The sequence below is a fragment of the Camellia sinensis genome, chromosome 14 (genome assembly GCF_055761805.1).
Source record: "Camellia sinensis isolate YWXY chromosome 14, ASM5576180v1, whole genome shotgun sequence".
Taxonomy (NCBI): Eukaryota; Viridiplantae; Streptophyta; class Magnoliopsida; order Ericales; family Theaceae; genus Camellia; species Camellia sinensis.
In genome coordinates, this window is record NC_138974.1 from 36,442,896 (window position 1) to 36,514,984 (window position 72,089).

The 72,089-nt window shown below is 33.4% G+C and overlaps 1 protein-coding gene and 3 long non-coding RNA genes across 5 annotated transcripts; 1 reads left to right on the top strand and 3 right to left on the bottom strand.

Annotated features, from left to right (window-relative positions):
- Window positions 1-7,154: 7,154 nt before the first annotated feature.
- On the bottom strand, window positions 7,155-47,535 carry LOC145807429 (uncharacterized). Its single transcript, XR_014350505.1, has 3 exons — window positions 47,430-47,535; window positions 45,134-45,192; window positions 7,155-7,299 (listed from the first exon to the last, which is right to left on the bottom strand). It is a non-coding gene; the product is annotated as an uncharacterized LOC145807429 (long non-coding RNA).
- LOC145807476 (uncharacterized) lies at window positions 13,394-19,420 on the top strand. Of its 2 annotated transcripts, none has more exons than XM_082905762.1 (7): window positions 13,394-13,665; window positions 15,966-16,639; window positions 16,926-17,078; window positions 17,275-17,298; window positions 17,605-17,662; window positions 17,771-17,904; window positions 19,144-19,420. In XM_082905762.1, the coding sequence occupies exons 4-7, from the start codon at window positions 17,276-17,278 to the stop codon at window positions 19,283-19,285; spliced, it is 357 nt and encodes a 118-aa protein (XP_082761888.1). In that variant the 5' UTR covers window positions 13,394-13,665; window positions 15,966-16,639; window positions 16,926-17,078; window position 17,275; the 3' UTR covers window positions 19,286-19,420. The 2 variants fall into 2 exon arrangements, with proteins under 2 accessions (XP_082761888.1, XP_082761887.1); XM_082905761.1 differs by lacking the exon at window positions 13,394-13,665 and having other exon boundaries at window positions 15,281-16,073; window positions 16,556-16,639.
- Window positions 21,403-23,214, bottom strand: LOC114260451 (uncharacterized). The gene is made up of 4 exons (XR_014350504.1): window positions 23,100-23,214; window positions 22,929-23,008; window positions 22,203-22,260; window positions 21,403-21,741 (listed from the first exon to the last, which is right to left on the bottom strand). It is a non-coding gene; the product is annotated as an uncharacterized LOC114260451 (long non-coding RNA).
- LOC114285490 (uncharacterized) lies at window positions 35,429-36,462 on the bottom strand. Its single transcript, XR_014350503.1, has 4 exons — window positions 36,187-36,462; window positions 35,946-36,053; window positions 35,720-35,807; window positions 35,429-35,448 (listed from the first exon to the last, which is right to left on the bottom strand). It is a non-coding gene; the product is annotated as an uncharacterized LOC114285490 (long non-coding RNA).
- Window positions 47,536-72,089: the final 24,554 nt, after the last annotated feature.

The following is a 72,089-nucleotide window of genomic DNA, read 5'->3' on the forward strand; positions in this document are numbered from 1 at the left end:
ACCAAAGAAAACGGACCGGAGCGGGTATTACAACGAGGACGACCTCCAGGTATGGAAAGAAAGATGCCTACGGAGGGACGATGAGGTAAAGGCCATGGTGAACAAATTGGCGGACCTACAAACAGTGGTCAATTTTATGATACAGAATAACGTCATGCAGCCACCGTTCCCACTACAAAATACGCTGACTCCAACAGCAAAGGAGGATGCCCGAAAAGAGGGACAGAAAATAGTCCCTACAGTCCCCCAGTACACCAGGACCGAAAAACATTATCACCGGCCTTCAAGGGAGGTCGGGCGAGGAGAGTCAAGAAGGGAAGGATCGAGGAGGACGCATCGCACCAGAGAAGCCGACCCCAAAGAGCATTGGCATGTTCAAGGGCAGGAATTGTGCTTTGACGCAACCAATGGAGGGAAGTCCAAAAGGACCCATAATGAAACTGGGAGTAGTGCACCGAAAAGGCTGAAGTCAGGAGATAGCCAAGCTCCTGGATGGACCAAAGAAGATCTGGGGGATCACCTACGGAGGAAGCAACAAGATGTGGAGGTAACCTCCCCGATCAAGCCGAGAACGCTGTTCTCGGTAGAATTGGACAAATTCAAAGCCCCGAAGAGGTTTAGCATGCCGAGATTCCAAATCTACGATGGTAAGTTAGACCCCAACCTTCACGTCGGCTTGTACCTGAACTCGATGGCGTTGTACACCGGGAACGAGCTGTTGCTCTGCAAAGTGTTCCCCTCATCCTTCGGAGAAATTGCATCGGACTGGTTTCATAAGTTGCCGAAAGGAACTGTGAAAACCTAGGGAGGCCTGGCCGAGATGTTTGTGGCCAGGTTCGTGACAACCAAGCTGTAGCCATTGAGGGTGGACGCCCTAATGGCCCTGAAGATCGGCGAGGATGAAAGCCTTAGGGCCTATGCCAAAAGGTATTATGAGGTATTCAACCGAATACCAGGATGCAACCAAGAGGTGGAGGAGTTGATGGCCAGGATAGAAAAGTATGCTAGAGCCGAGGAAGACACGCCGGGGACAAAGGCGTCCAAACAAGAGAAGAGAAATGGTTCACTGAAGCGAAGCCGAGATAACACTGGATACGAGAAGACAAGAGCTTAGCCCAAGTGAGCAGATCCCGGATTCCAGATCTCAAATCCCTGATCCCAGAAGACAAGATCTCAACTTAGATGATTAAGTCCGAGAAGAGAAGAGCTTGGCCTAAGTTAAAGAATTTTTATATAAGGTCCACAAAGGAGTATATGGAAGCTATGTAGGGGGCAGATCCCTTGCCCATAGAGCAATATTGTAAGGATTCTTTTGGCCTTACATGCAAAAGGAAGCTGAAGCCTATGTAAAAAAGCATGAAAATACTTTGAAATCCACCTGCAACGTGCGATAGAACAACAATTCGGCTGGGGGCATACCAGCAACAACTTGCTAGGGCTTACAACAAGAAGGTCAGCCCATGAGAGTTCAAAGTTAGGAACCTCAGCCTGAGAAGGTTGCCGGCAATGGGGCATAACGGCTGAAGTAATAATAAAGTGCTAGTTTGATTTTTGAAATCTGTGCGATAGGACCGACCAGTCCTATGACAATATTTCTGATTGAAACATGACGAATGACTTAGACTTATTATATGGCAAAGTAGAAACTTTACTTGCATATAATAAAGTTAAACTAAGTTGGGTTAACCTGGACTTGTCATATCGGCAAAATCAGACACAGATTGGAGCTAAGTGCCTTAGTAAAGAGACCAAGGTTAATAACCTCGGCCAGTCTTTGTTCAAATCTTACATCGGCGACGAGGTCAAAGCCACGTGTGTAATGAGAATCCAAGTGGAACTTAAGTTCACATTAGGGGGCAAAGAGCTGAAGAATGATGATTGGGAGTTGGAATTTCACAAGCCAAGATTGGTTTAGACACTTGTTGAAATTTAAGTTTACAAGTTGAAGTTAAACCGAGGATGTGTTTAACACTTGTTGAAATTAAAATTTACAAGTTGAAGTTAAACCGAGGACGTGTTTAACACTTGTTGAAATTGAAATTTATAAGTTGAAGTTAAACCGAGGACATGTTTAACACTTGTTGAAATTTAAGTTTACAAGTTGAAGTTAAACCGATGTCATATTTAACACTTATTGAAATTTAAGTTTACAAGTTGAAATTAAACTGAGGATGTGTTTAACACTTGTTGAAATTGAAATTTACAAATTGAAGTTAAACCGAGGTCATGTTTAACACTTATTGAAATTAAAATTAAAATTTACAAGTTGAAGTTAAACCAAGGACGTGTTTAACACTTGTTGAAATTAAGTTTTCAAGTTGAAGTTAAATCGAGGTTACGTTTAACGCTTGTTGAAATTTAAGTTTACAAGTTGAAGTTAAACCAAGGTTACGTTTAACACTTGTTGAAATTTAAGTTTACAAGTTGAAGTTAACTGAGGTTATGTTAAAAGAAGATTGGTTTAACACTTGTTGAAATTTTGTGAAAAATTTACAAGTTAAGCCAAGGTTATGTTGAAAGAAATATCTACATACTTGCCGAGATTACCATGTTGCCAAGACTTGGAAGAAATTTGAAGACAGAAGTCTTGCTAAGAGTGAAGTATCGAGTTATAAATAACACTTGTGAAAATATTGTAAAAAATATTTTCAAGTGTTAAGACGAGGCTGAGATAAACCGATTAGTGGGTACAACCGAGGTGTTACACCCCGAGGAGATTGCACAGTTAAGGTGTATTTTGAAGACATGCAACTTATTTTAAGTATAGAATGCATTCAGAAAAGGAAAGAAAGCACTTCGGCCTAACATTGAAGAATGATTGTTTAGATTACAAAAAGGCCGGTGTGAAGTACGCCGGTGTCAAACGGTGGTAGTAAGCAAAGAAGTGCAACGAAAGCCTCACCAGAGGGAGAGAGTGAAACTAGTTGCAGAAAGCTTCGCAAAAGCAACAATTGAGGTTTTGAGAGAGAAAGTTTGAACAAGAACGAAGATGCAGAAGTGAAAAGACGGAGAGAGAGTTGATTTTGATCAAAAGCATGAAATGGTGGCAAAATGGCAATTATGGTGCCTTGGACGACGTTCTTGCCAGACAGCGCACGCAAAAGTGATGCAACTTGATAGCGCGTATCAAGTACGGTCTAGTAGGGAAAAGACGTGTGGTAAAAACGGTTGAAATACTGTACGTGCCAGCTCATACGCGTGCTGGAACTCTTGGAGTTCTTGATTCAATTAAGCAAATACCTCGGCTAGGAGGACGGTTTCGGCTGAGAAACTTGAACGAACTTGGTCGTTGGTTCTAAGGTATTGATGAAAGCATACTATAGGTCTTGGTCATATTGAGCTGACGAGTTCTAACTTCGGCAATAGATGATGAAGCGAGCTTAGTCGACGTGCTAAATGGAAGAAATGATATAGGTTCCATCACCTCAGGATGCCGAGGTAATAGAACCTAGGGGGCAGTTATGGGGACATAATTTTTTAATGACAAACACGTGGCCGAGGTGATACCGAAGTGTCAGCCGATGTGTCACGTGTCATGGTTATGAGGCCGAGGTTATCTGCGAAGATACCAGAATCCGGGATAAGCGGATAAGGGACAAGAGTCTTAGAATGGGAGAAGACTTCAGTTTGGGTAAAGATAAGACTCTTAGAGAGTTTATCCCAATCCTACTGGAAGTCCAAGATTAACAGTAATCCTAAGTCTATTGAAACTAGGCTTCTATTGAGACTAGGTTTGTGTTGGCTATAAAAGAGAAGCACCCTCATGAGCCTAAGGTATGCTTTTTATGCTCTATCTAGTGAGTTAAGCACTATTGGTTATCTTTTAGAGATATTTTACTGACTTAATTGTCGGAGTGCCCCCGGATGGACGAACCACCGCCGGAATCTCTTCTTTCTATTGCAGGTCGTTCGGGCTTAATCTATTCTGCCGGTATTCTCCAGCTGAGTACTTAATCGACAGCGTGGTCGAAAATTGACACACACATACATATATACACTTCTTCTTTCTGTTTCATTTATACCTATACACTTGCAAGTACAACAAACATACATGAGTATAGTTCATTGTTTTTTTTGTAATTTGTGGGTTGTTTTTTGAAATTTTCTTGGCATTTCAAATTTTGTCGTCTGTTCTGTTCCACATGGCACAAATTTTCTTTTATTTTCTTTTCTTGTTAATGTTTCCTGAGAATTGAGTTAAAAAACCCATGAGCTGTTGTTGATCTTTTCGTCATATGTGGTTTGAGGAAGTGATAATGGTTGGAGTTTCCACTTTTTTTAAAATAATAATAATAATAATAATAATTTTAGGTTAAGTTTGGTAACTCTAATATAATTCATCTTTTTATTTTTTTATCTTTTTTTCATCACATCACCTCTCTACTTTTTTGCACATCTTTTCGTAAAAAAACTAAAAGTGTACTTATTTAGGTCATTCTAAACAACCTCTTAGCCTCCTACTTTAGCTAGAGAGAAGTTGGAATTTAAAGCTAGAGGGTAGGTACCATTTTTATATCAATTTCTTGGGTTTCAATTCGACAGAGTGTTTTAAGAAGCTAGTAAAAAGTTAACTTTTTAATTTTTTTTAATTTATTTTGTCTTTTTATAGTTAAAAAATGTGAGAAATAATATGATTCAAAATAGATAAAAAGTTAAAAATTAGGTAAAAAGTTACTTCCCAAAAGACCTTGTTAAGTATTTTATTTTTATTTTTAATTATTGATCTTTAATGGTAATCACATAAAGATGAACTTATGAACTTTTTTACTTTACTTTTTTTAATTTTTTTGTTGGGTTTTCTTATTATGTCTTACGTTTATTTATATGTTCAATTAATATGTGCCATGTGTGTATATATATATATATTTAAATAGGAAAATCGAACAAAAACGAAATTGGGCCTAATTTTTTTTTCAATTGGCTTCATCTCAATTCGTCTTGAAAGTTGCTTTTATTTTGGTGATGCTTGCCCTGCTAGATTATTTTCTGCAGTGGACGATATATTCTGCTGGTTTGATGGGCACACTGAGAACATAGCACCCCTCAAACAACTGTATGGATTGACCAAGACCGCTGATGAAGTTAGCATTATAATAGAGGTTTACCATACCCTACGAGACAGAGGACCATACCCTGCAGTCCATGTTGTGAGGGATATTCGTGGTGTTTGTTTGAGTTTTTTTAGTCAACTTATGGCTTTTGGTTTTTGAAAAACTATTTTGAATTGTTTAGTTAAAGTTATTTCAACTCTGATTTTAACAACTTATTTTAAGCCAACAAAATTTGATTCTGATAAGCAACTCACCCCTTGCTTCTGATTATCAACTTCTGCTGTGAACATGTTAATTTACGGTTATACTCTTAATTTTTTTTATTTTTTATTTTTTTAAAAATAGAAAAAGACCTAAATGGACTATAAAATATTATTATTATTTTTTACGAGAAATATAAACAAGTAGTGAATAATAAAAAATAAAAATTAATTGAAAAAGCTACTTCACAGCTTATTTAACAAACACTACCCAGCAACTTAAATCTATAATCTAACAGCTACACCAAACAGATTAACAGCTTCTGATTAAAGTCATAATTCATAATCTGTTAAGGTATAATCTATAATTTATTTTAACAGTTACACTAAACGGGCCATTAAAGGAAAGTTTGCATTTGTACTGTATGATAGCTCGTCTAAGTCCATCTTCATTGCTGCTGTAAGTAAAACCTTATGGTTTCTGATTTGTAATGTTTTTTATTGCCATTATTGCATTTTTGCTCGTATTTATATTTGATATGCGAATGACTGAATTTTCATAGTAGGCGAGGAGCCTAAGAAGGAGACTGGGATGCCTACAGTTGGGAGTGCTGCCTAATTATGGTGAGTCTTCCTCTTCTGATTAATTAGTCACTTATATCACATGTTCCCCCTCATTTAGTATATTTTTGTGTCAGCAAGTAATGGCCCTTTTATGTTAATTAGGATGCCATATACAGTTAACCGCTTATACGAGGCGTAACAATACGGTTGCCTTTTCAAAGCAAATCTGTTCATCTTGGTTGTTCTACAGTTTTGGTCCAAGTGAACTGCTTATTATATGCTATATGGTAAAACCAACATTTCCACTACTACAAAATCATAATTAGATTACAGATTTTAGGTGTGATGTATATCATTTAATCACATGTTTTTTATTTTGTTAAAGTGTGATATTTGAGAGTGTGATTGTTAAGAGTCATTTTTTATCACACTTTTTAACTGTCATTAAAAGATAATTACATCACATATTTTGACGGTGATAATAAATATTTAGATCACAGATTTTAAGTGTGGTTAATAATTAATAAAATCTAAGATTGAACTTAAATAATTCATAACTAATAATGAGATAAGATCATAGTTATATATATTTCTCATCACGGTTAGTGTGTGTGATAAAAAAAGAGTTCGACCATAAAATATGACTATCAATCTCAACATATAAACCGTGATTAAAATTTAAACAAAACTAGTATCTAAAATATAGTTAATATTATTTGTACAAAAATTTTATTTGAATCACAATATTGACCACATATAAATAACTAATAACCTCATATATTTCATAAATGAAAGTTGAATATTAGAAAAATATTTATAATAGAAGTTAAGGAATAAAATGTTTTTTACTATGATTACACAATAAAAATCTAATTAAAAAATGAAAGAACTTGAGAAAAACTCAAAGTTTTTGAATGTTTTGTCTTCTTTGACTACATTTTGTATCTCTCTAAGTAATTGTTGACCTGAATAAAAATAACATAAATTAATTCAGATGTCGTAGCATAAGAATAAACTTACTCATTTTTTTATTATTTAAAAACAAAAATAAAAAATTAATGGATATCCCACTTGCAACTATCAAGCCAAGGCATGGGAGATCTAGCCTATTTTTTTCATTTCAACCACAACAAGAAAGAAAATGCAATTGATAAAATTAATGATCTAGTTGTCCAAACACCTAAAAAGGCCTCAAGGATATATGTAAAATGAGGTGCCTCAAAAATATTATCATGCATGCTCTTGCAATTCTATAAAGAAGTCATTTTCACAAAGAAAGTACAGACTATGCTCTCCAAATTCTTTGAAAATATATATGAAAATAACTTCATCCAGAGCTTATCAGCAATTACATAAAAGAAAAGAAAAAAAAAAATTGATATGAATTCAACAATTACATAAAAACTAAAGGGTTGAAAATTTTTGGTACCTGCCTTTGGTTATACTAATTCCCAATAACAGTTGAATGCAAAAGCTCTCACAACCTGAGAAGCATAGCATTTTTAGAATACAAGAACTCTAACTACCTCCATATCCTAAGAAGAAATTTAGGGAAAATTTAAAGTCAATTGTGAATCAAAGTTACCTACCTAACAAGCCTTCAAATTTGCTAGCAAAATACAATGAATGTTTATGGAATCAAATGACTAAAACTTACATGTCATTCATTTCAGCATATCATATTGACAAATATCAAATTGAGAACTCTCTGGGACTAAACTAGTCATGTCTGTGATCATTAAGAATACAAATACTAATAAGCATAGTTCCATTGAAAAGCTTTCAGCTCACAGATAAATCCTACCAACTATGGTAATGAAATTGAACAAACACAAGTACATTATCCAATAAAAACGGGTGATGCTATGGTACATTTGGATGTACCATACATCAGTTATGAGATTATGTGATTTGATATCATAACTAATATCATATAAATCATAACTATTCTTATATTAATTCATAACTTAGTTATATTTAGTTATTTATATATACCCTATTATCTCATAACTACTATATAACTAAATTAGTTTAATAATTTAATTTTGAATTGACAACCGGTGTAACCGGTTGCCAAACAAGCAAAGTAATCAGAATTCCAAGAGTCCCAAGTCAGTTGCCTCCCTCTCTTGCTCTGGTTCGTGCTCTTGCTCCTCTTCTCCTCCCTCCTCTCTTCCCCCATAGCCGAAGCTGCAGCGATTGCCGAAGTCCAACGGTCAAGCGTCGGGGCCACCATTCTTCAACTTTCTCATCTCTTCCACCATAGCGAGCGAAGAACGATTGGCCTCTCTCTCTTGCTCTTCACCTTTCTCTTCTCTTCCACCATAGCCGAAGCTTCCGCGATGGCCAAAGACCACCAGCCCCGTCGGCGATCCACGCCACCGTTGTTGAAATCTTCTTCACAAGCCATCACTCGGTTCCCATCTCCACCATGGGTTTGTCAGCAAATATTTTCCCTTCTTGTCGAATTGAAAATTTACAAGAGCTCTCTTCTGTAGGTCAGGTATGTTCCTATTTACAGCCACTTAAGATAGCTATGCCATTGGGGCTTTGATTTCAAAACCCTAACCCTTATTGAATATCTAATATTAAGGTTTGTTCTCAGTCAAAATTAACATCTGCAACCACCCAAGATAGGGCTTTGATTTCAAAACCCTAACCCTAAAAACTGAATAGCTGATGATATTAAGTTTTGTTCACATTCAAAATTAACATCGGTTCTCAATCATATTGGCATTTGTTTAATTGCTTTCTCTTTGCTATAGCATTATACGTCTACATGCTGATTAAACACACAGGCGACCCAGCTCAAGCTTTTTTGAGAAAATCTAAAAGTGCACCTAAAGAGAAAAATCTAAACGAGTTTTTTTTGCAATGTAAATTTTTATATAAAATAAATTTTCTCTGTTTTTAAGCTACAAAATTACTTTTAAGTTTTAGTTTTTTTTTTTTTTTAAGTTTGGCAGATCCAAATTTTTATTAGACACAAGTAAAATAAAAAATCTAGACATATTAAACAAACACTAATTTTAACATAATAATGTGTAAAAGAAAATTTATAATAAAATAATATAATCTAATTGGTGTATTTACTTATCTTAAAATGATCTATGGATCGAGCTTGAATGGTGTTGTTTGATAGAATAATTTATCTGGGTCTTGTTTTGATCATATGATTTTGTTATGAAAACCAATAGATATGTAAGAAATTGTAGACCTTGTTTGAGTTTCTGATTAATATGTTGGAATCAAAAGAGCCTTCTTGGATTGTTTAGTACTTCCTGATATGAAATTTTGGATTTGAAAGTTGTGTGCAAGATTAGTGTGATATGGGAAAACCCAACTCATCTTAACACTCTTGTTCAAATTAGAGTTTTATCAAAATTTTCCAAAAAATATGAATAATTTTTTTTTGATGAATTCTTTTCTTTCAACTTAGGCTAGTTGAAGACAGGTGCAACCAATTTTCTTGATGAATTCTTCAAAAATTATTATCTAGAAAATCATTTCGTTGTGTGTACGTGTATTGTGATTTTATTGAACCCTTTGATAATGATAACTTGAACATTGTTTACAGATTCAATGATAATACTTCTTGTTTACCCATTTTTTGGTTTACTAGAAACTTACTTTCCTATGAGAAATGTTACTTTCTCATATTTGTATATTTAAGATATACATATATATATGTATGCGCGCGCACACACACAGGGGTGACCATTGGTTCAATGGTAAAAATCTTAGCCTAATAACCTTGAAGTTATGAGTTTAAGTCTCGAGGTAGCCACTCTGTGTACTATGTCAAAGGTTAGGTGTGTATCCAATCTTTTCCTTCCCCAACACATGTTAATGTGTACTATTTGGGCATTGTTTATATATATATACACACATAGAGATAGCATATCATATGCATATAGGTATGTATATATGCATACATATAATCTACCCTTATACCCATTAGTTTTCTTGATTGTTTGTATCAATCTTTAGACCTTGAAATCATATATTTAATAAATTAGTAATTATATCTCTTGTATTAATTTTTTTTTTACCAGTTTTAGATTTACAGTGAATCTACAGTGTCTAATTACGTAGCATAATGGGGAAATGAGGAGTGGTACCTGGAGGACCCAAGACTAATAGCCCTTAGTAAATGGTTTTTGGTTACCTACTCTTCAAGGAAACATTATTTGACCTTCTCTCTTGACTTCTAAGTTAAAGTTGCTTTTAAATAGCAACTTTTGTGGTAGTATGCCATTTGTTATTTCTTTTGTTTTCAACTATTCTTATTGAAATGTTAGTACCTATGACTCATCAATTATGCCAATAGGCCATTGACAGAACTTACCCATGCTTTGGAAGTTTGGCAGTGATTGCAATTGCAAATTAAAACCTTTCAATAGGTATGGCAAGAAGAAAAAATTTAATTATGGTTTTGGAAAATATGTCTGCATCACTTGCATGTTCTATTCATTTGTGTTATTGCAGATTTTGTACTTTTTTCTTACAGAAAACATGTTGCTATTGTTTGATTATTGAAAGAACAAGATAAAAATTGACTTATAACATAGTCCAATTATTTGAAGATGGTATAGAGCATCTTGGATGTGGACTAATGGGAATTTGTGCTCCAATTCAACATTCTAGTGTAAGTTGTAGAAATGTTTTATTTTAATTTTTAGTCAAAGCCTTTTGGATTCCATTTTAAAATAGTATTTTGTATGCATTGAACGTTGAAAGCATATAGCCTTTTTTTGAAATGTGCCTTCTGGATTTCCCGAAATCTCCAAGCAATCAATGTTGTATGGTACATTCTAATCGTGCTTTATTTATATATTTTGTTACTTAATAACTATCTTTCTAGAGAGAAAAAAAAAAGCATACATTGTTGTGCTAGTTACTTTTTAAGAAGAAAACAAATTGATAGGTACTATTGTTTCTGTTTAGTTTTTAACGGTGAACATATAATTTTTCCTTAGCTGCTATGTTTGTCATAATCTTATTCACTTTGGTATAGTTTTCTCTCTCTCTCTCGCAATTGAAGGTTGTTCATCATGGCTTGCCATATGAAAGTGTTCCATGGGAGCTAATTTTAATTTAAAACTTTCTTTTTAAATGGATGGCTTTTCTAAGCTTATATTTGCTTTAAAATTTGTATGGGTGCTTTAAGTTTTCCATTGTCCCATGTCTCCATGTTGATGATAGAGATAAGAATGTCGTAGTACCCCTTGACATAAACGCACACCAGCCCCAGTATTTTTGTTCAAGAGTTCTATAGTTATTCTAGCTTGCATGTGTGGACACATACTAGCAAGGTGGGTCAGTACAAGGTTAGGTGGGTTTGTGATTCAAGACCTCTCTTGCCAAAGTACTCCTGGCTTTTGCCAACTCATACGACTATGAATGGAAAAAAAACATGTCCTCTTAAGATTCAATGAGGAAACTTGACTCGGGCATTATGTTTATTCACTAAAAGAATTACCCTAGAAACAATAAGCCTAACAGAAAATATATATAGTACTTAAATAGTACTTTCTTTTGCTCAAATGTGTTTGTCTACTTTGTTTTATCACATACCTTTAGATTTGAGTTTTGAACTCTTGATTTAGAATATCAAAGGAAGCTACCGAGGAGAGTTACTGATTTTAAAGAGGGATTATAGAGCAAACATAATAGTTGGCCAAGGTTGGTGGTGTGTTTTCCTATACCTAATCTTAATCTTCTCCTTCATACTTGGCCTCTATTTTTTTTATTTTGTTATTTTTTATTTTTTTGTATACAAGTTTTGGATTCTAAAATTTAGTTGTGGTTTTACTCTAAAACTGAACACTAAACCAAATGCTTTTAAAATTAAAGACAGTCTCTTGCAGGAAATTCATCCAGTTACTTCTGGTCACAATATGGTAAGATATTGAGGTAGATTTTTTTATTCCATTTGCTATTTTAATTATATCTGATTTTTTTATATATAAATTAATTATATCAAATTGTCATTCACAAACCTTTTCCCTGCAATTGAATAAGGGTCATTCACAAGTTAGTTCCTCTATTGGCTCAATAATGGCAGGTAGATGTACATATATTCTAGAATTGCTTAAAGATTATATGGCTCCATTGTGTTAGTTCCTCTATGTTGGTGGTTATTCTCAGTTCCTCTAAATCTTTAGTGTATAGGCTAAATTCTTCTGGTTGTGCTCAAGGCCATCCTGGGGTTCTTAGTGAGAGAATTAATTTAAATTCTTTTCTTTTTTTTCTTTTTTCTTTTTTTTTATGGGGCTTTGGTGAATTTTATAGTAGTTGCAATGTGAACGAATAATGTAGAATTGTCTTTGATGTTATTAAACTGTTGCTACTGATTAAGTAACATGTGAAAATCTAGGTAATGCCCTTTGAAAGTTCATGAATCATGATGCTTTGGGTTATCTTTATGGATATGAGGTTTGAATGCCTTTTTTCGATTAGCTTCTCCCTGCAATTGTATGTTTCATAAGAAACACAACTATGTATCATCACCCATTAGGTACACAACAACCACATTGATTTTTGTTGCTATAGAGCATTACTGGACCTCATCAATTTAATTTAATAGGTATTGCTAAGAAAAATAACATTTATTGGTTTTATTTCTTCCCAAATGCTTAAAGTTTATTACTTTAATTCTAAATTGATTCCATATAGAAAATTGTATTTTGCATCCCAACTTTAACATTTAGCAATATTTTTTATTATTAATTTGTCAAACATGTGTATCGGAAGCTAGCTTATTGGTTAGTCTACTATATACACTAAAATATTCCATCCACCAATTGTGTTACTTATTATTGATTAGTCTCTTGTATACATGGACAAAATGGATTGGAAGTATGGGAGAGTTGGGGGTAAGGAACCCGGTCAACTTGAAATTTTAACTATTGTTGTAATTTCCTTTCGTATAAAATTTACATATTCTCAATCCTTATTGAACAAATTTAGCTTTTGTTTAATTGTTTGCATACAAATTAGTATATCAACCTTGGCTCCATCACCCAAGAAACAAATAAAAAATAGCTTTTTTTAAGTTCAAGTGTGAAATCTTGACTCACAAGTGATGTAGAATGGAGTTTTGACTCCTGAGTTTAATTTGGAGAAGCATTTGTTGAATTTTATTCATTGAATCTTATTTCATTTCTTCTTTGGTTTGCTTTTTCTTATTTGAATTTTTTTCCTGGCACTTTTATTTAGTAAAAAAAAGGAGTAATAGTGATGAGTGACTAGACCTTTCTTTTGTTATTTTTTTTTTCTTATTAAATGCATGTCTTCGAACTAGATTTTCAAAAGACGAGTGATCAAAACAATATTTGGTCATTATATGTTTTGTGAAAGCAGGTTGAAGAGAAATGGTATGCAAGAAGATAAAGAGTATGAATCAAAGAGCTTGTTGAAGGAGCACTAGAAGAGGCTCGCCAACATCAAATTGGGCATTAAATACGCAGAACTGCATGCCATTTCTTAGATTTGCACACATGTAAATATGCACAAGTGCCATCTCACTACAAGAAAATTGGCCTATAACCACGTTTTTGTTATGGCGCCGTTTCAAAGATTTTTAAAATACTTTGCAGACAACTCATTTTAAAAAACACGCGTCCTACTTACTAACATATATCCCCTTTTTTAAGGCCCACGCTTTTTTCATTTTGTTCATTTCTCAGAGTCCCAAGATAGATCTAGGGTTCTGTCTCTTCATCACTCTTCTCTTTCTTATGGTGAAACTAGATCGAGCATCGTAGGCTCTGATTTACGATCTCTCTATCCACCTCTCTCCATCTTGGCTCAAAGCTCTCGATCAGTCCGATTTGAAGATTAATTTTGTGAGTCTCATTCTCTGATTTTTTTGATTTTGTTTATATACGAACACAGATCTGTATCTACGATCTTTGATCTATGTGATATATATATATATATATACACACTAATTTATGTTAAAGAGAACACAGACCGATCGATCGATCGATTGATTTTTAGTCTATTGATCGATATTGAACACACTCTCTCTCTCTCTGAATTTGATCGATTGATTGCTTTCGTTTAGATCTGTAAGTTTTCGTTCAGATCTCTCTCTGTAAGTTTTTGTTCAGATCTGTAATTATTTAGGATTTTTTTTTTATTATTATTTATATTTTTGATTAGTAGTGTATGTTAATGTTAATGTTTTTGAATTATTTTTTTGTTATTTGTAATCTGAATGTGGCAGCAGAGTTTTATCTACTTTCATCAACTTTTGTCGTTTCTTCTGAGCACTTATCGTCATTGGTAAATGCTCTCAATCATCTACAGACTTTAGGGATATCTTTCATTTTCTTATATATATATATATATATATTCATTTTTCTTTTAACACAGCATGACTGTTACTTTATTAATCAATTAAACTTTTCATTGATTAGCAGTTGCAATCATTATTTAATTAGTTTATTTGTCAATATAATTTTTTATATTAGATCCCATGCTCTTCCTGTTAAGTGTCATTACTTTTTATGGATTAAAAGATTGAAATCAAGAAATGGTTTGTTGTTTAATCTCCTTTTAGAATAAATATTATGTTTACTTTATTATGCCTCTGACAAGGATGAATAATAAGCAAAACAGATCAAGTCCTGTTTCTTGATTTTGTTATTGCTAGTGTTAGAATCAAATATATGTTTGCTCTTTACTTGACAGCATTTTCAATGTACTATAATTGTGTTTTGGGGAATGTGGATCATCTAAAATAAGAGACTTTTATTCTTTTCTTGTCAACCTATGTCTCACTAATAAGTCACAACTTTTGGGTTTTGTCTTCTGTAGGAAATTCCAATTCGGAAGAAAGAAAGAAAATGAAAATATAGATTACATACCAAAGCTCCAAACTAGCCCCTTCCATATCACTTCCCCTAGAGATTGTTTCATGTTGATTATTTGCTTATGTAACTGCTAATGTGATTTCACCTTCTGCATTTGCATAACAAATTTGGTTTACAATAAGAAGTTACAGATGGTAGCAGGCTAGCAACCCATTATTTTTTGAGACTTTATCTAAAAAATCAAAATTTGAGCTTATCTTTCTAGTTTTTGAACAATTGGGACTTTGGACAATAAGAATTTTTAATATATTTTTTTTTTTGTGAAACATTAGGCCACCGAGCTAAGGTAACTCCCTCAACATCCCATTTGCCCCGCCAACAATTTAAAAATAAAAATTAAAAATTAAAAATAAAAATTAGAGGAAGAAGTTTAAATGCTCAATGTATAATTCCAATGACAGTATAGCCCCCATACATGTAGGCCCTCACATCATAAGGGTATGTGATTTTAGCCCCCTCCCCTCCCTGTTCTAATATCCCTATTCATATTTGTCCATTTACAGTGGTGGCAATCCTATTGCCTACTAGGTTCTCTCACCACCAGTTGGACTGGATTTTTTTCTTAATTTGGGGAAAAGATGATTGATTTGGAAAAGATTAAATTTGAATTTTCATAAATTAGTTTTTTATTTTAATTTTTATTTTAAACATCTATGAGAGGAAGTTAGGCTGCACCCTAGGGAAGAATTTGGAGAAAATATTTCTAGAGCATAGATACAAATTGGCATGAAAGAACCTGTAAGCAAATGGTAATTATAAATGATCTATAATTGTTCGTCTAATGGATAAGGTGTTTTTTTTTTTTTTTAATTATATCAAGTGTGATGTCCGGTTCGAGTCGTTTTGTTAGAACTACTTCCCTTTCCCCTATTACCCTCTTACCAATTTTTCTTTTTCCTACATATAAATAATATTTTTAAAAATGGCCTATCGCAATTTGCATCATTGTTATGGCTGTGTTGAGGGCCTTTGGGTTTCAACTAGGGTGGGGTTGATCTTGGCAGTGTTCCCTTCTTAGCTGTAAATGGTTTAGAGTCTTGCTCATCATGGGCTCATTTCCAGGATTTTTATTGACTATAACTTTCAATAACAAGCAAATCATACGTCGCACCAAATACAATACATAAAAACCCAATCTTCATGTAAAAATGTGTGGAGTGGAAGCATGCTTTACCCAAACATTTTTCCACTATTAGGGAAGTCTATTGCTGTAAAAAAATCCAGGTGAAGGTTTCTAGTACTAAATCCATTTTACATCTAATCTCTAGGTGATGTCAAGTTTATTATATTTTTATGGCATGTCTGGTTTGCTAAAGGAGATCCTGCTTCACTGGTTCTTCAGCAAGGTATTCTAATACTTTCTGTCTACCAATAAGGTGGCTTCCTCTTTCTTCTCCTTTTAAGTCATAATTTGTATATTTCTCTGTTTGTTGTTTTCACATAATGTCCATTTATCTTTTTTCTTTTTTCCTTTTCCTGCTTTAACAGATTTTAAATACCTCAAGTGTTATGTTAGAATCTTTATACTTACTTGTAAACTTGAAGTTATTGCTAGCTTTAGATCTAGTTAGATTGGATCATATACTTGCTTGATTACATAATGGATATATGTAGTCAGCACATACGAGTTTTGAAGTCAAAATTGTGTTTCCTTAAGCGTGGTACACTGACTGCTTGCCTCTCTTCTTTGTATTGGACAGTTTGTATTCTTGCTTCCCATCTTTCAGTCATTTGAATTTGTTCACCAAATCCTTGCCTTTCTGCTGTGTTTGATAGTTTGTTTTCCTTGCTTTGTATCTGTTGAATTTTGGTATATTGTCCGGATAATACCCTTAACACATTTATAATTCTTCTGCAGTAACATTGTGGATGTGAACTCATATAATGAGTTGAAAGATGCAATTAGTCAGGGGAAATGGGCAAGGGGTCCGTGGTCTGCAAGGTAATTGTTTGTTTATTTGCCTCTTATTTTTTTGACCATGTATATATGGGGTTTATAGGGTTGGTGTGCTTAGTGTCTTTTACACAGACAACATGTAAAAATCTGTCAGATCCTTATGAACATGAAATACCAATATGGTGATAGAGCAGAATGACAAAAATGAATTCAATGTAGGGGACCCCACATGAGCACAAAGCTTAGTTTGGTTTGGTTTTTAGGGTTAATGTTTATGTTTATCATAATGCAATTGTGTACTTCTAAGATCACTACACATTTGGTGGCACAGTGACAAAGATGAGTTGAGGGTGAAAGAAGAAACAGGGGCAACAATTCGGTGTTTTCCTTTTGAACAGCCCGAAGGCAGAAGTAAGACATGCTTGATGACGGGCAATCCAGCAGAGGAAGTTGCAATTTTCGCCAAGTCATACTGAATCTCCAGGCATGCTCTTATATCCATTTTCTGGCAACTATGTTCTCTAATCAATTGATAGTGTTCTTCTTCATAATATGTAGTAATGATTGCACTGGGCTGTGTATTTTATGAATTGTTTTGAAGTTTCAAAGCTAATAGTTCATTATAAGTCATGATTTCTATAGAAATGTACATTTATGAAGACAATTGGATATGTTTGCAGAATGCTACTCAGAAAAGCCAGAAGGTATTTGTGCATGTGCTTTCAGAAATTGACGCTCAAGAAATTAAGGAAATTGGTATGCCACTTAGGATAGAAACCTGAAATAGATGCTACATCTCTCTCTCTCTCTCTCTCTCTCTCTCTCTCTCTTGCATCTTCTTTTTCTTTTTTCTCAGCGTCTTCTCTCATTTTTTGTTGATTTTAAAGAAGATGCCAAGTTGCCAACTTACTTAGTGCCTCTAAAAAATTCACATATATGATATATGTGCATATTATCTTGTTTTTGTATCAGCTTCAACTTTGATTTCTACTGTCTTCTTTATTCAACAGGGTTGAGCACTTGCTGAGGGATGTGAAGGATACAACCATTAGCACCCTTGCAACAGAGGTATTCTTTCTTTACTGTTCTAGTTTCCTTTTCAATTGGACTATTTTTAAATTTTTTCCTTTTAACTTTTCCTCCAAGAAGCTAAGGGTTTAATTGTGCTCAACATAGGCAGCTATATGGGTGGAGTTGATCTTTGGCAAAATGATTATAAGCATGATGATGATTTCAATCTTCAGTCCATGCATGACAAAACGCTTGAGGTGGTGTGCATTTCTGGAGCATGGCACCTTGGCAAACTTCAGGTACAAAATCTTGGTTTATGCTAATCCTCCAAATCATTGTAATAAGTGATTGAAATGGGTTCACCGAGCTGCCAAAATGTATGCTTCATAGTAAGTTTATTTGTATATGCTACCACAATGAGTTCTATGTGTATACCTATGTTTTGGTTTCATGGGTACTGTCCTTTTCTTTTCTTCTCTTTCTTCCTTTCCCAAAATCCCTCTACAGGTGTGTAGGAGAGAAGAAATAAAATTTACTTTTTGGAAGCTAAAATCTTGTTAAAACAGGTGTTTAATTTTTAAAAGATTATGAGATGTTATCTTCAATGCTAATTTAAAAAGTATATGTGCATGTCAAAAGTTTATGTTCACCTTTATAATGCCAAGCCTTTCTTACTACTATACTATATGAGCCTAAGCCTTGCATAGGAAAACCTTATTTGCGCAAATCTGTCACAACTACTAGAACTTTGGCTCTAGTATCCCCTAATTGGTTTGTACTACTTCATTTGTATTATGTTAATCTGAAATCTAAATTTGATTGCTTTTTAAATACACATAAAGGACTCTTTTTATTTGTCTTCTTTTTCCTTTTGACTAGCCTGTTTGGAAATACACCTTACTCTCTGTCTCTATCATCAAATCACTCTATTAGAACATAATATTTTGGGTTAATTTCATAGATATCTCTTCGGCTATCATTTAATATCTCTTAAATCTATCTCTCAATTAAAAAAATCATTAGACTTGGACATTGCAGCACTTTTGTTACTGCCTTGTGAGGGAGATGGTGAATTGTTTGGTGGATAGACAATAGTACTGTGCATAGCAATAGTATCAGGAAAGGAAGCATTATTAGAAATGGCTGATATATATATATATATGCAGATTTGAGTCTTGAATTTGACGTACTTGGAATTAAGTGGGTGCAAAATTGGAATGAGATATGCTATTGCAAACTTGCTAGCTTAATGTCCTATTGGGTGATGGATATATATGGATATATGTTTTATGTTGAACTTTATGATTACTGATATCAATATGGATTGATGATTGTTTTCTTTATGAAATTTTCTTTTGTTGAGAATTAGTCTCTGTAGCTTATATTTCCATTTCACTGTTATAATTACCTATTGAGAATTAGTCTTTTGTTGAGAATTAACTGTTTATGGATAATTGTTTTCTATTGTTTATGATTATTGATATCAACTTCTCTCTCCCTCTCTCCCCCCCCCCCCAAATTGTATACATGTTTTTAAGTTCAGGGAACAACAGAGATAAATGGAAAAAATGCATTGGAGACAAAGATGAAGAGGCTAGATTACAAGTCAACAAAACTCATATTCCCAATGTAATTGCAGAGACGCATGACACTGCAAAAAGGGGCATCCTATTTTGGTGAACTAGGTTGATATGGTAGGAAAAGGATTTGTATGTGAATGTGGTTATTGTGAATGAGAATATGAATATCAAGTTGGCTTAAATGCCCAGATTCCTATTTTGGCTCAAATAGAGGGGCATCATATTTTGGTGACTCCTTAATGTTGTTCAAATGATTTATGTGAATTTTTTTTTTTTTTTTTTGCACAATGATTGTGGACTATCATTTGATAAGATTTTACTATGTGAATGGGAATTATTATTTCATATTAGTGCTATTTTTTAGTTTTATTATTGGTATTTTTTTAGGTCAATAACATAAAATCAGCATAAATTTTTTTTAAAAAAAACAAAAAGGCTATCACGGCGTTTCTAAAAACATCGCTAAACGGTTGGATTTTTCTTTGGCGAAAAGAGATAAGATGGCATTTTAAAAACGTCGCTAAATATAACTTTTAGCAGCATTTTTAGAAAACACCGTCTATAGTAATATAGCGACGTTTCTAAAGCGTCACAAAGTTATAGCGACCGCCGCATCTTCGACGTTTGGTGCTAAACGTCACAAAAGGTTTTGATGGCGTTTTGTGACCTTTAGCGGCGTTTTTTAAACGCCGCTAAAACCCTCATTTCCAGCAGTGTCTCTTTGTAGATCGAGTTTTATCTTTTTGGATTGGATTGTGATTCTTGGCAATGGTTTCCATATAACAATTGAATTGTATTGACAATATGTATGATTGGATCAAATGAGTTTAAACTTCTTTTTTTGGGTATTGTAATGGCTACACGGGTTTTGATAATCTTGTTTTGTGTTTGATAATGTATTTTATGTTATGATAATCTAATGTTCTTACCAATCAAGTGTCAGATTGTGTTTTGATGTCAGTTAATCTCTTTGAAAATTGGTTGAGATTGCATTAGGCTATGGCAAGAATGCCAACACTATAGACCAATTCTTTTAGGCCAATCAATTATGTATACAAGCCACGAGTCTTGGTCCAAATAGACTACTGCAATTGAATTGATTATGAATACAAGCCACAACACATTTGCAAGAATCAATTTTACAAGACAATTTATAAAAACAAAGTGTTTTATAATCGATTGTTTAATTGATTATGTAATCATTTGTCATTCCAACTCAATTGAAAGCCAATCAATTGTTCATAAAATCCAAGTATCCACTTTTTTTTATGTTGACATAGTTCTTGTTGCAAGTTATATTTTTTTGCATTTAAGAGGTTTGTAAAATGCATCATAGAAGCAATTTGTTACAAACTAGTATTTGATCAACTAGTATGGACAAATGCTGTGAAAAAAGGATATCATAGTATTCAAGAAATGCTATCAAAGAGCTAGCAATTACTAAAAGATTTTTATCGTAACACTTAGTGCATACAATGAAATATCTTTAACAGCAAAATTAGCCAAAATTTTATTTTCATCCAAATATATAAAAACACTCAACTAAAAAAATATAAAAATTCAATTCATTAAACATAAACTCCAATAACAATAATTATATCGTCCTCACAAAATAGTCGGGAAAAAAGTTCTATTTGCTGCCTAAATTTTTTATCGCTAAATATATATTTACTGCGACGAAACCATTTTATAGCTAAAACAGTTTAGTCGCCAAAAGTGATATTTTCCCGACTAAATATGTTAGTCACCAACTGTCACATTCCAGAACGAAATATGTTAGTCGCCAATTGTTACATTCCTCAACGAAACATATTAGTCACCAAAAGTCACATACCACAAAACATGTTAGTAACCAAAAGTAATATTTGTGTGACTAAAACTTTAGTCGGCAATAAACCTATTCACGACCAAACACTTTGGTTGCCAAAATTAATAATTTTACCAACTATTTATTTAATAGCCAAATGTACCTTTTGCCAAACAACATTTTGATTGCTAAATATGAGTGGTGTGACACTGACTAACAATACTACTTGTCTTTCCCGACTAATCACTTAGTCACCAAAAGAGAAAAAATAAAACCAATTTTTGATCGCCAATTCAATCCTTTTTGTTTATCAAAATATAATAATTCATTCAATCAATTCAATATAACCTCTAAGTTGCAAGAATAATTCAAACCAACAAAATCAATTGAATCATGAACATCCAACAAAATATATAAATCATCCAATTCTTAAACCTTTTTAATTAAAATCATCAACTATTTTAAGTTTTCATCTAGAAGTAATTCAAAATTACATAATCGTCCAATCCAAAATGTCACGTAATCTATATAATCATCCAATTCACATCCATCTAGCTTAAAAATTTAAAACATAACAAGTACTTGTTATTATGTTTCAAATTTTTATCCATACGCATTTATTTAAAAATATAACTAATGGTCTACCCAAATATTTTTCATACACATCCAAAAATATATAATCTTTCAAAAAATGAAACAAATGCCAACTAGTCCTGTACAATTTCAGCTTGTTGCACGAGTTCATCCATCTGTACCAAAAAAAAAAAAAAAGATAAAAAAAATGTTAGGTAATGTTTTTATGAAAATATTTGCACATCAAATGATTGTAAAATTGGACCCAAAAAAAAAAAGATCTATGGAAAGTAGCTAGGTAACATGAACAAGAAAGTAAAGGTACAAATTAAAATGATACTTTTTATATTTTTTCCTCACATTTTTGTCTCTAATTCTCTAACTGTGTTTCCTAGTGACACGCCACTTGCTCTCACAAGTTTGTTTAATCTAGGCTGAGGTGACCGTGGTGATCTCAAGGCTACTTCCAATTTTCGCCCCCCAAACGGCCCGTTTTTGCCTTTTTTCTCACATGTTTTTGTCTAAATCTCTAACCGTGTGTCCAAAGAATTAAGGCCAAGTTAAAGAGACAATAGTAAAAGTAAAACAAAGATTCAAAGGCTTCTCAAAGTCATCGTATAAAAGGAACACAACTCACTTGAAGAGAAATTTAAATATATGTTCCAAGGGGTTGACATTCTTGGTAAGAAATCATCCTAGAAACATTAAGTTGAGATGGCATGTTAGTACACTATTGGAGCAATATTCGCTAGATAAATTTAACCCATATTCAAAAACTCAACAACCAATTAAACAAAAGTTAAGAGTTGAGTAACGTGAAATTTTATAAGAGTGTTCCTAACTATTTTCTAATTATATTTTTGGTAATAATAGCCACATGCATCCACATACATTCACTTCAACTTGCCGCATTCAAAAATTTAAAATTACACATCACAAACAAGAAGAAACGATAATCTAGACCCTTTCATTAATATGGAAAATCATATTGGCAATTTAGCATACATTCTAGAAGAAACTATTTAACATTAATTTTTCTTTAAATTTCTTAAAGAATATATTGTATAAATTGATAAAATGTTCAACTATTTTTTTTTTTTATTTGTATTAAAGACTCCTATATGTAAATCCACAACAATTGACAAATTAATGTTTATAAATTATAAATCCAGAATGGTACACCAAAAGGTAGTGGTATGCTCATGATAACTAATTGATACACAGCTACTTCACCTAAAATTCTGATCGAATATGAGAAACTTAACCTTCTAGGTTGGAGAAAATTTGGAAGAGACATACAAACTACTAGCTTTTCCTTTGAAACTTATAATCAACATGAAGAGTGAATTGATTGCAATTTTACCTGACTACTATCCCCATCCACAAGATCACTCATGGCAATTCTATGCTCATACTCAACCAGAGGCCCTGCTTTGCTTACTTCTACAATCAAATCAAATTAAACCCAAATCAAAATGTGAACATCATGCTAAAGATTATTTGAAAAAAAAAATTAAAAGGACAGAAAAACAACCTCCTCGTCACAAAGTCAAACCCTCGACTTCTTCCACTTATCTTGCCATAGTGCTTCACTTTATCATCCACCTCTGATGGAGTCAGTTTTGCACCCCATTTATAGCAGAGATTCTAAAAGAAGAATGAAATCGTAACAAATAAAAAAATTATGAACAAATTTAAAGCCAACGACCTTATATATTTAATCATACATAATGAAACAAGCTCACTTAATCTTCTGAAAGTTGAATGTCAAAAAGTTTCACGCTTGAGATATACCAAGACTTCTATTTACAACGAATTTTTCTAATATTTATATTTTTTAATGTCAAACTTATATTTACGACATGCATTGATAAGTCAAACTCATGCATGCATAACCTAAATATATCCTTCGAATGATTTCATATATGGAAGCTCATAAATAATGATGCTTTCTATTTTGAGGTCTGTCTTAAGTATTAGGAAATTTAAAACAAACCTGGAACATGGATACAGGATCGCAACAAATTTCAATCAACAACAAATTGTAAAAGAGGTAATAATTTGAAAACAAAAAAACAGAAACAAAAGCAAACCATTCAAAATTTCAATCAGCAATCAAAGAATGTAACCTATTCAAATCCACAACCCAACACACACACACACACACACAAAAAAAAAAAAAAATCAAAAACATTAAAAAAAAAAACAAAACAAAACAAAAAAACAAAACCCTAACCAATTATGATAAATATGACAATGTTAATCTATTGCGACCATTCAATTACCTTGAAGTCCTGAGCAATTTCATGGACAAGCCTCTTGAATGGAAGCTTCAAGATCAGGAGCTCAATACTCTTTTGGTACCTACAAATTTCATTACACATCAATTAATTAAGATAACAAAGAATCTAAAAAACACGAGAATTGTTATAAATATAATAACCATGATTCAAGCTTTAATTCACTAAGTAGAGAAGAATTTACTTGCCAAAAGAGGTGACTTCCTAGTTGTAAGAAGGGCTACCAAAAAAATTTGTTTGTTTAGAACAGCAAAAACCAGTGAACTCAACACTATCATGAAGAGCCAAAGACAAAGGCATTAAATCTGCTTCAAAAACTATGAAATATAGTGGCTAAGGATTTGCAAACCATCATTTAAAAACCAATGCTGTGAAGCCACAATCTAACAAAAGCAAAGTTACTATTGAAGCAACACTATATATAACATTTTTTTTATTTGATATTTTGAGAGAAAAATTGTAACAACCCTCATACTGTTTACCGATTAATGACTGCTTGATTACCGATAACCATCGATTACCGTTAAACTGAATTGATTACGACTGATAATTGGACTGGTTAGAGTACTGAACTGACTGACTGAAAACTGGAACTGAATTGACTGAGTATGTACGTTTGAATTGCATTCTATCTGTTGATTGTTTATTTGATCTGTTCGTATTTTAGTGTTTAAACTGCTAATTGAAGGCCTTATCGGCGGCCGAATCCGAAATTGATAAATGTTTTATGATTGTCATAATTAATGTGATTTTATGGTATAATTATCTGAAAACTGATTAGGTGTGAGTAAATTAGATTAAATATTGATCAATTGCTTAAGTTGGCCTTATTTACCAAACTACCCCTAGTGGCCACTATCTCAATATAACATGTGAGCCTTGTATACACTTGAAACAAACATTTCCTCAGCCCTTTTTCCTTGCTCTAGCCGACCAAGAGAGGGAGAGAGTGAGAGAACTTGAAGTCCATCTTGAATTTTGCTTGTTAATTGAAGAACTTGAAGGTTGATTGTATATTTGAGCTCCTAGTCTTCTAATTCAAGGAACCTAGGTATGAATTTCATCTTTTGATTTTGTCTTTAAGTTGATTCATGCATGGTTCACGTCTAATTGCAGAGCTAAGTCATGTTTTAGTTCATACATGTTGATATAGAGCTCATTTCATGCTTGCATGTTTGAATTGTTAAGTTGTGAGTTGATTTCATGGTAAAATGGTGCATGCATGTCCATAACCTTGTAATGGTCCATGTTTTCAACTTGTTTTTGGATCAATGGGCTCACTAGAGCATGTTTTGAAGCTTTGAATCGATTTGAATTCATGCATGTTTGCATGTTCATATTGTTCATGAAATTGGTTTGAAATTGGGTTTGAATTAAACACCCTTGGGCTTTGATTTCTCAAATTGAGCTTTGAACCATGTTATTCTATGTGTTTATAAATGTTTTCCAGAAAATGGGCCCAAGAGGATTGGTTTTGATACATTTAAACTTGGTTTTGGCTTGGAGGTGCAATCTGGGTTTTCCAGATTTTGCACTTCCGCTCGAGCGGGGAAAGTGACGCTCGAGCGTGAAATCTGAGCATCCAGCATCTCTCTGCACTGTTTTACAGTCCGCTCGAGCGGAGGATTGGGCGCTCGAGCGGAGTCATGTCTCAAGCTCAAGCGGGCATCGAGCGGAGATTTCACCCATCCAGTACTTTTACAGTACGCTCGAGCGGGAAAGTTTACGCTCGAGCGTGTACCTTTGTTGCATGTCCGCTCGAGCGGGGAAACATGCGCTCGAGCGGGACTCTGTTTTTCTGAAAATCTTGAAACAGTCTTCTGATCACATCTTTGCATCCTCATTTCATTCTAGGCATTCTTAGGCCTAGTTTAAGACATCTTGTTGAGGATAGATGTAGAGCACACCGAGGCATTATGGGTTAAATTATGTTATCTCCCAACTGTGTAGCTTAGTGTGTGTTCAACCTGTGAACTGTGTAGGGTTGGCGACTGGGGAGACACGCTCTAGCATACTGTAGCCCAAACTCTGTGAGTAACAATTGTGTAAAGATATGTTCAAATGATTATCTTCTGAATACTGAACTGAACTGTTTACTGAACTGATATTGTTTACTGAATGAATGTATGTCCTATCTTCTGAACTGTATTGTGGCATCCTTAGCACCTACTGTTTACTGTTACTGTTACAGAGATCTCTGTCGGTTCCCTCGTGGGACTACTACTGTTTACTGATTGATGGCCATCATTACTGTTCGGTCTTTGAGACCTACTGTTTACTGCTATGCTAATGGATGTACCACATATAACTGAATAACTGTTCTGACTGAAAGACTGAAGTATTGTTTAATGAACTGATTTCAATACTGTAAGGACATTTCATTCTTAACCCCTTTACGCATTATGTTATTCACTGGGCTTTAGCTCACTGTTTATATATATATATATATATATATGTAGGTGCTCAGCCACCAGATCGGAGCTAGGAGCGTGGGTTAGACTCCAGTTTTGTCAAGCCAGCCTTTGTGCCTCACTGAGAGGTTCCGAGTTGCCATGCTATGGCTTTGGGGTGTCTTGTTTTTCCCCCGTCTGTCTCCATACTGTTTGGATCACTGTATAGACTGTTAACTGCTAACTGTACTGTTATCAAGGGATTAGGTCCCTGTACTGTGTGACTGTAAATTTTGTATAGACTGTACTGTTTGTATATGTGAATGCATGAAAAATCTTTTTGGCATACAGACTGACACAGCTCAATGGACATTATTCATTTACTGTATTGGCTTCCGCCAGGCCCTGTACTCTGTTTTACTATACTACTGTTCTGCAGGCCTTCGGTAATCTCAGATTACTGGCCGGTTACGGTGCTAAACCCATAGGGCCGGGTTTGGGTCGTGACAGAGTGGTATCAAAGCGATACTTAACCACGAGTTGTACCGCACACACGTGTCCAAATGAGCTATAGGGTGTCCTAGAAAAGTGATTAGGGCATTTCATGAACTTGAAAAGTGTGTGGCTACGTTATGACTGAATATATGTTGATGTGATAACTGTCTAAATATGCAATTGTTTATGTTACAATTTATAACTGTTATAACTGCTTATAGTGAAATGGACAATGCAAATGAACCTGAATCCTCATCTACTGAGGCAAGAATGGAAAGAATGGAAAGAATGATGGAACTGATAACCGCTAGACTTGAACAACAACAGAACCAACAGCCCCTACCTCCTCCTCCTCCGGTACAGCCGAAACCTAATGCGAATGTGAATGATGGGGATATTATTGCTCTCACCCATAAATTCAGCAAGATGAAACCGCCATCCTTTCAGGGAGGACTGGAACCGCTAAAGGCTGAAGCTTGGGTGCTTGAAACAGAAAAACTATTTGAAGTGTTTCCGTGCTCAGAAGCGAACAAAGTATTGTTAGCTACCTTCACCCTACAAGAAGAAGCTAGAAGGTGGTGGATGTTGATCCGCGATACAAATACTGTTATGACTTGGGCTCAGTTCAAGGAGTCCTTCTTTGAAAAGTATTTCCCTCAGTGTGTCAGGGATAGAAAAGTGACTGAATTTGAACAGCTGAAGCAGGGCACAATGTCCGTTGCGGAATATGAGACGAAATTCACCGAGCTTGCTAGATATGCACCGCATATGGTGGATACTGAATATAAGAAGGCCAGGAAATTTGAAGGCGGCCTTAATGTTGCAATTCTCGACAGAATAAATGTTTTGAAGCTACCGAACTATGTAAATGTTCTTGACCGAGCCTTGATGGCTGAATCAAACATTGAAGCACTGAAAACTGAAATACCAACGTCGGAATGGCGTAGTAAGAGGCAGGGTTTTAAATTCAAGAAAGGCAAGCACAACCCGGCCAACAAGAAACAGAATACGGGATCGACAACTAGCCCCAGCCAAGGGAGTGGTTTCATACCACCCTGTTCTGAGTGTGGCAAGAAGCACAAAGGGGTCTGCTACAAAATATCTGAAGCCTGTTACAGGTGTGGCAAGGTGGGTCACATGGTTAAAGACTGCCCCTCTGCTCCACAAGCCAGTAGTAAAGCTGCACCAAGCGTGGCAGCATCAACTGTAGCACCAAAGCCTAACCCCAAGGCTACCGGGAAAGAGCCCATGAGGTAGGGCAGAGTGTTCGCCCTAGTACCGGGAGACGTGCAAAATACTGAAACCGTTGTGTCAGGTATCCTCTCTATTTGTACACAAAATGCATATGTATTGATTGATTCAGGGTCTACACATTCTTATGTATCGCATGCTTTCTCACGGAAATTGAATAGACCCTTAGAACCCATGAACTATCTGCTAGCCGTATCATCACCCGTAGGAGGATCCATGACATGTGCTTATATGTACCCCGCATGTGAAATCATTGTTGGGGATATGCATCTGTTTATTGATTTACTACCATTGAACATTGATCGTTTTGATGTAATATTGGGGATGGATTGGTTACAAAAATATCATGCCACTATTGATTGTGTGACCAAGCAAGTTGTTTTTCGCCCACCTGGTTTGCCTGAATTTGTGTTTAATGGGAGTGGAGTAGTACCTCCCCCGTATTTGATTTCGTCAGTGAAAGCCGTTAAATTAATTAGAAAGGGATGTAAGGGATATCTGTGTTCTGTACTGACTGTATCTATTGATGATAATGCTAATGTGAACTGTATTCCTATAGTCAGAGAATTCCCAGATGTCTTTCCAGACAATTTGCCAGGAGATTTGATTGACAGGGAGATTGAGTTTACTGTTGATGTGGTTCCCGGAACACAGCCGGTTTCTAAAGCTCCGTACCGAATGGCTCCAACTGAATTGAAAGAACTGAAAGTGCAACTGCAAGAACTGTTAGATAAAAAGTTCATCAGACCCAATACCTCACCATGGGGTGCGCCTGTTTTGTTTGTAAAGAAGAAAGACGGCTCACTGAGACTGTGCATTGACTATCGTGAACTGAATAAGGTAACTGTAAAAAATAAATACCCATTACCGCGTATTGATGACCTGTTTGATCAATTACATGGTGCTAAAGTATTTTCGAAGATTGATCTCAGATCCGAATACCATCAGTTGAAAGTTAAATCAGATGACATTGATAAAACTGCTTTTAGAACGAGGTATGGACATTACGAATTTTTAGTTATGCCTTTTGGAGTCACGAACGCACCAGCTGCATTTATAGACCTCATGAACAGAATTTTTAAACCATACCTTGACAACTTTATTGTTGTATTTATTGATGACATATTGATTTACTCCAAGAATATAGAAGAACATGAACATCATCTGAGACTTGCCCTACACACCTTAAGAGAACAGAAACTGTATGCTAAACTGTCTAAATGTGAATTTTGGCTTGACCATGTTATGTTTTTGGGGCATGTTGTTGGCAAAGATGGAATTTCTGTTGATCCGCAGAAAATTGAAGCTGTAGTGAACTGGCCTAGACCGACAAACGTGACTGAAGTCCGAAGCTTTTTGGGTTTGGCTGGATATTACAGAAGATTTGTCAGAAATTTCTCCAAAATTGCTTTACCGTTGACTCAACTGACTCAAAAGGGGATACCATTTGACTGGACTGACCAAAGAGAATCTGCTTTTCAGGAGTTGAAAACTCGATTAGTGACTGCACCTGTTCTGACTTTACCTTCAGGTACGGATGGTTATACTGTCTTTAGTGATGCTTCTCATAAGGGTTTGGGATGTGTTTTAATGCAGAATGGGAGAGTAATTGCCTATGCTTCCCGACAACTGAGACCGCATGAAAAAAACTACCCGACCCATGATCTGGAACTTGCTGCAGTAGTATTTGCACTGAAAATCTGGCGTCACTATCTGTACGGGGTGACATGTGAAGTATATATCGACCACAAGAGTTTGAAATATTTCTTCACATAGAAAGAACTGAACATGAGACAGCGGAGATGGCTAGAACTGATTAAAGACTATGACCTGCAGATTTTGTACCATCCGGGAAAAGCCAATACCGTTACCGATGCATTGAGTCGGAAATCAATTGGAAACGTAGCATGTTTGCTTACCGGACAGAAAGAGTTTCTTTGTGACCTTGAAAAATCTGAAATCGAAATTGTTTTGCGAGAACAAGGTGGAACCTTAGCTGCTATTTCTGCTCAACCGGCACTGATTGAAGAAATTAAAGAGAAACAGCAACAGGATGACTTCTTGAAGAAAATCATCGAAGAAAGAGAATCTAAACCGAGACCGGGATTCAAATTTGAGAACAATGTACTGAAATTTCATGAAAGACTGTGTGTACCAAATGATACTGGACTGAAAAGAAGAGTTCTGCAAGAGGGCCATAATTCAAAATTGTCTATCCACCCGGGGAATACGAAAATGTATCAAGACCTGAAACAGAATTTCTGGTGGCCAGGAATGAAGAAAGAAATTACCGATTTTGTATCGAAATGTCTTCACTGCCAACAAGTTAAAGCTGAACATCAACAACCTGCCGGATTGTTACAACCCCTACCCATACCAGAGTGGAAATGGGAGCATATCACGATGGATTTTATCGTTGGGTTACCTCGCTCCAGAAAAGGTATGGATTCAATTTGGGTTATTGTTGATAGACTAACCAAATCTGCTCACTTCTTACCTGTCAAGACAATCTATAATGCGGACAAATTGGCTATTATCTATATTGATGAAATTGTGAGACTGCATGGAGTGCCTGTGTCTATTGTTTCTGACAGGGATTCGAAGTTTACATCGAGGTTTTGGCAAAGTCTACAGACTGCATTGGGTATTGATTTGAGGCTGAGTAGTGCCTATCATCCTCAGACAGATGGCCAATCAGAAAGGACCATCCAAACTCTGGAGGATTTACTGAGAATGTGTGTCCTTGATTTTCAGGGAGATTGGGAGAGTCATCTGCCATTAGTTGAATTCGCCTACAACAACAGCTACCATTAGAGTATTGGTATGGCGCCTTTCGAGGCATTGTATGGCAGAAAATGTAGATCTCCGATTTGCTGGGCAGAAGTTGGAGATGGGCCTTTGCTTGGGCCCGAGATTGTTTATGAAACAACTGAGAAAGTGAAACTGATACAACAAAGATTGAAAACTGCACAGAGCAGACAGAAGAGTTATGCTGACGTCAGAAGACGAGACAGAGAGTATGAAGTGGATGATCACGTATTTGTAAAAGTGACACCGATGAAAGGCCAGACTCATTTTGGAGTCAAAGGCAAGTTAGCACCGAGATACGTCGGACCATATGAGATTATTGAGAAAATCAATCCGGTGGCGTATCAAGTTGCGCTCCCTCCTGAAATGGAGCATATGCATAATGTTTTCCACATTTCGATGTTAAGAGATTATCTCCGGGATCCCTTCCATGTAATAGAGCCTACCCACGTAGTGTTGAGTGATGACTACACTTACGAGGAACGGCCTATACAGATTGTAAACAGACGGATCAAGAAACTGAGGAACAAAGAGATCCCGCTAGTGAAAGTCGACTGGCAGAACCATGGTGGCATGTATGCCACTTGGGAAAGGGAAGATGACATGGCTAAAAGATATCCTGAACTATTTCCACTGAACCCTGTTTTCTTCCAGAATGAAGGTAACTCGAGTTTAGAGGACTAAACTCTTTATAAGGAGGGGAGACTGTAACAACCCTCATACTGTTTACCGATTAATGACTGCTTGATTACCGATAACCATCGATTACCGTTAAACTGAATTGATTACGACTGATAATTGGACTGGTTAGAGTACTGAACTGACTGACTGAAAACTGGAACTGAATTGACTGAGTATGTACGTTTGAATTGCATTCTATCTGTTGATTGTTTATTTGATCTGTTCGTATTTTAGTGTTTAAACTGCTAATTGAAGGCCTTATCGGCGGCCGAATCCGGAATTGATTAATGTTTTATGATTGTCATAATTAATGTGATTTTATGGTATAATTATCTGAAAACTGATTAGGTGTGAGTAAATTAGATTAAATATTGATCAATTGCTTAAGTTGGCCTTATTTACCAAACTACCCCTAGTGGCCACTATCTCAATATAACATGTGAGCCTTGTATACACTTGAAACAAACATTTCCTCAGCCCTTTTTCCTTGCTCTAGCCGACCAAGAGAGGGAGAGAGTGAGAGAACTTGAAGTCCATCTTGAATTTTGCTTGTTAATTGAAGAACTTGAAGGTTGATTGTATATTTGAGCTCCTAGTCTTCTAATTCAAGGAACCTAGGTATGAATTTCATCTTTTGATTTTGTCTTTAAGTTGATTCATGCATGGTTCATGTCTAATTGTAGAGCTAAGTCATGTTTTAGTTCATACATGTTGATATAGAGCTCATTTCATGCTTGCATGTTTGAATTGTTGAGTTGTGAGTTGATTTCATGGTAAAATGGTGCATGCATGTCCATAACCTTGTAATTGTCCATGTTTTCAACTTGTTTTTGGATCAATGGGCTCACTAGAGCATGTTTTGAAGCTTTGAATCGATTTGAATTCATGCATGTTTGCATGTTCATATTGTTCATGAAATTAGTTTGAAATTGGGTTTGAATTAAACACCCTTGGGCTTTGATTTCTCAAATTGAGCTTTGAACCATGTTATTCTATGTGTTTATAAATGTTTTCCAGAAAATGGGCCCAAGAGGATTGGTTTTGATACATTTAAACTTGGTTTTGGCTTGGAGGTGCAATCTGGGTTTTCCAGATTTTGCACTTCCGCTCGAGCGGGGAAAGTGACGCTCGAGCGTGAAATCCGAGCATCCAGCATCTCTCTGCACTGTTTTACAGTCCGCTCGAGCGGAGGATTGGGCGCTCGAGCGGAGTCATGTCTCAAGCTCGAGCGGGCGTCGAGCGGAGATTTCACCCATCCAGTACTTTTACAGTACGCTCGAGCGGGAAAGTTTACGCTCGAGCGTGTACCTTTGTTGCATGTCCGCTCGAGCAGGGAAACATGCACTCGAGCGGGACTCTGTTTTTCTGAAAATCTTGAAACAGTCTTCTGATCACATCTTTGCATCCTCATTTCATTCTAGGCATTCTTAGGCCTAGTTTAAGACATCTTGTTGAGGATAGATGTAGAGCACACCGAGGCATTAGGGGTTAAATTATGTTATCTCCCAACTGTGTAGCTTAGTGTGTGTTCAACCTGTGAACTGTGTAGGGTTGGCGACTGGGGAGACACGCTCTAGCATACTGTAGCCCAAACTCTGTGAGTAACAATTGTGTAAAGATATGTTCAAATGATTATCTTCTGAATACTGAACTGAACTGTTTACTGAACTGATATTGTTTACTGAATGAATGTATGTCCTATCTTCTGAACTGTATTGTGGCATCCTTAGCACCTACTGTTTACTGTTACTGTTACAGAGATCTCTGTCGGTTCCCTCGTGGGACTACTACTGTTTACTGATTGATGGCCATCATTACTGTTCGGTCTTTGAGACCTACTGTTTACTGCTATGCTAATGGATGTACCACATATAACTGAATAACTGTTCTGACTGAAAGACTGAAGTATTGTTTAATGAACTGATTTCAATATTGTAAGGACATTTCATTCTTAACCCCTTTACGCATTATGTTATTCACTGGGCTTTAGCTCACTGTTTATATATATATATATATATATATGTAGGTGCTCAGCCACCAGATCGGAGCTAGGAGCGTGGGTTAGACTCCAGTTTTGTCAAGCCAGCCTTTGTGCCTCACTGAGAGGTTCCGAGTTGCCATGCTATGGCTTTGGGATGTCTTGTTTTTCCCCCGTCTGTCTCCATACTGTTTGGATCACTGTATAGACTGTTAACTGCTAACTGTACTGTTATCAAGGGATTAGGTCCCTGTACTGTGTGACTGTAAATTTTGTATAGACTGTACTGTTTGTATATGTGAATGCATGAAAAATCTTTTTGGCATACAGACTGACACAGCTCAATGGACATTATTCATTTACTGTATTGGCTTCCGCCAGGCCCTGTACTCTGTTTTACTATACTACTGTTCTGCAGGCCTTCGGTAATCTCGGATTACTGGCCGGTTACGATGCTAAACCCATAGGGCCGGGTTTGGGTCGTGACAAAAATCTAAAAAAAATAGCAAAGTAACTACTAAAACAACATTCCTAAACTTTAGTATTTTGTCGTTATTCATTACTAAAATATAGCAATGACCGTCTGTTTGCAATTGAATCATTAGAGATGTTGTTAGGTAATAGCAAGAACATTGCTTCAAGACAAAAATTTAGAAGCCTTCAAGCTTCATAAACTAAAATAAAAATAAAATAAAAATGGTCATTATATCAAACGCATTAACATCTACAATTTATTTCACAATAATTGAATCTGATAGCCATTTTAACAAGAAAATTACCCGAACAAGCAGGGTAAGCTAAGAGAGGGTATCTCATAAAATAGGCACAGCCTGGTGGAATTTCATTTTCATGGGAATTCTGAAAGTAGAAGAATTCTACATCACAGGTAGAACGACGACAACAAAGAATGCAGCAGTAGTGTAACCTCGTCTAGTTACTACTTTGTTCACAAAGAAAAATGAAAACTTACAAAATAATATATCAGACATCACTTTTGATGGCCACAAACATGGAGGGATGCAAATTATAGGCAGAAGCCTGAATCAAAATAAAAATCTTCCCATTTCGTTTCTTCTGTGGAGCAGATAAAGCTTCAAGGTTAAGATCTCCAACACCCTTAGTTGGACCAATGCTGCAACGAGCAGTGTTGTGCGATTTAATAGCATCCTTTATTTTTTTTAAACTGTTAAAAGTATTCAAAACCATCAAAAAGTTAGGTATCCTTTGAATGACATCTTCAAAAGAAAAAAAGAAAATTCATATTTCACATTATAAGCATGTCTCTCATGTCTATTAGTACAAGTCTTGTCAGTATCTTATAATTCACGACCCAATCCATTTAGAGGTAAATTGATATGTATCACTAATACATGCTGGGGCGGGAACCCATGAGCCAGTTGGGATTTCATAGGCTCTATGATTCCCCAAACCAGCTCCTAGCCCTACAGGCAGAACTGGCCAGGGGTAAATCTTATATTGAATGTATCTTAAGGTGCAAATATGATGCATATGATAAAATGATATGATACACAACACATGAATGGTTTAATTTTCTTTAGCATTGGTGCAAAAGATAAATGAACATTTAAGAAATTAATGTTGTTAAAATGTTCATTTTTTATCAAAATTAAAAAAATGTTAGAAAGGTTCATTAAGATGAATAAGAACTTCTTTCGTTTTTGTCAACTTGCTTCACAAGTATCTACTTGTTTAGTATATTATGACATTGATAAGCCCACCCACGTCCACTGAAGCTTGAAGTTCTTGTAGTAGACAAAATATTTGAAACTAAAAAGTTGCAAACCAAAGAACGAAGACCTACCTAAAGTGTTAACAGTGAGAGAAATATTATACAACTCTTACAAGTGATAGACATTTGCGGTAAACTTTCTAAATAGTTCTATTTAGATTTAGAAATTCCTTTTTCTCTTTCTGTTTTCCTTTCATTTTCTTGTATATTGGATTAACTTCAAGCGAATTCTGTTTGAAAATACCAAATCAATTTTTATTTTTTATTTTTTTATGTTTTAGTTTTGGTTTTGAATACATAAAGAAACTAAAACTAACAGCATGAATTTCATGCCAATTGAGATGATCAATTTCTAGCAAATTATGTTAAAAAATACCATGAAATTACTTCTTTTTTTTTTTTTTTGGCAGGACAAAAACAAACTAAAACTAACAACATTAGCAGTAGCAGTAATATTACTTGAAAAAACTTTTTAAAATTAAAAATTAAAAATTAAAAGACCTTGGATTCATTATGGCAATGCCTGCAATCAAATATCTCATCACAACAAGGTGCTCTGATCTTGCATCTCCTTCTGTAATGTGAGCACCTGACAATAATATATACACAAATATATATTATCTCCAAATTTTAACCAAAAAAAAAAAAGGTGAGAGAATCTAAACAAACAAATGGGTTAGAAATTGTAAATATTTTTAAAAAAAATTAAAAAAAATTAAAGAATTACCCAAAACTTCCAGATCCCATCTCCATCAAAGACTCATCTTCCGACCCATGAGAGGTGTTGCTCATCTGGGGATCCAAACCACTCTCCATTTCTGGGTACGCTCAAAATCTACATCAAACCCACATCATAAAAAGCCAAATTAAGATTAGATCTACATATACAAATACCAGTATAAATCATATATAACACCCAAAATAATAATAATAATAATAATAAGGGAAAAAAGAGATAAAAATCGGACCCAGAAAGCTGAGAAAAAAATGGGATTTTGTGGGAGAGGTGAGGAGTATGAGAGAAACGAAGAGTCCAAGGCTATTAGGTAGACTCCTTTTATGAGAGAAACGAAAGCTGAACCAGTCTCGCCGCCGATTGAAACCCTTCCCCTTCAACCCCAGTCTCTCTTCAAACCCTCTATCTTCTCTCTCTCAGATTAGGTTTGCTCACTGTTTTGAAACAGTGTCACGAAATTAAGGGCTCTACAAAACTAAAAGGAAATGAAAAAAAGGGCGGGGAAAGGCAGAGGGAAAAAAATGGGGGAAATTAAGAGGAAAATTTGGGCGGGCCGTCCAGTGAGTCAGTGAAAAAAAGAGGAAAATTTGTTTTATTTTTATTTTAATAATTTTTTTTTATTTTGTAGAAGTGGAGATAATATTTTAATAAAAAATATTTTCTGTTAAAATAAAATTAATTTTTTATGGTCAATGAAAAATATTTTTTTGTGACCCATTTTTTTTTGTTATTAAAAATCAAGAGCTAATTTTTTGTGGTAGAGAAGAGGGAGCGGCAATAATAGTAAAGGTGGTGGATAAGAGGTGATGGTGGTGGTGATGGTGATGGCAAAGGAGATTAGAGGTAATAGAGAAAGAGATATAGAGAGCGAAAGAGATAGAGACAAACAGACAGACAGAAAAAGAGAGAGAAATAAGAGATGAGCGAGAGATAGACAAAGAGAGAGATAAAGGGAGCGAAAAGAGATGATCGAGAGAAAGACATAGAAAAAGACAGAGACAGAGAGAGAAGAAATATGAGTGAGAGAGTCAGAGATAGAGAGAAGAGAGATGAGCAAGAGAGATAGAGAAAGAAGATAAATGAGAGAGATGAAGAGAAGAGAGATGAGCGAAAGACAAAGAGAGAAAGAGACAGAGACAAAGACAGACAAACAGACAGAGAAGAGTGATGAGTGAGAAAGAGACAGAGAGAGAGGTAGAAAGTGGGACACAGAAAAAGAGACAGAGAAATAAAAGAGATGAACGAGAGAGACGGAGAGAAGAAAGATGAGCGAGAGAGACAAAGAGAGAAGAGAGATGAGCGGGAGAGATAGAGAGAAGAAAGATAAGCGAAAGAGATAGAGGGAGAAAAGATATGAGAGAAGAGATAGATGAGTGAGAAACACAGGAAGAGAGAGGGAGGAGAGTCAGATAGACAGACAGACAGAGAGAGAAGAGTGATGAGTAATAGAGAGAAAAAGAAGAGAGAAAGGAAGATGAAAAAATGGGTGAAAGAGATAGATAAAGAAAAATAGAGAAAAAAGAGCGAAAAGATATAAACGAGAGAAAAACAGAAAGAGATAAAGAGAAGAGAGAGAAACGAGATGGACGAAAGACACAGAGAGAAAGAGAGAGACAGACAGACAGACAGAGAAGAGCGATGAGTGAGAGAAAGAAAGAGAAAAGAGACTGAGACATAGAGAGAAAGAGACAGACAGACAGATAGAGAAGAGTGATGAATGAGAGAGAGAAAGAGAAGAGAGACAGAGACAGAGACAAAGAGACAGGATTGGGGGTTTTTGGTAACCCGAGCGGGAATGGAAAAAAAAATGGCGGGCCAAGGGGGGGAGATTGGGGGTTACTAAAAATCATGAACTAATTTTTTGTGGTAGAGGATAGGGAGCGGCAGTAGTGGTGAAGGTGGTGGATAAGAGGTGATAGTGGCGGTGGTGGTGATAGCGAATGAGTTTAGTAGTGAAGTTGTGGTAGTGGTAGAGGAGATAGAGTAGCGGTGATGGATGAGAGGTAATGGTAGTAGTAATGGTGGTAATGAAGTGGTGGTGATGGTGGTAGTAATGATAGTCGTAGAGGTGGAGTGGCAACAGTGGTAGTAGTTGTGGTAGTGAAATGTCATTTGCAGTAGCGGTGAAGGTGGTAGAGGAGATGGGTGGTGAGAGAGAAATGAGTGAGAGACAGATAGAGAAAAGAGATAGAGACAGAGATAGAGATAGAGTGATGAGCGATAGAAAGACAAAGTGGTCACTAAAAGTGCATATTTTTGTAGTGTCTCGATAAATCGAAGATAGCTTAGTAAATAAAAAAGAAGGGAGAGCGGAGTAAGCAAGGCGAACATAATGAGGGGAAGACAAATAGATAGGCAGATAGAGAGAAAAAGAGTGATAAGTGAAAGAGAGTGAGAGACAGAGAGAGAAAGAGAGAGAGAGAGACAGAGACAGAAAGAGAGAGAAACAAGAGATGAGCGAGAGATAGACAAAAAGAGAGAGAAAGAGAACAAAAAGAGATGAACGAGAGAAAGACATAGAGAGAGAAGAAAAACGAGCGAGAGAGAGACATATATAGAAATGAGCGAGAGAGACATAGAGAGAAAAGAGATGTGAGAGATAGAGAGAAGAGAGATGAGGGAAAGAGAGATAAAGATAAGAGAGATGAGTGAGAAAGGCAGAGAGAGAAGACAGATGAGAGAGATAGAGAGAAGACAGATGAGCGAGAGACAAAGAGACAAAGAGAGAGACAGACAGACAGACAGATAAAAGTGATGAGTTAGAGAGAGAAAGAGAAGAGAGAGAAACAAAGCGAGAAAAAGATAGAGAGTGAGAGATAGAAAAAGAGACAGAGAAAGAAGAGAGATGAACGAGAGACATAGAGAGAAGAGAGATGAATGAAAGAGACAGAGAGAGAAAAGAGATAAGAGAAGAGATAGATGAGTGAGAGACACATAGAGAGAAAGAGAGACAGATAGACAGACAAACAGACAGAGAAGAGTGATGAGTGATGAGTGAAAGAGAGAAAGAGAAGAGAGAGAGGAAGATGAAAAATGAGTCAAAAGAGATAGAGAGGGGGGGTAAGAAGAGATTAGGGATTTTTGGTTTTGGGCGGGGTGGTTTGAGATTGAGGATTTTTTGTTTGGGATGGGGGTATTACAAAATGCGAATGGAAAAAAAAAAAAAAAAAAAAAAAAAAAGGCAACGGGAAAAAAAATGGGGGGGAAACATAGCAAGAATAAAATTAAAAAAAAATCGGTCACAAATGAATTTTAAACAACAAAACGTGGTTTAACCTCTTTTTTTTTTTTTTTGCGACGGGGGTTGCCGTCACCAAAAAAATTTATTTTTTGTTAAAATTTTTTTTTTTTGTAGTTAATGAATTTTTTTTTAAAAAAAAACTTTTTTTTTTAGTTATAGATTGAAAATTTATTTGTTTTATTTTTATTTTAATGAAAAAAAATTATTATTATTATTTTAATCAAAAAGTCACATTTTTTTGCGACGGCAAGTTATGCCGTCTCAAAAAGACACATTTTTCGCGACGGCAAGTTGTACCGTCTAAAAAAGTCATATTTTTTTTGCGACAGCAAGCTGTGCCATCTCAAAAAGGCACATTTTTTGTGGCGACAAGTTGCGCCGTCTCAAAAAGTCATATTTTTTGCGACGGCAAATTGTGTCGTCTCAAAATGTCACATTTTTCGTGACGGCAAGTTGTACCATCTCAAAAAGTCATATTTTTTTTGCGACGGCAAGTTGTGCCGTCTCAAAAAGGCACATTTTTTGCGACGGCAAATTGTGTCACCTCAAAAGGTCACATTTTTTGCGACGGCAAGTTGTGCTATCTCAAAAAGTCACATTTTTTGCGACGGCAAATGTGCCGTCGCAAAAAGTTCCGTCTCATAAGCCCACTTTTCTTGTAATGTATGCTATATGTGTTAGTGGTTATGAGATATGTGGGTAATTATTATAAGCAAAGTGGTGTCAAAGGGTGTTTGGTTATGCTATATGTGTTAATGGTTATGAGATATGTGGGTAATTGTTATGAGCAAAGTGGTGTGGGTGTTTGGTTATGCTATATGTGTTAGTGGTTATGAGATAGGTGGCTAATGGTTATGAGATAGGTGGCTAGTGGTTATGAGCAAAGTGGTGTCAAAGGGTGTTTGGTTATGCTATATGTGTTAGTGGTTATGAGATATGTGGGTAATAATTATGAGTAAAGTGGTGTCAAAGGGTGTTTGGTTATGCTATATGTGTTAGTGGTTATGAGATATGTAGGTAATGGTTATGAGTGGTTATGAGATATGTAAGTAATGGTTATGAGCAAAGTGGTGTCAAAGGGTGTTTAGTTATGCTATATGTGTTAGTAGTTATGACATATGTGGGTAGTGGTTATGAGATATGTGGGTAATGGTTATGAGCAAAGTGGTGTCAAAGGGTATTTGGTTATACTATATGTGTTAGTGGTTATGAGATATGTGGGTAATGGTTATGAGTGGTTATGAGATATGTGGATAATGGTTATGAGCAAAGTGGTGTCAAAGGGTATTTGGTTATGCTATATGTGTTAGTGGTTATGAGATATGTAGGTAATGGTTATGAGTGGTTATGAGATATGTGAGTAATGGTTATGAGCAAAGTGATGTCAAAGGGTATTTGGTTATGCCATATGTGTTAGTGGTTATGAGATATGTGGGTAATGGTTATGAGCAAAGTGGTGGCAAAGGGTATTTGGTTATGCTATATGTGTTAGTGGTTATGAGATATGTGGGTAATGGTTATGAGTGGCTATGAGATAGGTGAGCAATGGTTATAAGCAAAGTGGTGTCAAAGGGTATTTGGTTATGCTATATGTGTTAGTGGTTATGAGATATGTAGGTAATGGTTATGAGCAAAGTGGTGTCAAAGGATATTTGGTTATGCTATATGTGTTAGTGGTTATGAGATATGTGGGTAATGGTTATGAGCAAAGTGGTGCCAAAGGGTATTTGGTTATGCTACATGTGCTAGTGGTTATGAGATATGTGGGTAATGGTTACGAGTGGTTATGAGATATGTGAGTAATTGTTATAAGCAAAGTGGTGTCAAAAGGTATTTGGTTATGCTATATGTGTTAGTGGTTATGAGATATGTGGGTAATGGTTATGAGCAAAGTGGTGTCAAAGGGTGTGGTTATGCTATATGTATTAATTGGTTATGAGTTATGAGATATTGGTTATGTGACTAGTGGTTGTGAGATATGTGGTGTTGGTTATTAGACATGTGACTAGTAGTTATGAGATATGTGATGTTGGTTATGATCAAAGTGATGTGGTTATGAGTAAAAAGGTGTTAATTATAAGATATGTGATTAGTGGTTATGAGATATGTGATATTGATTATGACAAAAAGGTGTTGGTTACATGATATGTGACTAGTGGTTATGAAATATGTGATGTTGGTTATGACTCAAAGGAATTGGTTATGAGATGTGGTTATGATATATGTGGGTAGTAATTATGAGATATGTGATCAGTGGTTATGAGATATGTGATATTAGTTATGACAAAAAGGTGTTGGTTACGAGATATGTGACTAGTGGTTATGAGATATGCGATGCTGGTTTTGACTCAAAGGAATTGGTTATGAGATGTGGTTATGATGTTTGTGGATAGTAGTTATGAAATATGTGATCAATAGTTATGAGATATGTGATATTTGTTATGATCAAAGTGGTGTTGGTTATGAGATATGTGATTATGATTATGAAACATGTGATATTAGTTATGAACAAAATGGTGTTGATTATGAGATGTGGTTATGAAATATGTGATATTAGTTATGAGCAAAATGGTGTTGGTTATGAGATGTAGTTATAGCTAAGTTATGATCAATTTGATTATAGTTATGAAGAAATATGATTTTAGCTCATAACTATAAAAAGTGACCTGTTTAGCAGGTCACTTTTAATGATGTGGCTCAATCTTAACCATTGATAAACAGGTCACTTTTAATGATGTGGCTCAATCTTAACCATTGATAACTGCAAATGCTTGCCCTTTTTTTGGGGGGGGGAGGGGGGGTGGTCAGCCATAGAAAATAAGACTATAATTATGAACAAAAAACTGCATTAAAAACAAGCAGCTAAATACAAGCTAATGATTAATTGATAAATATATATAACCTATCACTCCATCATGATAATTCCATAGAAACCAAAAATACATGAAAAATTCCGACCATTAAACCTATGTTAAGTAGAATTTCACTTGCATTGTATCTTCTTTAATTGGGTTGCTTTTAAGTGAATTTCCATGATCTATTTGGGAAATGTAATATAGATATGTTTCTATGCATTGAAAATGCCAAGTGCTATGGAAACTTGAAGAATCCAACTTTAAACACTAAGCATACACCAAAAAAGTATAGGCCCCACATCAACAAAAATATATATATATATATATAAATATAAATAAAATAAAAAAGAAAAGAAAAGAAAAAAGAATAACCTGTCAAAAAACACACTAGCAATGTCTATTATACACTTCTCAATGCTTTGCAATCCAAAAAAAATTATTGAATACCAAATAAAGCACAGCAATTAATGTTATGCAATCCCTAATAATAAAAATAAAAATTAAACACTGAACAGTATACACTGAACAGTATACACCATTTAATGCTCTGTAATCCCAAAAAATAAAAATTGAAGTTGAACACAATCTAACCTAAGGACACATGCCTTTAGGCACTCGGAACACAATCTAATCTTAATTAAAACCAACCACCCTTTCAAAACAACACATTATATTGCATACACTTGAGCTAAATTTAGCTTTAACGTCCAATCTCAAATCAAACACAAACACACCCATGTCATAATAACAAAATTTAAGGTTCGTTTGAAATGTGGGTTGATTTTTTGGCTATTATAACCTGGGATTAAAAAATTTCGTTTGGAATGGCCTTTTTGGCTTTTTTGAATTTTGTGAGAAAAAAAATATAATGATTATGGGTTGAATGTGATGTTTTGTCTTATTGAGCTAAAAAATCTATTTGTTTTTTTTTTTTTTTGTGACTAAAATAGCCAAAAAATCCCAAGTTTTTTCTTTCCAAACGAACCCTTAATTGATCCATAATTTATCTTCATAGATATTATAATCACAAAGTTTGCATAGATAGAATGCTTTGCAAAAAAATGAGTTTTTCTAATTGATAAGGTCTTCAAAGTATTTTTGTATCAACATGTGCAACATGTTAAATGTTCAGTGCAATACCAATTGACTATCAATTTCGTTAATGGGCTTCCTATTTTTAATACTGTCACTCATAAAGATATATGTTTGGTTCTATTTTTTAAAAAACAAATTTCAAAAAGTAATTTGAAAACTCTATTTTGAAAAAGAATCTTTATTTGATTTTCAAAAAAATGCATCATTGCAATTTCAAGTTTCCCTCCAATTTAAGGAGAGACAATTTTTAAAAAAAAAAATTATCACATCAAAAAATAATCTCATCTTAGTTTTATATATATATGAAGACATAATTTTGTATGTACCCATTTATGGGTACATATCTTACCATTAGCTGTGTGACTTTATCATAAAATTTTCATTCATTTTAACCACAGAAAACGTAAATTTTTTTCTAAATTGGCATTAAAAAATTTCTTTCGTAGAATTAAATTTTCATAAATGTTATGTAAAAAATTTACTTACAAATTCAAATTAAAAAAATCGTAATTTATTTACAAATTTTCGGAAAACGTAATTTTTTTTACAAATTGGCATTAAAAAAAATTGTAAAATTATGTTTAAATTTATGATTTACAAAATTTTCTGCATAACATTTATGAAAATTTAATTCTACAAAAAAAAAAAATTATGCCAATTTGGAAAAACATTTTACGTTTTCTGTGGTTGAAATAAGTGAAAATTTTATGATAAAGTCTCACATTTAATGGTAGGATATGTACTCATAAATTACTACATACCAAATTATATTTTCATATATATATAAGACGAGAGTACTTTTTATGTGACTTTTTTTTTTTCAAAATTGTCTCTCTCCTTAAAATCCTCAACATATTATTTTGAAAAGTGAATTCAATTTTCGGAATAACTAAACAAATACTATAAAATTTTTAAAAAATTGAGTTTGAAAAACAACAAATAGCATAGCATCATGAGCTCCAAGCATGATATCTAAACCTTCAAATGATGGTCTTGAAGTGCACATTTTGTTCATCTAACGAAATTAAATTGAACCAAGCAATACATACCAAATCAAAGTTAAAAATGTAATGTAATAAACTTATATTCAAATTTCCAGATTATATTAAAGGAGCCATAGTTTTGAGTGGGGGTGTAACTTGAGCGGACTCAACCCGAGTAACCCGAGCCCAGCGCAAAATTTTTTAGGGCTTGGACAAAATATTTTTAAATTCGGTACGGACTTTTGCAAAAATTCAGAAGCCCGAATTAAATTTGAGCGGGCTTGGACAAAGACGTCAAACAACCTGAGCAATCCGAAGCCCGAATTATACATATATAGATATATAAAAATATTAAATATACATATAAATTATTAGCCATTACATGATATTAAAGGAATTTATATTATTAAATCATATTGAATATATATTATATATACAAATAACATAAAATCTTACTTTTTTTCTTTTATTTTCACTCATAAATTATAAGGACTACTATAGTGGCATCTCTCTTACATTATATAAATTATTTGTTTTGATGGTATTAATGATATTCTATATAAAAATAAATAAATAAATAAAAATTGTAAATAGAGTCAAATTTAATAATTTAATAATGTAGCTGTAAAGAAAAAAAAAAAAAAAAAAAAACTGAAATTCATTTACAAGTTGGGCAATTCGGGCAACTCTGGTAATTCGGGTTTAACTCGGTCGGGCTTGAGCAAACAATCTCAGGTTACAATTCAGGCTTGGACAGGTCTTAGCACAACTTGAGCTGGGTTTGGACAACCTCCCAACCTGATCGAACCCGCCTGAGTTGCACGCCTAATTTTGAGTGACCAATCTACTTTCTATGACAATAGATTATTGTACATGTATATAGATAAGTAATATATAGATGGGGTGTGTTCTATGGAAAACGAAAAAAAAAGTTGCTTAAGAAAAAATCGAAGGTGAATAGAACCCATCAATTGCATGAAACAATAAAGCACCCCAATTCCATACTTGGTTCAAATTGTTAGCCAATTGAGAGATGCCACAACAATCAACAATACCTTATATACCTGTGCCACAACACTAAGAAAATATGAGTTTGATTCAAAGATGCCACAATTGGTTCTCCGTTAGCATCTCTTGAATTGAACTTATGCAATCTTGATATCATTGATTATTTTGATTTTCAAATACTAAAACAGTTTCATCAAAAGTCCTAATTTTCATTTTAAAATGAGAGGGGTTTTAGATAAGGGGAAAAAAAAATCAAATTGTAGATTCAGAACATGCACTACTATAATCATACTTTGACAAATGAAACTATCTCATTTTTATTGGAAGTGTGATAAAAAAAATTAGATTAATATTTTAATCACACTTAATTTAATTGAGTGTAATAATATTTATTTTTAATCTCATTTTTTAAATAAGTGTGATTATATCTTCTTTTTTTAATCACATTTTCTAAATAAGTGTGGTTGTATGTATTTTTTTAATTTTAATTTTATATAAAATAATTTCCTAATCCGTAAAAATTCAAATCGTCCACCCATGACTTTTTTTTTTTTTTTTTTCCCTTCTATAATGCAATAGAGTAGCCCACACACTTACATACACTCTCACACACACCCAATCAATTCTCAAATTAAACCCGAACACCTCTAAACATCTCATTGTATTCACAGATTGGTAAACAACATTTGTCTCACCTCTTGTTCTTCCACCACGCCATCGCCGTTGCCTCTATTAGCCTTGCCGGTCGCCATCGCATCTTCTCCGCTCACTGATTTAAAGAAAACTTTAAGAAAAATGCAATCTTCGAATATATTGTCGTCCTAACTTCAAATACTACAACAATTTAATCAAATGCCCTAATTTCGATTTCAAGAAATGAAGGATTTTAAAAAATGGGGGGAAAAAAATCATATGTAGATTCAAAACATGAGGAAAAAATTCAAACAAAACATAAAAAAAATAAAAAATAAAAAATACAAAATACAAAAAATAAAACTAGCTTTAGAACTTTACAAAACCAGATTTTTCCTCATCCAACAATGGTGGTTTTTTGAAACCAAATCTCTATATGTCAATATGTTGACTTTGATTTTCAAATACTACAACAGTTGAATTAGGGGGAATTAGGGATGCAACTTGGATGGGTTCAACCCGAGCAATCCGAACCTAGCCCGAATTTTTTTAGGGCTTTGACAAGATATTTTCAAATTCGATATGGGCTTGGGCAAAAGTTTAGAAGCCCAAATTAAATTTGGGCGGGCTTGGGCAAAGACATCAAACAATCCGAGCAACCCAAAACCCGAATTATACATATATAGATATATAAATATATTAAATATACATATAAATTATTAGTCATTACATGATATTAAAGTAATTTAAATTTATTAAATCATATTAAATATATATTATATATACAAATAACATAAAATCTTACTCTTTTTTTTTATTTCACTCAAATTGCAAAGACTGCTATAACGACATATCTCTTACATTATATAAATTATTTGTTTTGATGGTATTAATGATTTTCTGTTAAAAAAAATGTAAATAGAGTCAAATTTTAATAATTTAATAATGTAGTTGCAAAAAAAATTGAAATTCATTTACAATTCGAACAACTAGGGCAATTCGGGTTTAACTCGGGTTGGGCTTGGGCAGACAATCTCGGGTTACAATTCGGACCTGGGTAGGCCTGAGCAGGTCTCAGCACAACTTAGGATGGGCTAGACTTGGATAACACCCAACTCGACCGAACCCGTCCACATTACACTCCTAAGTTAAATCAAATGCTCTAGTTTCGATTTTAAGAAGGGAAGGGTGTCATAAAATAAAAGTAAAAATAAAAATAAAAATAAAAATAAAAATAAGATTAGCTTCAAAACATAAGACAAAAACTTAAAGAAAATGGTAAATTACAATTACACCCACTGAGATTTGCTTAAAGTATAGATTGTCCCTTGTAGTTTGAAAAATTACAAATACCTCATTGTTAGTATTTTGTTTATTTAACAGAATTAACTAAAAAAATGAAATTCACAATTGCTCTCCTATACAATAATAAAATTACTTAAATTATTAATTGAAACATATTTCTAATATCATTAAAAACTGTTAATTGACTTGATGATTTATTAATAAAAGGGCGATTTGTTATGAAATTAGAAACCTCAGAAGGTGAAATGTACTTTCCAAAATCACAGGGGGCGATTCGTAATTTAATCAAATCTCAAGAGATGTATTTGTAATTTACCCTAAAGAAAATATTAAAATTTTGAAGCCAAAAACTTACAAAATTAGATCTGCAGTTCTTTCTCAAGCCAACAATGGTGATGAGACCTAAAGTTGTGAGAGTATAAAGGATTGCGAAGGGTTGCACGGAAGGGAGGAGCAAAGTCAATAGTGAAAGATGTTTGGTGTTAGGGAAGATGTCACGACCCAATATCGACAAGGCAAACCCCGCCAAAAGGGGGCACTTCAAACACTAGCACCTGTACAATAATCACCTATGTAATCCTTATATTCACATCACCAATAATGCATAAGACCTTTCGATTGGCCAACATATATGAGATGATCCATTTAAAGACAAAATATCATCATTCTACTAAGATAGTTTCCATGCACCACTACCCTAAAAAAAAATACTATTCATGAATCCATCATTACATCCAACTTCATAAAGCAAATATTTACAATCAACCTCCTTCATAAAGACAAAGGATAAAACTACATCCTGGAGTGACCCTATGCAAAACCTCACCTACAAGATACCCATATTTGATCCTTCAGAAACGCTAATCTTCCAAGTTGAGGCGAGCCACGCTAAAGTCTAGGAATTTGGAAAAAAAAAATTAATTTAAAAAGAATGAGCTAGAGCCCAATGAGTATACCAATCTCATGGAGTTATAAAATTTGTTCTTTCCAAATGGGTTCAAAATAAAGATAATAAGCATAAGAGTTTGATTGGATTGAAATTTATACAAAATAAAAATTGCATAAACCATTATCAAGATTTTTTTAAAGAATTTCATAATGAAGGAAAAATATATTTGAATAAAGAAAGTAAACCAAAAAAATAAAACTTTTTAATACATTAAGATCTCATGTCCATCATACGAACCACTACATAGCCTTAGGGTCGCGTTACCTCGCGACTTAGGTGGTGACAGTACTGTTACCCAAAACATATCCATAGAAACATAACTCACGTCATCATAGCACTTCAATTTTCATTTCGATATTTCGGTCCCCAGGACCCCTTATGTACAACGACTCTTATGGTCTTTAAAATATTTCGGTCCCCAGGACCCCAAAGCATTCCGACCCTTGTAGTCCCATAGGCTATATGCGATTATATGATCAATAAAAACAAATACTTTCGCATAACATTTCGTTGTCATTCAATCATCAACATCATAAAATTTGAAAGACTCAACTTAAATAAATTCTCATGAAAAATTAACACTCCATTATACAAATGAAATCATTTATTTAAACTCAACCTTTTATCTTAATAAAATTATAGATTTTCTTTTTATACATATATCATGATGAAATGTGTCATTTACGTTCTTTAATTTAAAAATATTTTCAAACTTTGTATTTAAGATAGAGATAAGGTAATTTCCATGGTAAGTATACTCACATCCAAAATAGCAAAAGCGTAGATTTGAAACTCTACGAGTTAATTCTCAAGAGGTGTAGAGACGCCTTCCTCCAATCCTCACAATTAGTAAATAAGATCCAAAATTAGGGAAAAACTTTCAATGAATATTACAACATCTACAAAATTGATCATAAATAAGACATGCTATGGAATAAGAGCTAAAACCAAGCTAAAGAACTCGTCCAACTTCAAGTCACACAAATAAACAACTTATCCAATCTCCACAACACCCAACCTTTGTACATTTTTGAGCTATTAACTTTTTAAATATCCAACCAATTTATATGCTTAATACCACCATCTATTAAACCACAAAAATTAAAAAATCAACATTTTTCATAAACTCAACAACTTAGGTAAAACCACTTCAGTCATTTATAAAATTCCTCCAAAATCATTTATAGAACATAAAGATACCCAATCTACCATTTATCAAATCAATTTGAACATATAAATTTACTAACACCAAAATCCCTAATTTTTACGTCACATTCAAATCCTAGATTAACTCAAATCTCAATCTCCAAAACAATCATCAAATTGATCATTTTTCTACATGCAAAATATTCATAGAAACTAATTAAGAGTATAGAACTCAACAATCAAACCCCAAATCATAATAGGTCTAAAATAAAAAAACAAAATAAAAATCATCATCTCTAACTCAAAATATGTAAAACTTTAAACTTTTTAGTGAAAGATTCTTACCAATTAAAAGATTCTAATCCATCAAGAAAATAAACCCCAAGCTTTGATTCTTCAAAAGATTAAGAAAAATCTAGAGTTGATACTTCTATTGTGCTATTTTCGGATAGAGTGAAGGAATGACCGACCGGACCCTTTTTCCGGCAAGATAAGATGGCGGTGGTGGAGATGGTGGGTTAAAGTGGTGGTGTAAGGGTGGAGCAAAGGTGGAGTATTTGGCCACCAAGAAAGTAAAGGAAAATGAGAGAGGATGTAGAGAGAAGTTAAAGAGAGAAGAATGAAGACAATGAAGAAAAAAATATGCATTTTTATTTTAGTTGAAATGGGATGTTTCACTACAAGAAATGTCACTTTTGACTACCAAAATATTGGTCGCCAAAAGTCCAATATTTAGTCGCCGAAACCATTTAGCAACTAAAATATTTTGTCGCCAAACTCGTCGCCTATACCTTGTCGGCGATAGTATTGGCGACTAAACTATTTTTGGTCACTGAAAGTGAACGTTTTGGCTACTAAATTTTCGTTAGTCGGCAAAGGTTATGTTTTGGCGACTAAAATATTAGTAGCCAAAAGTAATCATTTGGCTACGAAACTTTGAGTAGTCGGGAAAGGGGATATTTTGGCGACTAAATATTTAGTGACCAAAAGTGTTCAAATAAAATTAATTAAATTTTCAACGACTAAAACTTTTTGTCGTAGATAAGTTTTAGGCACAACATTACTACATTTAGGGACTAAAGAATTTAGTCGCCAAAAAAATTATTTTTCATTTTATTAAACTTTTGGCTACTAACCATTTGGTAGCCGAAAGTCTTCATTATATTTTTAGCTACTAAATTTTTAGTCACCAAAAATCTTTGGGTTCTTTATGGCTACCAAATAATTAGTCACTAAAAATATTGATTTCGTTTTTGGCTACCAATTGGTTAGTCACTAACAAATTCACTTCTTTTTTTTTTTTTTTTGTTCGCTACTAAACATTTAATGGAAAAAACTTTATTTTGTGTTTTTTTTATTATAATTAATTTCTTCACAACCTGTATTTATTTCGTGCAACCTGCACCCTGTATTTAAACAAAATAATACATATATCTATTTCTATTCGTTTCAACAATACAAAAATTTGATCTTTTAACATCAAATTCTATACAAATCTGAATTATTTCACCCACAATAATAATTCCATACAAACACAAAATCATACAAAAAAGATGTCCTCTGTACAAAAAATTCTACATCAAATGTCATTTACAGAATATTTTCAAGGTGTAAACATGATGGAAAAATTAAATTTAATTACTAAAACACTTGCTTAATTTAACAATGAAGCCATTGATCTAAACGCTTCTCATCCTTCAAGCTTGCTTCATATAGTTTGGTACCTTTCTTTCTGAAGACACCAACTGCAAAATTGTAATATGTAGTAATGCAATCAGAAAATCGAGAAATGGAATGGAAAGATGCAAGAACATTTTCCAATACACCCATTGCCCACGTCTTATAAAACATTGTAATAATCGCACCCTCAAATATAGTAGGAGGCTAAAAATCAAATATAGTATGAAGCTAAAAATCATTAAGTGATCTATAAGTAAATCCACAACTATCAATCATTAATCTAAGATGCAACAAAATTTGGTATTTTCTCAAGCATATCTTAGCAGTCAAAATCATTAACGCATAACTAAAATATATATATCATTTGACCATATTACTACAAATATTCGATTAACGTAATTTTTTTTAATAGTAGTCAATGAGCCTTGCATAATAAATAATTTAAATTATTAAAATTGTCTGAAATGGACTCAGTCAAGCTCTCACAGCAACTTGTTGAATTAGATGTGCTCAAGTTTAGACCAAGTAGTAGAAATGGGTCTTCAATATGCAGAATGCCCAAAATTGACTTCTTTTCATATGATTAAACTAACCAACACATTCAAATAAGTACAAGAATCTGAGTGAGTTAGAGCATAAAATTGTCTTCAATCCACCTAGTTCCAACTAAATATGAATAAAATATATGGGGATTCATCAACGAATGAGAATTTAACCACAACATATCTCATCAATAAATGCATACAAACAAACACAATGGTGAGATTATATCCCAATTTTTGATGACCATGTTCCATGGGGCTTGGCTAATTATGCAGTGGTTTGATTTGCTATTAATGTCTATCTCTCTAACGATCTTCATTAATGTCTATCTCTCAATAAAATCACAATACTCTGTAACAGAGTTACAATGGTGTACATATATTGGTGACCATGTTCAATTGTGAAAGCAGATTGAAACAGATTCAAACACTCCATGTTCCAATTGTTTCTGATAAATTTGTCACTTGAACATAGAATCAAATACTTGGTGGGCAAAAAATTTAACAATCCACATATCAAACAAACAATCACCTAAACCAATGATCCAAATTCAGAGTTTATGATCTAAATTTTCTAAATAATAATAGACCATAGATAATGAACCCAACAAAATACTAAAACCCAGATGAATTAAGCAAATGGCATTACTAATCCGTAAAAAAATAAATGAAAACCTGGAAGAGTGGGCATGGTGCAAGAAGCAACGGGCTTGGGCGACTTCTCGGCCTCGACAAGGCACGTACGGCAGTTTTCGGCAATGGAGAGGCGGCTGTGGTAGCAGAATCTGGGAATTATCCAAAAAAACTACAAATCAAACTCCTACTATTAATATACCCATTTTAGAAACCCATTCAAAAACATATAGAAGATAAGGGAGATAGATAGCGTCTAGAATTGGAGAGAGAGAGAGAGAGAGAAACACTACTACAAATATAGATAAAGATCACACTTGTTTTGTGCGATGTATGTATGTTTTTTAATCACATTTTAAATTTTATTAAAGTGTGATCTTTGGGAGTGTGATTAAAAGGGGTCATTTTTAATCACACTTTTTAAGTGTCATTAAAAATGATTTCATCACATCTTTTAAGTGTGATTAATAATATTTAGATCACATCTTTTAAGTGTGATTAAAAACATTTAGATCACATCTTTTAAGTGTGATTAATAACTAATAAAACCTGTGATAAAAAAAAAAGAATTCAACATATTTAAAGAATAATCAATATTAGTTTTGTACGCACGTTTGAATAATATAATACACACTATATACTATATATATTTCGAATCACGACCATATATTGAATGAAATATCATCATATATTTCACAAATAAAAATTAAATGTTCAAAAGTATATACAAAAGAAGTAATAAAAAGTTTTTAACTGTGATTACATATATTAAAAAATGAAAAAAAAAAAAAGTATGACAACACATTAGATATTAAGGAATCAATCAGTTATGGAAATCAACCTAGTGGCGAGGAGTACGATATTAAGGAAGACCTGGAGAAGATATTAAGGAAGCACATTAGAAATTATAACTTCATCAGTAAATAAACAAACAAGTATGACAACACGACAATGATATCACTTCTGCATCTCCACTAAAGGCATTGTTTAGATTTACTAAAAGAGAAGTAGAGTCTAGAGAAAAGTATCTTTTTGGATATTACTTTTACTCAGTTTTTCAAGTGGCATTTCCGACATATTGATCTCAAATTCCATCATTGCAGCTCTGCAATAGTTAAAAAGTTCTTGCAAAGACATTCTCTAAAAATTAAAATGCAGAGTAAATTGAATAAATAGTAAATATGTTATAACCTGTATGCATTAAAGAGCATCTTCATCAATTCTCCTAATGGGGGTGCAAGTTGGCTTCCTACATTGTTAATATTTTTCTTCTTAGGGACCACCTCTTTATTGACCCCCCATAATCCTACAAAAACAAATATTCTGACATTAGGAAAAGAATACTAGATATGGGCCCAATAAGGGAGCTTAAACATTTGGAAAAAGAAAAAACAACCTGAACCTTTATCCTCTTGAATGATTTAAAGGATATTGTAACTTCAAAGAGAAAAACAAACAAAAGTTTAGATTTATTAATACAAAAAAAGAAGCACATGGAAATGAGGACTCTAAAAAGGAAATATTATATCAATTCAAAAGTCCATTCCACAATAAATTTAGGTTTCCACTGGAAAGAGTATGCAGCTCTTAAACATGAAACTCAATCTTTTTTTAATTTAATTAAGATGAGTTTCAAATTTTAGATACTTCAAAATCACTGAGCTGCATTAGCAATTCAATTGCCGTGTCGCATTGAAAATAAAAAGATAACTATGGAAATTCCCCCCCTCCCCAACCACCACACAAACAAACAAACAAACAGAGGAAGAAAAGAAAGAGAGAGAGAGAGAGATACTATATAATAATTAAAAGTAAAAAATTTGAAACAAATGTCAACTGTCAAATGTCAACTGAGGTAATATTTTATAACCTAATTCAATACCAAAAATTAAATACATTAAGTAAAAATCAATTAAATCCATTTGATAAATATGAAAGATTATTAGTTCGACCGAATTATTAGTTCGACTTTCATTTTTCCAACTAAATATTGAATTATCCATTCTGTTAGATATAGAGTTCAATCCCATAAGTTATAAAATGCCACTGTCTAATCAATTAACTACACACTTCTAAATACAATAAAGATGTTCATGCATTAGCAGATTTGGCTAAAATGCTAACATAGGAACAACAACACTAATGGATAAAGAAATCTGCTCTTCAAAGCTAATTAAACTAAATCCTGGCAACACCAAAATATCATCAGAGTTTAGAAGATAAAGCAAGACATTGAAGCAAAAGGGCAGCGAAACACCCTTGTCCAAAACCATATAACAACATAAAGCAACATTGAAACAAACACTGAGAGAGAGCATATACATATTTAGCACAAAAAAAAAAAGGTATGGAAAGTGAAAAACAGAGCTAGATCTGAGCTAATCGAGCAATGTAAGAGGGGGATCTGAGCTAATCGAGCAATAAAATTTAAAAATTAAAAAATAAAATAAAAAATAAAATAAAGGATTTTCAAACAAATGCTTATTCAATTTCTTGTAATTTTCTCAGCCAACCAAACAAAAGTAAGAAATTAGCTTCTCTCATTTCATTTCCTTTTCCTTTCTTTTCCCCTTACTTTTCCTTCCCCTTATAACAAATTCAAGATCCAAGTTTTTAGCAAAAGGAAAGCCACCAAAACTACAATTCATCATTATAACAAATGCACAATTATTCAATCACTCTAATTGCATAAAGCAAATGAGCCAAAACCCCCAATAATCTACTTCCCCAAGCGCCCCCCCCCCCCCCGGCGCCCCAACACACACACACACACAAAAGCAAATTCAATACATTATCATCAAGAAGCCTAAACATGAATTTAAACCTGAAATAACCCTGTAAAACTCAACATAATCAAATACCACTTTAGTCTACAATTAAGAAACAAGCAAACCCACAAATAAAATACCTTCTTCATCCGAGTCTTGACCTCGGATTTCCGAGCTTTGTTGTAGACACGCCTCTTCTCTGCTTGACGAGCTCTCTTCGCAGCCGAATTGGCCTTCTTATTCGGAGCAGCCTCGCAAACAATCGAGTGACGAGTCGGCCTCACAATAGGGTTGCTCCGACGCCGCTCGCCGTCGATCGCGAGAGAGAGAGAGAGAGTAAGAAGAGATTGGGGATTTTTTGTTCGGGTGGGGGAATTGGAAAAAAAAAATGGGGAGAAGGGAGCGAGAATAGGAAAAAAAAGGGGCGTGAATAAAAAATAAATTTTTTTTTTTTTTAGTCACAAATGAAATTTAAATAATAAAATAATGTCCTTTAATTTTATTTTTTTTTGTGATGGGGGTTGCCGTCGTCGAAAAATTTTATTTTTTGTTAAAATATATATTTTCTTGTAGTTAATGAATTTTTTTAAAAAAATTTCTCTTTTTTTTTAGTTACTAAGATTGAAAATTTATTTGTTTCATTTTTATTTTAATTAAAAAAAATATTATTATTTTTTATTTAGTAGAAGTAGGGGTAATATTATAATGAAAAATATTTTCCACTAAAATAAAAGTTAATTTTCTATAGTCAATGAAAAACATTTTTTTGCGGCCTATTTTTTTTTTGTTACTAAAAATCATGAACTAATTTTTTGTGGTAGAGGAAATGGAGCGGTAGTAGTGGTGAAGGTTGTGGATAAGAGATGATGGTGGTGGTGATGGCGGTGGTGATGGCGAAAGAGGTTAGTGGTGAAGTTGTGATAGTGATAGTGTAAATGGAGTGGCACGGGTCAAAGAGAGGTAATGATAGTAGCAATGGCAGTAGTGGTAGTGGTGGTAGTGGAGTGGTGGTAATGGCAGTAGTAATAGTGAAACCAACTTACCTGGTGAGAATGTAATAGTCGGCGGTAGCTACTTTGGATTTCTGGCGGTGGCGACTTTGGATTTACACAAAATCGTCTGTGAGGAAGGAGGAATGAGAAGGAGTTGTGTGTGAGAGTGAGACGAGAAACGGAGAAGGTTTAGGGCAAAATTTTGGGGGGAATCCCAATTTGAGAGGGAATTTCAAATTAAGATAAAATTCTGTGAAAATATTTGTTGCTAATTTTTTTAGAGATGTGAAAAATAGATCAGGCTTGTTAAATTAATATTTTTTAATTTTATTTATTGTTTATACTTTTTACTTTATTGGAGTTTTATGACTCAGTTTGTGAAAAAAAAAATTACAAAATTTAGAAATATTTAGAAAGTATAAATTTAAAAGGGCAAATTACATATACCTCCCTTGAGGTTTAGCTAAATTACAGATACCCCCCTGATGTTTCGGAAATTACATCCCGCCCCCTGAGGTTTGTATTTTCATAACAATTTGCCTCCTGAGGTTTATATTTCATAACAAATTACTCCCTAATTTCTTATGTAAATATAGTATTTAGGAGGGAATTTGTAATTTCTCAAATCTCAATAGGGTATCTGTAATTTAGCCAAACCTCAAGGGGGTATATGTAATTTGCCCAATTTAAAAATAAGTCTTACAAATCAGATTTATTTACTCATAAGTCATGAGTGAATTTTTTTTACACACTTAGCTCTCATTTTGATAATGAAATTTTTTTAAAACTTTTTAAATATATGTTTTGTGTCTGTAAAATGATTATTTCATTAGTACTGGTAATAATATTGAAAATTTTATTAAAATGATAAATAATTGGGATATTTTGTCTTTTATTGAAATATGATGATGTAAAAAGTATAAATAGTTTAATTGTACTTTTTAAAAATAATAAATTTATTATTAAAAATTAAATTCATCAAACTGACCTGTAACTTTGCCTTTAAATTTTTGCAATGTAAAACTATCGACAAACAGACAATATTAGCATACATTTTTCGCGTGAGGGCCCAATTATTAAAAGATGTGTTCAACCCATCAAATGAAAGCCGACTACTTCTTCCATCTCAAAATAATAGTCAATTTTCATAATTTAATTTCTTTTTATAATACAATTATTACATTTTAAAAATATTAATTTTTCAAAATTACCTTTTGATAGTATAATTTTTTAGAAATATCAATTGTCATAATTGTACTTTTTGTATTATTAATGGATTTAAAAAAAGGACAAAATAAGAAATTCATATTATTTTAATAATTAATTTTTTTTTTAAATTAATATTTTGAGATAATAAAAAATAAAATAAGATATTAATATTTTTGGATGGTGGGTGTACAACCTCTTCATAAAAATAAAAATAAAAATAAAATAAAATAACTATTTTGTTTAGTCAAATTTTCAAGTGGAGACTAATGGTATTGTTGTTAATAAAATAAAATAACTATTTTGTTAATTTTTTTATTTTCATTCGGCTACCAAACAATTTAGTAGCCAAAAGTAGGTCTATAGCGACTAAAAGGAATTTTGTCGCCGAAACTTAACATTTGGCGACCAAAATTTTGGTCGGCAAAGATTAAAAATTAAATTTTTTATTTTCATTCAGCTACCAAACAATTTAGTAGCCAAAAGTAGGTCTACAGCGACTAAAAGAAATTTTGTCGCCGAAACTTAACATTTGGCGACCAAAATTTTGGTCGGCAAAGATTAAAAATTAAATTTTTTATTTTCATTCGGCTACCAAACAATTTAGTAGCCAAAGGTAGGTCTACAGCGACTAAAAGGAATTTTGTCGCCGAAACTTAACATTTGGCGACCAAAATTTTGGTCGGCAAAGATTAAAAATTAAATTTTTTATTTTCATTCGGCTACCAAACAATTTAGTAGCTAAAGATACCTCTACGGCTACTAAATTTTCTTTTAGTCGCCAATTGTGATATGTTTAGCTACTAAAAAATTTTTTAGTCGCCAATTGTAATATTTTTAGCTACTAATTTTTTTTTAGTTGCCAATAATTAACATTCCCCTACTAAAAAAAATTAGTAGCTAAAAAGTTGACTTTTGCAGACTAATATTATTTTTGGTAGCCAATTCCGTGACTTTTGGCGACTAAATTGTTTTTGGTAGCCAAAAATGATCGGCAAAAATGCATTTTCTTGTAGTGTTTGGTCACACTACTATCAAGTTTGGAGTTGGGTTTTGATATCCTAAGTGGAGTTTAATTTATGAGTGTGTTTGGTTCTAGATAAATGTTGGGAATATTATAGAAGAGAAGGAGACGGGCGGTGGACGCTGTGCGTGGGGAAGAGTGAGACAGAGAGTTTGTGCTACATAAAGTTGGTTTGGAATGCAGGTTGACTTTTTCGCTCTTTAGTTTTTTGATTATTTTGGTTTGGGGCTAAAATGTCTTGTTTGGAATAAGCTTTTTGAACTTTTTTAACTTTTGTGATAGACAAAATAAAATGATTGATATTTTTTAGAATAAGGGTTGGTTTGTCATGTTTAAAAAAAGCAAAAAAGTCAAAAAGTCATTATTCTATTTAAGTCACATCATCTCTGTAACACATCACTTCAAACCCAATCCAAACTCAACCCATATTTTATAAAAAGTCAAAAAGTACACTTATTTAGATCATCTCAAACAACCCAAGACTAAATAAGTGCACTTTTTGACTTTTCTTGTATTATGTGTAGAAAAAGTAGAGAGAAGATGTTGATTGATGTGACCCAAAAAAGATAAAAAGATGAAATAAGTGCACTTTTTTAGTGATTGCCAAACTTGGCCTAAAAAATCTATTTTATCTTTTTGTAACTATTTTAGTCCCGACCCATCCAATCCAATTACCCAAAGGAGTGCATAAAGAAGGAAAAGGAAAGGAGGAAGGAGTTGGGATTTTGGTCCACTCATAATTTTGCCAAACAATCTCATTCATTAATTTTTCATTTAAAATGATCTGAGCCGCTCTAATGAATTATATATTGAAAACATTTTTAAAAATCATTTTATTATATTATATAGATATAAAAACAAAATTAAAATATATATATACAATCACATTTATTTAAAAAATGTAATTAACAAAAATGTATATCATCACACTTATTTGGAAGGTGCGAGTAAAATATCATTCTAATTTTTTTAATCACATTTCCAATAAAATTGAAATATTTTTAATTTCTCTTATGTGATCTTTAAGCATTATTGTAGTAGTGCTAATACAATGTTACTGCTAATATTATTGCTGTAGTTTGAATGATTATGATTGAATACATGATGTTGCTTACCAAAAAAAAAACCTTATGGACGTAGCTATAAGATGGTTCTTCACGCGGGTTCTGCTCCACACCTTTTAAAAATTGCTTAATGACTGTTTCTGGCTAAACCAATATAAATGCATCATCATCATCAGCCTGTAGGTGACTCAATTGATTGTCTTTTAAAAGGTTGATCCAATATCAGTCAGTCTTGTAGAGTCGTTTAGTGTAGATTTTCAGCCTTTAGACTAAATACATTGGTTACGCACTAGTATTTTTGTACTTCATCTTCAGCGGCCTGTAGAGGTTATGGCATGTCAATTCATATAAGTGTTTGCTTTGATTTTAAATAGAGTATTTAAAACTCTTGTAAGTGGGCGGTGGGATTAGTTCTTCAGGATTCGTCGACGTGCACATAAGTTAGTCCGAACAACTGGTTATCAAAAAAAAAACGTGCTCCATTGTTACAGTGCAATCCTAAACCAAAGTGTGACCTTCAATGAAATGCCTCATATTTTGGTCTATTCATAATAGGGTTCTTTGCTGATCATGGCTCTCTGCTGTTTTTATATTCAGAGGTTAGTGGTTGTTGTGATCTGTATTCTTCAAATGTTACCCATTACACTAGCAGGAACTCATTATCCTCTTAGTTTTAGTAACAATGTTTTCTTCTTTCAAGTACACCTCAATTTACATTGTATATTTGTATCATTCAGACACAATATTTGGATTTATGCTCATCCCATTGATTTGCATTTTCCACTTGCAGGTGATGGATGGATGTGGGAGAACCTTGATGTTTCTTAGCAGTATGAAAATTTACTCTTTATTTTCTCGGGTGCTGATTGTCTTAAGCACCTTTTCTCTCAATGAACAAGGGCCATGGCAATGTAACATTGGCTTCTAGAATAACGCTGAAATACCTATTACATGAATCTTGAATTTTGAATAATAGTACATGTTTCTGGTTATTTCAATCATATAAAGGCCTTCATAAATTGACAAGGGATGAAAGAATTGAGCTGAACATAATTAAGTCAACAAGTTGATGTTGTTCGGACAATACTTTTTGGGCACATCAGTTATGAATTGGGTCAGATATCAACTAAAAATTTATGCATACTGAAAACTGATTAACATCCACGCAACCTTCATTCATCTACTGACATATATCGATTTTCGAAGGCCAGAAAATTGATATTGCAAATACAATATAAATATTTAAAATAAAACTCAATTTACATTAAAAAAAAAAAAAAAACCTAAATAAAATAAAGAAAATATCATATGAATTGAGAAATAAAAAGAAAAATGTAAATTAATGACACCAATTATTAGTCGATTTCAATAACTGAGAGACATTTCTTTCTTACGTGTTGTTCCAAATCAATAAGATGAAAAATTTAATCAGTCAGAAGATGAACTGCTTGGTTTGTATTATTATTTTTTATTTGCTGGGAATAGTATGTGAATAATAAATATCACATAGCCTTTGTATGAGAGGGTTCAAGAAGATCGTTGGAAAATTCGAAAATCTTCGAAGATCCTTAAAAAATAACTTTGAATTCTCTAGAAGATGATGAGAGACTTAGATTCTGCAATAGTCTCAACTTAAGAACACAAGAGTAAAGGAGATGATGGAGATAAGAGATTGGGTGAAAAAGAAGGCAAAGTGGCTAGAGAAAGAATAATGGCAAGGCTCTCCCATGGATCTCCCACTTTCACTCTCAAGAGAAATTAGTTCTTTCCCAAGAGTTAACTCTCTAAAATCCATCCCTTATAAAGCTATGAGTGGGTGCTATTTATAGGCACTTCATAATATACGATGGAGCCCATGTGCAAAGCACATGAGGAATATTCTCTCTAACCACCTCGTCTGAGGAGGTGACCTCCCCGAGGATGAGGAAAACCCCAAAGAGGAGATCAACCTCTCGGCGAACCTTTTTTCTTAGTCACACCTAACCAATGATCCCCAATCATCCCAAAGAGTCGAGGTAGTCCTAGAGGACCCCCCGCCGCTAAATATTGTCGAGTCTCATAGACCCCCCGGGGTCATGCCACCTCGACCCAAGTATAGGCTAGTTTAACCGATGAATGAAATTATCTCCACTCACCATCTTCGGGATCGGGTCATTTGTTCGAACTCCATTACGCCCATGGTTTGGGTACGTAGATCCCAGAAAGCTCCAAGCCCGTAAGTGTTTTGGGACTCATTAATGGAACGGCTCCTAGATTGCGTCTAAATCCGTTCGAAACCAAGTGCTTCTGATCTCTAAGTTCGTAGATCCAAACCCTTTCGAGTCCGAGCCTGAGTAAGTCTCTAAGTTTGTGGATTCGAATCCTTTCGAGGTTTAGAGCGATTTGACCCGTTTGATGATGATTACTCCGGACCCACTAATCTTGGACTTGCAATAAATTCAAGCCCACCATTCTTGGGCTATTGAGCCTAATTAATTTAGCTGATTCAGATTAGCTCCTCCTTAAAAAGGGTTTGAGTGGTGATTCATCCCACTAATTTTTAGACCACTAATAGCTTTAATGACTTTAAAAAAAAAAAAAAACCTCAAGCCAAAACATCACATTACTTTGGTGGGGGCCACTGTGCCACATCATTAGTGATGCTCTAGAGCTCCCAATTTAGTGCTCTAAAACATTATTCAAAGGGTTTTACTTTCTTTCATAATTGGACTGGAGAGTGTTGTTAGGTCCATAGAAGTCCACTATAGGTCCTGTTTTGATAATTTAAACCGTTAAATGTGTAAAATTCGTCGAACACTATATACTTATAAAAAAATTACATTGATCGAATATCGATAGTTACGTGCTCAAATTAATTATGTAATAAAAAAATAAACAATTAACAAAAATCTAAACCGATAAAATAGTTATCAATATTCAATCAACGTGATTTTATACAGGTATATAATGCTCTACAAATTCTACACATTAAACTATTTAAATTATCGAAATAAGACTCTTGGTGGGCCACTACAAAAAATTAAGGTTTTAAAGAACAAAATTTAAAGACAATTATTTTTTAAAAACTAAATAATTTTGTTACAAAAAGCGTCATTATATGTTCAATAACAAAAATTAAACATTAATAATAAATTATTATCCTTTTGAGACCAAATTTTGTCTCAAAAAATAAACTATTTTGAGATCAAATTATTATCTTTAAAAGTCTATTTATTAGTGTTATTTTTAAAATTTCGTCACTAAAAATCTTATTTTTTATTTTTCAAGACAACTTTTTAATAACTATTTTCGTAACGATAAAAACTTATCTTTAAATATCTTTTGTAATAAAAATTTTACTTTTAAATACCAAAATATTTAATCCATAAAACTCTTATATATTGTAATGTGCCTTCACAAGCCCAACAACATCCCCCAATCTGTGATATCCTCCAATCCAATCACAATGGGAGGGAACCCAATCCCCTTAAAAAATAACTATAATATCTGTTTACCCAAGGCAAATGACGGCAATTTGAAATATTATTTTGTAATTATCATATTCCCATTGTTAATATATGCCCAAGAAAAAGTTAAAAATGTGTTACGTTAATTATTACAAACTTGTTTCATCGAATTTGACAGCATTGCTGTAAATAATCTGATTAACCATTTCTTATTCCTCCACGAAAAAAAATGATTGTAAAGAAATGATGAAAATACAACATATTCCGAGGAAAAATGCTTGGGAGCACTAATTAGTGCTCCCACTAATTAGGTGGCAGTGGATCCTGTCATTAATGATGTGATGTTTTGGTCTTGAAGTTGTATTTTTTTTTTTTTTTACTTTTTTAATGCATTAGTGCTATTAGTGGTGATGTTTTTAGTGAGATGAATCATTGTTGTATTCCGCGAGCACTTCTTGTGTATCATGTCCGGCAGTTTTAGCTTCAGCATTTCCAACGGTTTATTTTCATGAGACCATTAACCCTCACAAATAGCTTCAGTTTTGCGAAGATTTTGGCAAATTACAAATTCAGAATTCGACACTGCATTTTAGATTCATTAAATAAAAAAAATGTGAATGAAATATAAATAAAAAAATTCACAATTTTCTTCCAAAATCTCTCCCCAAATCTAATTCTTCCGAAGTCAACATCCAAACAACTTGAAAGCTTAGAGATCTGAAAATAAAATGCGAGGAATCCATCCTGGAGGAACTTCTCTCATATCTTCCTCTGAAGTAAAAAAAACATTAGGAATCACTGTCCAATCCAAGAATAGAAACACCTTTCCACTAGAGACTACAAAAGCAAGAGTAAGTACTGTGATAATGGGCAACATAAAAACAAAAAAGAAGAAAGTTTAGAAAGCAGACCAGGCAATAGAATAACATAGGGAAAGGAATATACTTACAGTGATTTCTCCGTTCTATTTTTCACTTTTTGCTTCTCTATTTGTGGAAGAACAGAAGAATGGTTGGAATCTGTTGGGTCCCCATAGGGGAAGGAGTGAGGCTGTCAGAGCATGACCTAGCTAGGGTTAGACTTCTCGCTCACCTCTCTCTCCACATTATCCCTCTAACCAAGGCTAGATCATGCTGGCAGCTTCACTTGTTCCCCTGCAGACTTTTGCACAGTAGGTCAACTTGAAGCATATGTCCCCATTATGAGAAGGCAAGCAAAACCCTAGAATGATATGACACTCTACTATGGCACGGATGAATTACAAGGTGGAATGGTGAGATGGGATTTTTTTTTTTTTTTTTTGTAGTCATTTTATGAAGAGAAAGAGAGAAAAAAGACAGACAAACCCTCACATTCACACAAAAAAGGCACTAATTTATATGATTATTAAAAATTCTTGTCCAAATACCGTTATACATTACAACAATGCTGATACATCTCCAGAGATATGACTATTTAGAACCATGAAAGAACTGGAGATCTCTTCTTTGTGTATAAAATGAAAGAGGGTCAGCAACACTGTTGCAAAAATCTTTTTATAGAAAACATTTTGGAGTTTTTAAGTGAGGGGAAAATGTCTACTAGACAATAAGAAGATGGTGCAACTAGGAATTGTTCAAAAGCGATGATTGAAATAAATAAATAAAGGGAAAGGAAAGAAAAACAAGCAAGAAGGAAATTATTCGGCAAGAAAGAAAGGAGACCCCAAAAGAGGAATCTTGACTTGAGGAGTGGTGTCTGAAGTAGTAGAGAGGATTGCGATCTATTTATAACACGGGGAGATCAGAGACAAGTCGATAAAAGAGGTCCACAAAGACACAAACCCATATTGCAAAACAGTGAAATAAAGGAAAATTTATTTATTTCGAGTGCATGTGATTTGACCAATCATAAATTATCATATTTTTATGTTATTTTATAATTATTTAACATAAAATCACAGACACCGCGTGATCCGTACTCTAAAACCACCAAATCATTTATCCAGATAAAGAGCACCATGTGAGCCCTTCTCAGAGAGATGAGAGAGAGAGAGACAGCTAAGGGAGCTATATAGAATAGAGTCTATAGATAGAGTATGATTTTTGATGATAACGACGAGGGAAGGGAACTTTTACAGGTGGTAGAAAAATAGAGTAGGGCGGCAGTGCAGCCTGTGGGGGGGCGCTCCTTTCAGTCCTGGTTGAAGACTGGGTGCCGTACTTGAGTTTTACCGAATGACTGTTCCTATTCTGCACCAGAAAGGGTATTACAATTATTGGCTTCAAAAAATATTTTGTTTAAGATACGATACCCTCTCCCTCTCCTTTGGATTGTCCTTTTTTATCTACTTCCTTTCTCCCAAATATTATTTGTTCATTTTTTATATTGGTACTTTTTAATCGGGTTATAAACAAATAATTTTAAAAATTAAATTAGTTCTTGTAATTTAATTAAATTAAAAATATAAATTTTTTGTTTAGTTATTCAAAATAATGAAAATGAATAAATAATTTCAGATGTAGTGAGTAGTTTTTTTTTTTTTTTTTTTTTTTTTTGTCGGCAGATGCAGTGAGTAGCTGAGCATCAGCATTGAGTCGAATCTATCTACAAAATTGGTGCTCAAATCTGATCCCTTAATTTTTCTTGGCCAATCTAGCTGGAGATCTAGTCTAGAACTTGCACCCAAACAATGCCTAACAAGCTTGCCCCAAATAAACTAATGGGCCAACCCATGGACTACATGCCAGACGGGTTGGGATTCGAGCATATTTTTCATTTTGAGCCACCATAATCAGAGGTCCAAAAAGTCACCTTTGGCCACCATCTTGACAATCACTTTTAGCTACTATCGAACGGCCGACAACCACTTTTAAGTATCATCTTCACGGGTCAAACAGCCAGTGTGTTTGATTGGACGGATTGGAAAAGAGGGATTAGAATTTATCAGACTTGAGTCTTTAGACTGTGAATTACTCGGGCTATTTGGTTGGATTAGATATGTATCCTGTGTTTGTTTTTTCATGAGATTAGATATCTAGAAAGGACTATTTTTAGTGAATCTAACGTTTGATTGGATGGATTGGATAGGATAAATGAACAAAAAAATTATTTTATCATTTTTCAATTGTTTACTAAGTAGTAGCAATATTAAACATATCTTTAATATTTTAATTATTTTTAGCTAGATTAAATAAAAATTTATTTTATTTTATTTTTTACACAATTAAATAAATTTATTTTTTAAAAAATAAATAAATAAATAAATAAAATATCAATAAAAATTTATATTATTTTTTTAATTAAAATTTTAAATAAATTTTTTTAAAAAAATAATAATAATTAAACAATGAAATTAAATAAAACATCTATTAATATTTAAATAATGAAATTAAATAAAACATAAACAAAATTTTAAAATAAAACATCAATAAAATATCTATAAAAAAATTATTTAAAAATAAATAAATAAAACATCAATAAAAAGTTAAATAAAATTATTTTATTTTTAAATTTAGACATTTAAATTTTATTGAATTTTATTAAATATAATACATAATTAAATAATAGATGGTCAAAATGGTCATTTCACCACCTAATCCCAACAGTAAATAATCCCCCCAAAATTATCCCACACCCCCCTAGGATAATATAATCCCCCATATGGGGGATAAGCAATCCGGCCGGACTCCATGTCCGGCGGACTAAAAAAAACAAACATCGGATTAATCCGCACAGTAAATAATCCCCCCTTATCCCCCTAATCAAACACACCCTTACAGATTAATGTTTAAAAATTCAGATTGGATTGGACGATTGGATTGGACGATTGGATCGGTCAAACTGATAACCGAACTTAGTTTCGGTCCTGATGGCCTCTAAATGTAGAATATGTCTAAAATCAACTTAGGCCAAGTTTGGCAAGTTGTCAAAAAGTTAAAAAGTCAAAAAGTTACTCAAAAAGTTAAAAATTTATCACTATTCATCAAAAGTCAAAAATTACGGCTGCACAACTCACAATCCTAATTTTCCCCTACACAGTAATTTATACAATTTTTTAATACATATTTTTTCATAAAAAGTCAAAAAGTTAACCGAAACATCCGTATTTTTTTCCTCAATTTTTTAGTCCAAAAAGATAAAAAGTGCACTTATTTAGGACACCTCAAACAACCCCTTAGAATTTGAAAATCAAAAGAATCACCAATTCAATCAGGATAACCGGTGAAACGATCACAGGTCAACATAAGAACCCATCGGGTTTGAAAAATTGAAATTTCTTTCCAAAAAATAATGTGGAGAGGGCTTAAATATATAATGCACTAAAAAGTAAGTCATCAACACAATTGTTAACAATGTAAAAAGTATATATATATATTTAATATTATCTTAATTATTTTTGTTAAAAATCAATGTATAAAAAACATAAAATAAATTTTAAAAAATATTTTTTTGTAATTGTTTATTTTTTATTATTTTTTGTAATTTTAATATTTATGTTTTTTATACTTATAAATTTTAATATATTTATGACATAGCCCTCGTTTGGCATGTTGATTTTAGGAGTTAAAAGGTTAAAATAGTCACAAAAGCCAAAAGTTGGCTTGTTTTGGGAAGTTGGCTTTTAGCCACTTTTTTGGTTTGTAGCAAAAGCCAAAAGTTGACTTTTTTGAAAATTTTTTCAGTTGGGAAATTAGTTTTTAGCCAATGATAAAATTACAATTATACCCTTCATCGGTCAAAATGTGTTACATAGGTGAAGTTGTAAATATTTTAAACTAAATGGGGGTAGTTTGGTCATTTTATTATGATTTGACATCATAAACAAATATTTATCAAAAAAGCCAAAAGTCACATTTTACCAACTTCTCAAATCATTCGTTTAAAAAAGCCAAAAGTTTGGTTAAAAGTCAAAAAGTCACTTTTTACCATCTTTCCAAAATAGGCTCAAAAAAACAAAATATGTTAAAGTTAATAAGATAAAATATCACATTCAAATTATAATCATTTCATTTTTTCTCTCACAAAAGTCAAAAAAGTTAAAAAGTCTAATCCAAATGAGACTTTATAGCCCTAACTAAGGATTCGTTTGGGAAGTAGGTTGGTTTTTTGGCCTTATTTGGTAGAACTTATAAGCAGCGTATTTCAGCTTTTAACTTAATTTAAACTAAAAACATGTGTTTGGCTTAACTCATTTCTCTAACTTATAACTTAAATGAAGTTAATTTTCAACTTATTTGGAAAGTGGGTCTGGGGATGCTTAAGTTTATAGATTAAGCGCATAGCTGCATTAGTGAGTGCTAAAATAACGTAAATGCCCCTCCTAATCTCCATTATTTACAAGTGAACCAGGTATATAAATAAAATACACTCATTTTCTCCCTCTCTCGAAAGGACTCTGGTGATTTTCGGTGGACAGAAGCGATTTCCGGCGACGGATAGAGCGATTTCCGACACTCATTTTCTTCCTCAACACAGCACAACATCCATATCTGCTCCGTCGCGACCTCTCTTCTCTCTCTCTCTCTCTCGCAATCGAGTGGAAACCCTAGCGCCGTCGTGATCTCGATCTTCTTCGTTGTGATCTCTTTTCTCTCTCTTTTTTTTTCTCTCTCTATCTCTCTTTCGCACGAACCAGAGGAAACCCTAGCGCCGCCGCGATCGCGATCTGCCCCGTCGCAATCGCGATCTCTTCTCTCTCTCTCTCTCTCGCACGAACTAGAGGCGATTAGCTTCTCGATTTGAACCAGAGGAAACACTAACCATTAGCTCCTCGTTTCGCCATCGTCATTTTGCCACCGGCGACGTACGGACGAAGAGGAGAAGGAAAGTAAAATAATTTTAGAATAAAAAAATAATTTTAGTGTTAAATAATTAAAATAATTGTAGAAAAAAATAAATATTAATAAAAAATAATTGATAGAATTAAATATTTTTAGTATTAAAAAATAAATATTAATAAACTAAAATGCTAATTAATATTAATATATTAATATTAATAGTATTAATATATTAATTGATATTAATTGATACTAATTAATAACAATTGTTGATTATTAATATTAATTGATACTAAAAATGAAAATAATAATAATAATAATTAATCCATTAATTGACACTAATAATAATAATTTTACTAAGAATAATAATAATATGAAAAATAATAATAATAATAATAATTGATGGACAATTGGTGATAATTTTAATAACTGATGAACAAATTAATAATAATAATAATAATAATAATAATAATAATAATAATAATTGATACTAATTTTAATAATTGATGAGCAATTGATAATTTTTATACTAAAATCACAATTAATAATAATAATAATAAAGAAAATAAATACAGATATAAATAAAAAAAGTGAATATATGAAAATAATATGTAATGAAATCACAACATTAATATAAATTAGAACATGAATATTAATTTTAATGAATTAATAAATCTAAAAAAAATTAACAAAGAAAGAAGAGAAGAAAAAAAAATTAAAAAAAAGAAAAGAAAAGAAAAGAAGGTGAAAAAGAAAAGAAAAGAAAAGAAAATAAAATGAAAAAGAAAAAGAAAAAAAAGATATTATAAATGAAATCACATATTTTATATCTTATAAGGGTAAAAATGACAATTATGTAGCAAAAAACTATTTTACAGCTTATTTACCAAACACTACTCTATTGCTTAAATCTATAATCTCACAGCTGCACTAAACAGGTTACCAGCTTATGTTTACAGCTATAAGTTATAATTTGTTAAGTTATAATCTATAATCACTTTTTCACAGGTCTACCAAACAGGGCCTTTGCCTTTATGACTTTTTTGATTTTTTGTGAGAGAATGAATGTAATGATTATGGGTTTGATGTGATATTTTATTGAACTAGAAAACCTATTTTGTCTTTTTATGCCTAAAATAGTCCCAAAGCTAACTCAACCTATCTTTTCAAACAGAAGCTAAATACCAAAAAGATAAAAATAAAAAACTAACGCACTTTCCAAACGAAATCATAATTATGACATTACGGTTTAATCTTGGTTCATTCTTAATTAAACCAATGACTCGTCCGTGCAATCACTTTTTCGGTTCACTCACTGATCAAAACATTGTTACAAACTATTCATTTTACATATTTTTAAAATAAAATTTTAAAATACTTGTGTATCAAATAAGTTTTTTATTTTTTATAAATTAAAAAATAAAGTATAAATTTTACCAAAAAACGGGGCATGAATGTTTGTCCAAGTGGTACAGATGTATGCCTATCATCGTTCCATATACTTGAGTTAAAGTCAAAACAATAACATTAATGGACTCTGAACCCACGCGGACTCCGCCTTTGTATTCAAATCTAACAGCCAGAAATGGGGACATCATGAAAATCTCGTTACAGCCAACGGTACCCGAACAGGTTTGGGCTAATGAAAACCCGTGACCATAAGATCTACTCATGAGAGGACAGTGATTAATTATTAGATTAACATTTTAAGAGTTAAAATTTTTATTCACATAATTTACAAGAGAATTTTAACTTCAGGTGTTTTGCAACTTGGTAAAGGCTTGGGGTTAAGACCCTAGGTCCCAAGTTCAAAACCCCTTGGGTCAATTTCCTGAGCGTAGGGTAGTTGGTTAGGAGGTTAGTCTCAAGTTGTTGCTACCAAAGCACTTGGTGTGGGCCCAATGCTCCTCCGTTGCTCGAGTTCTGACTTAAGCGGAGCGGAGCTTGTCTTGGGAAGTCGGGACAAGTTCCTAAGTTATAGTCTCCTATCTTCTCGGAACGGACAATAGGACACATTGGTGATCTCTGCAAGACTTAAGCAGAGTGGAGCTTGTCTTGGGAGGTCGGGGCAAGTTCCTAGGTTATAGTCTCCTATCTCGGAACGGACAATAAGACACATTGGTGATCGTCCTCCGTTGCTCGCGTCCTGACTTAAGCGGAGCGGAGCTTGTCTTGGGAAGTCGGGACAAGTTCCTAAGTTATAGTTTCCTATCTTCTCGGAACGGACAATAGGACACATTGGTGATCTCTGCAAGACTTAAGCGGAGTGGAGCTTGTCTTGGGAGGTCGGGGCAAGTTCCTAGGTTATAGTCTCCTATCTCGGAACGGGGGCAAGTTCCTAGGTTATAGTCTCCTATCTCGGAACGGACAATAAGACACATTGGTGATCTCTGCAAGGGGTGCTGCTCTGGACCTGCGGGAGAGTGAGAGAATTTTCCTATAACAAAAAAAAAAAAGAGAATTTTATTCTCACATTCTACTTTTAAGAGTGGATATCAAGACCTCCCTCTTACAAGAGAATTGGTGGTCAAAGGGTTAGCCAATTGATGATTGGACTGTTTCAAGAGCCACAGAGGAGATTTATATTGGAAAATTTTAAATTTAGGAGTAGTTTGAGGTGATCTAAATAAGTATACTTTTTGACTTTTTATGAAATATGGGTTGGATATGCACCAAGGATCCTCTAGAGTGTTTTTTTCTTAAAGTTTCTTAAAGTGATATATTGTGTGATTGAGATTTAATGCTGAAAAATTGATATGACTTGTCATTAAATCTCAACCACATAATGCATCACTCTAGGAAACTTTAGGGAAAAAAAAACTCTAGAGGATCCTTGCTCTTGGATATGGGTTGGATTTGAAGTGATGTGGTAGAAAAGTGATGTGACTTAAATAAGATGATGTGACTTAAATAAAATGATGTGACTTTTTAACTTTTTGACTTTTTTAGAAGATGACAAACAAGGCCTTAGTTTGTATTTTAAAAAAAAGTACAGATAATTGAATTTTTTTTTATAAATATTAATAATTTAAATTTAAATTTAAATTTTTTTTATCAACTTTTAATAATTTTTAAAAAATATCACTGTAGTAATTTCTCTATTTATATTTGATTTGTGAAGAATTGAGAAAATTATAGTACTGTAGAGCTTTTGGGAGATACACAATGAAATTTTTAGAAGTATTAATAGTAAAATTGTCTTTTCATAAATTTTTTAAAAGAATCGTTTTTTTTTTTTAGGGAAATTTAGCTAAAACCTTTCATTAGACTCTTATTTGATGAAAAGGACAACTCAATTTATTTTGTTTCATAAACATTTCAAGAAAAAAATACATAATTGAGTAAGGATAAAGTAAAAATATATATATATATATATATTCTTGAATAATATTGCCAGAATAACATATTACTGTCAAACGGAGTAACTTGCTACTGTTACTGTTTATATCAATTTTAACTGTAATAAATTTTTTTTTTAAGAATTTCATAGTCAACGTGGATTATTTGATAGATCTTAATGAGAGAATTTTAAAAATATTAATTTTATTCAAAATCGATATCTATATCAAAAATTATATTATTTTTAAATTTAATATTTTAATAATAATAATATGGATTAGACTTTTTAAAGAAATTTTTTTATTTGGGAAGTAGGTTAGCTTTTTGGCTTTTTGGCTTTTTTGGCTATTTTAGCCTGGGCTAAAAAGCTTGGTTTGGGAAGTGCTTTTTGGCTTTTTGACTTTTTTGACTTTTTTTGTGAGAGAAGAATGTAATGATTATAGATTGGATGTGATGTTTTGTTTGTT

What these genes read in the sequence shown, in the direction of transcription:
- LOC145807476 (XM_082905762.1), top strand. Translation starts at nt 17,276, where the DNA reads ATGCTACTCAGAAAAGCCAGAAG. An exon ending in TTAGCACCCTTGCAACAGAG is followed by an intron (nt 17,663 to 17,770) that starts GTATTCTTTCTT and finishes TGCTCAACATAG; the next exon opens with GCAGCTATATGGGTGGAGTT. An exon ending in GGCACCTTGGCAAACTTCAG is followed by an intron (nt 17,905 to 19,143) that starts GTACAAAATCTT and finishes CATGTTTTTAAG; the next exon opens with TTCAGGGAACAACAGAGATA.